The 72,089-nt window shown below is 33.0% G+C and overlaps 1 protein-coding gene across 1 annotated transcript; it reads left to right on the top strand.

The window, feature by feature from the left end:
• The first annotated feature begins 30,306 nt into the window (after window positions 1-30,306).
• LOC127709671 (protein Tob1-like) lies at window positions 30,307-43,506 on the top strand. Its single transcript, XM_052215303.1, has 2 exons — window positions 30,307-30,466; window positions 39,279-43,506. Exon 2 carries the CDS (start codon window positions 39,362-39,364, stop codon window positions 40,571-40,573), a length of 1,212 nt encoding a protein of 403 aa, XP_052071263.1. The 5' UTR covers window positions 30,307-30,466; window positions 39,279-39,361; the 3' UTR covers window positions 40,574-43,506.
• The last annotated feature ends 28,583 nt before the right edge of the window (window positions 43,507-72,089 follow it).

Raw genomic sequence — 72,089 nt, 5'->3', positions numbered from 1 at the left:
TTTGGTACAGGCATTTCCTTATGTAGAAAATGGTGGATTAAAGAAAGGTGACCTTTGAATTTAGGTTAAACATTCATAGGTATTACTATAGTAGGACCAGAATAGGCCGATCTGACAAGACTATTTAATGCTTAATAATGGTGATTTGCATAGCAGGTTCCGCTGTAGATACCTTTATAGAAATGTTGGGTCCTCAGTGCTCTTCAACGTCGTACTTGACTTGGTTTTTTTACGTTTTTGATTCGAGCGTCATTGATGAGTCTTTTGTAGTCTAAACGCGCGTCTGACGCACACAATTATAACCATTGTATTTTAGTAGTTTTTTTACAACCACTAGGTCGATACCACTGCTGGTGGATGTTTCCTCCCCAATGGTGTCACAAGCCCAGTAGTCAGCACTTCTGTGTTGACATGGCATATCATTGATATAGTCATACTTATAAATTAAATATTTCAAAACTTTGAATTATTCGATAAACTAAAGAATGTTTACCTCAGGATATAATTACCTTAGATGTATTTGGCAAAACCATTCGGAAAATTTGGTTCCTCAATGCTCATCAACTTTGGACTTGATTTGGTCTTTAACTTTTTTTTTTATTCAAGCGTCACTGATGAGTTTTTTTTATACAGCCACTCGGTCGATACCACTGCTGGTGGATGTTTCCTCCCCCGAGGGTATCACCAGCTCAGTTGTCAGAATATAATCTTACACAAAAACGGTGTGGTTGTCAAACAACTTCCTATTCAATGGATACCAAACCAATGAAATAACGTTATTTTCGTTTCGATGTTCGAACAAGAAAATTACCCATAATATTTTAGATTGTCGATGAATAACAGAGTACCGTTAGAGTTACCGCTTGAGACCATCACGATCTTAAGATTCTAAATCGGCGAATTGTCAAAAAATAACATTTATTATCGCTAACCAAATGCTTGAGACCGTCGATTAAGAATTGAATACCACTATAGTACGCTTGAGACCGTCGATGAAGAACAGAGTACCCCTAAAGTACGCTTGATACCTTGGATGATGAAGAACAGAATCAGCCTAAAGTACGCTTGAGGCCGTCGATAAAAGAACAGAATACTTCTAATGTACGCATGAAACCGTCGATGAAGAACAGAGTACCCCTTAAACACGTTTGAGACCGTCCCCATTTTTCGATTCTGAATTTAGTCAACAGTAGTTTACCAATGTTAAAATTCTGAATTTAGGCAACAGTAGTTTACCAATGTTAAAATTCTGAATTTAGGCAACAGTATTTTACCGATGTTTAGATACTGAATTTAGGCAACAGTATTTTACCGATGTTTAGATGCTGAATTTAGGCAACAGTATTTTATCAATGTTAAAATGTCATATATAGATTAAAAAGTTACAAATCAAGTCAACTAACAAAAACCGATGGAATAGCATGAATTACAAAAGGAACGAAACCAGCTGTGTCGACAGAGTGACGGCAAATTACCGATGAATAACAGAGTATCGCTAGAGTCAACACCTGAGACCGTCTACCTATAAGGTTTGAATTGCTTAGTCCATTGTCGAAGATCCTTCAACAACAATCAAGTAGAAGCACAGCATTTTTGCAATTGATATATTGGTTTCTATCATATCAATTAGTTTGTACTTTTCTTTCCTTTCAAATCATTACCCTAACAAGATAAGTATAAACTTCAGTTTACATCCAAGTAACTGTATTCAATTTTAACAAAACACATTAACAAAGATTTATAAAATTACCGTTAAACGAATAAAATGATGGAAATAACACATGGAGTTATTGATGTAAATACTGAATCAACATTATTACAAACTCAAGACGGAAACAGTGTAGGAAGAAATGTCGACTTATTGGAAACCAAACCGGAATATTTCACAGTAGCCAATATGGATTTTTGAAATAAAAGACATACTTGTTGGAACTAATCTTCTTTTTATTTATTTCATTGTTGTTTACTAGTTGGGTAAGAATCTAATACATTATGGGTATTTTTTAACGAGTATATTTAGACATTTACTGCTGTCCTTTTGGCGTTTACTGTACATCACCCACATAACATTTTTATAATGAAACAAGAGTAAAAAGATAAATATAATTCCACTGTCTGTTGTAATAAGATAGTGTTCAAGATTCAAAGGAATGATCTAACAGTGTAAATTAAGGGAAGACAAAAACATGTTGGGATCAAAGAAAAACGACAAAGACAAATAAAAATATATCTGTTAATTCCATATCATTCAGAGACATAAGATGCCGGAAAAATGTTCGTCATAATATGGTAATTATTTCGTCTAAGAACAGAACAAATATGATATTCGAATATCAATAAAAGGCGATGAATATATGTCAAGGCAACATCAACATGACGGTTGCAGCATTTGGAGCACGATATGCTAACCCTTTTGGAACACCTGAGATCTTTGACGTGGTTTGTGCTGCTCAGTTGCCAATGTAGTGTTTTGTGGAATTGTTTGTATTTTCGTCGCTTTTCGTTTTTTCCCCATGGCGTTGTCAGTTTCTCTTCGACTCGTGATTTTTTGAATGTACCCTTTGGTATTCTTAGCCTGTTTTTTTAAAGAAGTATTATTCCGTATTTATATTATTTTAGTAGGTCTTTCTATATGAATTGGATTTGAATAAAACAGCATTTTCGCCTGAGGAAAAAGTATACTCACCGCGCAAAACGTCGCGTGCTTTTACGCGTATAGTTGTGGTAACATTGTTTGATATACAATTGGTTTTAGTAAATCATTTAAAAAAATTTTCTCACAGAATACGGAATATCAAACCATTGCTGTCTTTTGTTACGGTAAATGTGTGGTTTAATTGACTTTTGAAAAACTGATTTTCACTTCGACCGTTTGCCTTAGTGATTATCAGTTTTTCAAAAGTCAATAAAATCACTTATTATATGATTATCTTCTTTGATAAAACGTTATATTCACCGCGGGAAAAATCATGAGAGGTTAATATAAGATTTGGAACAACTAACGTGTACCTATAAATACCTAGGCAGGCTTATACCGTAATGTACATTCTCATTTTCTTCTTTTTTTTCGTTGTTTTTTTTTAATCCTATTAACATTTCAACTTTTTATTTTAAAAATTTAGCAGCTGCCAAAGCAGATAATATATTTAGTATGAAAGGGGCAGTTAAATATCTTGAGCAATAACTATACATTTTAGATGGATAAAAACATTAATATAATAAAACAATTGTGGACTTTAGTATCAGTGATACAATGATTTATCTACCCCATAGATAAGACATTCACCCTCGGCCGTTGGCCTCGGAGAATATCACATCTGTGGGGTTGATAAATCATTGTACCAATCTCGTCAAAGGTCAATAATTGTTTAATATTTACCTAACAAAAAGACAGTATATATTGTATAATGTTAAAATAAAAATATAACACTCAAAGTTCAACCTAATGTATCCAAGAACAAATCATGTCTACATGTCTTGATCTTAAAGTCCAACAAACGTCTCAATAGATTCGATACCAACAGACAATTTCTTGAAAGATAATAAATATGAAATACAGACAATAAATACTAAGATATAGACAACAAATATTAAGATATAGACAATAAATATTAAGATATAGACAATTATTAAGGAATGCACAATCTTTTCCATTGATTACTTCGATCAGTGGGATAAAATAAGATGTTCAAATCACCTCCGCTTTTTGGTGGAGCTCTTGTTGCTCAATCTTTATGTGTTATATTTAGCCTTTTGGTCGTTTTTCGGTTTTTGCCATTGTCATTTTGGCATTGCCAGTTCATTTTGGACTTGTGAGTTTGACTATCCCTTTAGAATCTTCCGCTTCTCCTTTAGAATTATCTTAAACAAAATTCCAAAATGTCTTGTAAAAAGTGTTTATTTTTCAAAGAATTCATATAATCTCTGTTATCTTATTTCATATAAGGAAAAACGAATGGCTTTAGGATAAATGTCTACAATTTTTGAATAGGATGAATGTAAATTTGTCTATAGAAACATTTCTCAACGTCAAAGCATGTCATTAATAGAAATCTTTTACAATCAGATACTCCAACTTTATCCAATAAAACAGAGGATTGCCATAAAAGACTATGACCGAGGCTAAATATCGATTATTGGAAACATTTATTTTGAATTGACAAGGTCAATGATCTGGTCTGTCTAAAAGAAAAACATTCGATGTAAACAAAGATACAGAAAATTATTACATTATTATTTTTGTATAATTTAGTGAAATATGAGCTCTATCTTTTTGCGAGTTTATGGTCTTAATTGACGGTTGCCACAAACGGATAACGAGGCAAATTGGTTTTTGTTTTCTGTTAACAACGATTCTGTCTGAAACTATTTACTTTAAACTTAAAGAATGATTGTTGAGGAGAATCTAGTAACCCAAGAAGACAAACTGTAGTGGGTGCGTCGATAATTGGAAAATAGACATTTGAAAGTTTACATAAACTTCTTTATACAGATTTGTAAAACCGTAACAGGCTAGAGAGCACTTTTTGAAATTGCAAGATAGTAATGCCTCAAGAGAAATGTAATTTCCTAAAATAAAAGTGTTGACGTCATTTCGGAAGTCTATTATAAAATTGCAGTAGGACATTAAAAAAATGACCAAAGGAAAACAGAAATTAAGAAACAAAGTTTCATAAAAACCTAACTGATAAATATGTTTTTTAGCAAAACTCATACCGTAAATAGTAAGTTGTAAATGGTCTCGCCATGACACAAATGGAACCAATTCAAAGTTTGTTTATATCTGGACTCATTGTATAATGCATGATAAATGAATACCTGTTTACTGTTTACAGAACACAATATCAAAAACTAACATCCGCCTCTTCCAAAAAAAAAAAAAACAAAAAAAACCCCAGACCCACAAACCAAGTCAAACAAGGTTTAGCTTTAAGTAAACAAGAGTAATCTTTGATCGATACTTTGATTTTCTTGTCTTTTTGCTAGGTTCTTTGGTGCTTCGTGCCCAACTGATGAGTCTTGCTTTTTTCAACTGATTTTTGCAGGTTTTTTTTCTTCAGTTGTGCTGTTTAGTCACTGACCCAGGAAAGGGGGGTCGATTGCTAGTAGTAACATCAATGAATTACTCAACTATGAGATATTATCACTCAATTTCGTTTAAATTGAAGTGTCTATTCAATCCGGTTATGATACCAACTTTTTGCAAGGTGTGAGGAATTTAGCTTTTCATTAAAGGTTTTCCAACGACTGGGCAGATGAATAACAACAATAAAGTCTCTGTTGCTGTAGTATTTTGACATTATCCTAGTTTTTGTGTACATATTCCTTATTTTCCTATCAAATGTCTCATTTATTCAATTTCGTGTGGATCAGGATATGCCTACCCTTCCGGAGCACCTGAGATCACCCCCAGTTTTTGGTGGGGTTCGTGTTGTTCAGTCTTTGGTTTGTTGTTTTATGTACGGTTGTTTGTCTGTTTGTCTTTTTCTTTTTTAGCTATGGTGTTGTCAGTTTATTTTCGACTCATGAGTTTGAATTTCCCTTTGATATCCTTCGGCTCTCTTTTATTCGAGTTTACCTCTGTATCATACATTGAAGATTGAATTAATTTTACGATACTTTGTACGGATAAGAAATTATAAAATTTTCAAATTACATTTGTTGCGTGTTTAGAGCATACATTATGCCTTTCCTTTTATGTACGAAGATTGTATTTTTTAAATTTCAACTTAAGTTTTGTGGTATTTTTCAAGTACTCGTCAATGAGAAATGTTGAGATGATGATGTTGACGTCACTTAAGTGTTTTAATCAACGTTTAACTCTAGTTGTAGGCTTGCTCGTGGGAACACTGTTTAAAGAATCAAATATATATATATATAGCATGTTGTAATTTTCCAGGAAACTCCTTCTCATACTTATCTTTAAACTGCTATAAAAAATGTCATTTAAAAACTTCAATTACCTTCCATTTCATTAATATTTATTATAATTTCGAATAAGTATTTCATTTACTTTTGTTTTAATAAAATTAAATGTTAGCTTAATAACTAGTGCTTCAATTTCATAACTTTTAATTCAACATGCAGACATAACAAACAAATCAGATCTCAAAACTAGCTGTTTTTCGTTGGGAAAGACTAATTAAAGATGTTACGTTTGATAGACTTTCCGTAACTTCCCCCTTTACCGTTTTTTGGCGAGTTCATTTGTTGTAAAATTAAACAGTTTTCTGTATTGTGTTTTGACCTTTTTTTTCCTGTCGGCCATGGTGGTGCCTTCTATTCTTTGACCCATGATTGTTACTGTCCCCTTGGATCTTCTTACCTGTCTAATGAAGTGTACCAGCTGAATTCTAATTTAATGATACAAACATCAAAAAGGCTGTCTATGATAATAGATAGAAAACCTGCACGTGCAGAAGTAGCTGTTTATAGACACCAGACTAGTCATCTGTTCAGTTAATTTAGCAATTGGGTTATATTCCCTATTATATAGATATAAGAAGATGTGGTATGAGTGCCAATGAGACAACTCTCCATCCAAGTCATAATTTGTAAAAGTAAACCATTATAGTCAAAGTACGACCTTCAACACGGAGCCTTGTCTCATACCGAACAGCAAGCTATAAAGGACCCCAAAATGACTAGTGTAAAATCATTCAAACAGGAAAACCAACGGTCTACTTTTTACTAAGTCTGGTTTCGCATTAACAAAGGAAGTTGGATACCAGGAGACGTAACCAATGAAAACGTACCCGGTCTCATTTCGATAACCTCGTGTGTTTTTGGTTGGTTTGTACATGGACAACGTACCCGGTCTCATTTCCAGAACTTCGGGTTTTTTGGGTTGGTTTGTACATTGACAACTTACCCGGTCTCATTTCCAGAAGTTCGTGTTTTTTTGTTGGTTTGTACATTGACAACGTACCCGGTCTCATTTCGATAACTTCGTGTTTTTTTGGTTGGTTTGTACATTGCCAACGTACAAGGTCTCATTTTTTTGGTTTGTTTTTAATTTAAAATGAATTTACAAGTTTTTGTACATTGATATACTACTGCTGCCTCTTATTTAAAAAGAAAGTCCAGCGCACAGCACACAAACAAACGAACAAAAGGAATAAAAGACTACGTTAAGGGATGACCATTTGATTTTACTTTGGTACTTTAACATGACCCTTCTTTCATGTACATATTCCTCAAATGTTTCATTTATTCGAGCTACCTCTGTATCATACATTTCAAATTAAATTGAATTTACAATGCTTCTTTTGGATTAGAAATTGAACACCTTTCACATTACTTTTGTTGTGATTTCAGAGAATACAAATCAATTGTACTTTTCCTTTTAATGTAATAAGACTGTATTTTTTTTCTTTTGATTTCGTTTCTGCTTTTCCAAGTACTCGTCAATGAGAAATGTTGAGATGCTGATGTTGACGTCACTTAAGTGTTTTAATCAACGTTTAATTCTAGTTGTAGGCTGGCTCGTGGGAACACTTTTCAAAGAATTAGATATATAAAGCATCATCATTATTTTCAAACTACTGTGAAAAAATATTCATTTAGATATAAAAAGTTTATCCAAAACAAAACATCCTTTTTATTAATATTTGTCATTCTAATTTCAAATAAACATTTCATTAACCTTCATTTTAATAAAAACTTAAGGTTTGCTTAATAATCAGTGCTTCAATTCAATCACTTTTGATTCAAAATGTAGAATTAAAACAAACAAAGCCGACCCCTGAAACTAACATACGTGTTTCGATGGGAAAGACTAGAAAAAAGATGGAAAAATTTAATCGACTTCGTGCCGTCTTGTAACTACTCCCCCTTCAGTTATTTTAGGTGAGTTTATTTGTTGCAAAATTAAGAGTTTTGTGCGTATTGTTTTGATCTTGTTTTTTTTTTCTTTTTGCCATGGTTTCGTCATTCCTCGACCTATAAATGTTACTGTCTTCCTAAATCTTCTAACCTTTCTTTAATGAAGTTTACCAGCTGAACACAAAATTTATTTACACGAACACCATGGCGACTGCGACAGTTAATAGATAGAAAACCTGGAGATTTTTCATCTGGTCTGTTAGTTTACTTATTATGTCTTTTCCCCTATTATGATGAGCCTCCTCATGGGGTTTTTGATTATGTGATTACTTGGCTGTTTTAATAGTGATTATTTGATTACCAGACCAAATATTTCATGATTATTTGATTATTTGATAATCTAGAACTGTTTTTTTTATTATTTGATTATCTTGTTTAAAAAAATAATTAATGATTATGTGATTATATTGGCAAAAACTTTGTGATTATGTGATTACTTGGACAACCCCATGAGGGGCCTCTATGATACTTTTACTTAGTCTAGATAAGAATGGCAGAGGAAGGACGAAAAGCAGGACACTGTCGACGCATCTCTGTTTTTTATGACCATAAAACAACGTTACCCAGGTTAAGGGAGGGTTGAGCGCTCACAAACATGTTTAAAACCGCCACATTCTTTATGTGCCTGTCTCAAATCAGGAGCCTGTAGTTCAGTGATTGTCATTGGTTAATGTCTGTCATATTGGTTTTTCGTAATTTGTTTTGTTAAAAGTTAGGCCGTTAGTTTTCTCAATTGAATTGTTTCATATTTTTCATGTCGGGGCCTTTTATAGCCGACCATACGGTATTGGTTTTTCTCATTGTTGATGACAGTACGGTTGCCTATAATTGCTTACATCCACTTCATTTGGTGGATAGTTGTCTCATTGGCAATCATACCACATCTCCATATTTTTATATTACTGATGAACAGATAAACAAAACCAAAACACGTTGTTTATGAATATAAAACAACGTTACTGATGTATATATATAAACAAAAAGAGTTCTGCTTAACGAAATAAAAACAATGAGCAAAACCCATACCGCATAGCAAGCTATAAAAGGCAAATGTAAAAGAGTGCAAACAAAAAAATTAACGGCCTGATTTGTGTACAAACAATAAACGAAAAACAAAGATGATATACAGCAAATGACAACCACTAAATCACAGGCTCCTGACTTGGTACAGGCATATACAGAATGTGGCAGGATTAAATATGCTTGAGGGTGCCTAACGATCCACCTGACCTAGGACAGTTGTGTAACAGCACGACACAAGAACAAACTATAAAAATCAGTTGAAATGGGCTTGACTCAACTAACAAACACACTAAAAAACACAAAGTACTGACCTGGGAGTTCTCGCAGATACTGGATTTTAAAACCAATTAAGGAGTAAGAGCAAAGACTGGTTGGCTCAGAGTCAAAATATTGTGTTCGGGTAAGGTGACATGTCTTCCTGCGGACTGTTACCTTGTTAATTAGCACGTTAAAATTCCGGCTTAGCATGTCGGTCTAGTACAAAGCAGGGTTAATATTCATATTACATTAACATGTTCTCGTAGTGAATATGCATATCAATTAGCCGCTGGACATTTAGCAGCCATCTATCATCAAAACCAATAACAGCTTATAACAAATCGTGTATGTATACAATACAAAACATCAATCAATATACATCCAATGGATTTAAATTTTTAGAAAACGCCATAAACAGTCTAGGAAAACATGACCTTGTGCAATGACAAAATATAAGTATCGATAGGATGTAGACCGTTAAGTATTAATATAACTATATACACGATATGTTTTAAATTATTGATAAAACTTCAATGTAAGTACAAATGAAAACAATAGTCAAAGATCTAATTACAGTAACTGTTTCAATTGACAATCTCTTAATAAGTTTAGTCAAATGAGATCGTTTCTAAGTTTACGGGCTCTACATATAAACAACATCACCGTAATAATGAGGATTGCTATCCCATTTGTAATAATTTAAATCCAGTGTTAGCTGTTCTCATTTTGTTAACCTGTAATTCAAGTAACGTCACGTGACTTAGTTTGAATAATGAATAATACAGCTGTAACCAGATTAGCAGTATGCATATTTGAATCTGTGAAAAAGTTTATATCAAATTGATTTTGTTGATTTTGATCATTCTAATTTGGTTTGATATCTATCATGTGATGAAAACGATACAAAAATCTTTACATTTTATGACATATTCTTATATATTCATGCTTAATTGCTGTCTGCCAATTTTAAACGGTCATCATATTTATAGCAAAATAAGAGGTTTCGATTTTTATTTAATAGTGGAGCCTATCTCATTTTATTGTGAAGTTGTGCATTCTATATATTTATCTCGACTTAAATGTATTGTTCATATCTAACCACGCTTAAATGAGGCGTACTCAACTCGAGTGGCAAAACATGTTTGTTGGAATATCATTTCAAAATTTTAGTGCTACTAGAACTGAATTTTGATTATTGACATGTAGTCAAAACTTTAGATATTGAAGATGATAGAATTTTGTGTTGATTTCTAGATATGAAAAATAAATAGATGCATAATCAAACCAATAAACAAAGTTCATTATTTTGATTATTTTGAAATGACAATTCAAGAAGGTCTGGATGGGAGTCCTTCAATTCAGTTTTCTTTTATTTTTTGGGGCCATTTTTCTCTATATCCCTTTTTTTTTTTTGCTCATTGTTCTCTATTTGATATATTTTATCACCATATTATTCTCTATTGTTTATTTTTTTTTACCCATTTTTCTCTATTTTTTAATTTTGTGGCCCTTTATTCTGTATTGTTTGTCCATTATTCTCTATTCTGTAACCCCATCACGACCCACATTCAATAATGTTCCCTCAGAAAATAGCATAAAATACAATGCATTTCTTAGTTTACTTATAATCAATTCATTTCCTTTCAAAGATAATACAATATAGATATTCAGACGATTGATCCGTCATATTTCAGTGCAATCGCTGCTCTTTGACGATTACAGTCTTTATGATATCAAATTCGCCTCTGTCCCAAAATAAAAATAACATCACGTCATTGGTTGAATCTACTTTGTTAAGTCCATTGTTATCCAATCACAACGTTTTCGTGTATGTTTTTCAAAATATTACCCAGAATGCATTAGATTCTGAGCCAGTGAGTTTCTTTTAATGGGTTGATTTGTTCTGTAGATTTTCGTCATAAAAATCTATGTTCTCCCTTCAAATTCTTAGACTAGTCTAAAAACGAGCACACGGGCCTACATTTTCATATTTTTAATACGTTCCAAAAGGTCACTTTTTCGAGTCATTTTGAATTCTATCTGTGAACATCCGTACGTGGTTAGCTTGGTGAATGGAAACTAATTAAAATCTATGTTTTGAAACAAATTTAATTAAATAATAACATCTGCCATTGAAATTGCCTGAACACAGTCTAGTACACGAAAGTCGTTCTATTGTCCAATTAGTCTGTCATTGAAACATCTGTGTTTTTTTGTCAGCTTTAATTAGTGGTCAAGGAACCCTGACTTTGTGAAGCTATCTATTTTTGTCCATATTGATGAACGATCGTCGTCAGAATTGTTCAGTAACGCACTGGGTCAACGGAAATGTAATGTCTGATGAAGGTAATCATATAACTTGTCTTCGGGCGCTTCCGACAACTAACGTGTCTTCTCGAATCAATTCGACACAACTTTTACATTAAACATTCACGTAATCTCCTAGATGAATTTGTAGTTTTACTGATTATGATTTTTTGCGCTTACATTTAACAAATTACGAGAGAGTTTGTATAAATTTTGCTTAAAATCATGATTTATTAAACCTAAATTGAATGCAAAGTAAATAATGTGTCGGCAGTGAAATGACCCGGAAAATTATCATTGAAATCATAATATTTTTTTTTTTACTTTCGAATATTAAATAAGAAGATGTGGCAATTGTCAATAATTTTTTTACTTTCGAATATTAAATAAGAAGATGTGGTAATTGCAAATCCACTAGAGATAAAATGACGTGGATGAAAGCAACTATAGATCATCCTTTTTGATTTGGAGTTGCCATATAGTAAATCCAGAGAAGTTCTCACGATTGCTTATGGAAGGTTGTTAAAAAAGATTATGGTTTGAAATATTTAACAAACAAACACATAACTTCCCTTTATAGTAATTAATATCAATAATTTAATATATTTTCAATGGATTTGCTTGAAGATGATCCATATATAATCAAATCGTAAATCGTATTAAAATATCACGTTTATTTTGGAACAACTCTATAGTGCATCAAGTCCTAAATGCTTGTAAAACTGAAAATGCCTTACGGAAGAACGATTCTATTGTTAGTTCATATATATATACACATTCGTAATTTTAACGTACAGCACTGAATGCTGGAAGATGAATTTTATTGTTTGTTGATAAATATTAATTAGCTCTTTATCTGTTGTTCAAGTATATCATTATTAAGACATAGGAACGTTTTGTTTACATATCTTACATGAACTGAACTGGGACCTAGTTTCATCATGCAAATGACACAATTTATTGATAAAAATTAGAACATGTGATTATATCGTTTCGTTTTAATAAGGGAAAACTGCTGATGTTACCATTGTTTAAACTGGTGCTAGCCGCCCATATTTGAATCTCCCCCAACCCGTAAGTTCCATATTGGTAAAATGATGTATGGGACCCAAACAAATAAAATGACGTTCACAGATAGGAGATGGTTCTAAGAAGTGTAGCAAGATAGACTGTTACTATCAGATATCATTACACTTCACCAGTTAGTAACATGCTTGAACATCATAAAGGAATAAAAGAAACATAGTCCACTAATAATTATGTATACGCTTAAGAACAACATCGTGAACATTGATACATCTTGTAAGATTACTATGCGGTATGGGTTTTGCTCATTGTTAAAGGCCGTAGCTGTTAACTTCTATGTCATTTGGTCTCTGGTGGAGAGTTGTCTCATTTGCAATATCATACCAAATCTTCTAATTTTTACATTATACCAATTCAGGCTCCTCCATAATTATTACGAGAAATCATTCAGATACCCATCCGGCAAAACAAATGAACGGAAAGAATCGTTCTTTCCTAGAACGATCAGACAGTGGAACATTTTTCCTAATTAAACTGTCTCTACCCAAAGTCCTGAATATTTCAAGGCTCGCCTCCGTCATTAATGGCAATAAAGATTTGAATAATTTAACTTATGACACGTTTTTACTTGGACCTGAATGTATGTAAATTGTACCCAGTATTTGTTTAAATTGTCACATTCAAACACTTTCCATGCGCATACTCCTGAAAGGTGACAGCATAGTAAACCAGTTGACGGTGGTATATTACGGAAAGAAGAAGATGTCACAAGCAAAATTATTACTAATGACAAGATCAATGGAATGTGTCACAATAATCATTATTTTGGTAAAGTTAAAATTCATAATTCATTTCAGAATGATCGCAAAGCAACAATGTGTTCCCCGAGCGGATCGAAGTATGAACATATTTTGTATTGTGATTGTTATTTTATGAGATCTCGTGTTTACTGGTTTTGGTTTATTTAAGGGGGCGATTAACATAAAGTGACTAACAATTGAACAATTCCAATTTATATAATGGAGAATACAATGAAAGCGACATGGCTAAAAATTCTAATGTTTCACTGTTATTTTTCATCCTTTGTGATGACGATTAAAGATACACAAGTCGTCTCTTAATTATCCTCAATCACCTCAGAAAAAAACCGGCACAAAAAAGTCTGTTACATTTGGCAATTAAACGTCAACTTTGCATGCCACTCTAGATAACTTGATCAGTTGTAATTTGCTTTGTTCGTGTTTGTTCAATCTTTTGTTTCTCTGTGATGCTTTATGACTTCTTCGTTTTACTTGTAGCCCTGATGTACTTTGTTTTTTCTTCCAACTTATGGTCTAAAGTCGCTCTCTCGATATCCTTTTCTCTTCATTTAATGTCAGGACTTTACATTCCAAACAATATTAATCATATTATGCGAAATTATGATTAAAGAATAGGCATATAAAAGACTTAATCTGTCTAGCAATCATGCTGTGTAAACCATAACAATGATACCAGGCGTATAATTTAGTACAACAGACGTGCGTTTAATGCACATAATACTATTTAGTGGCGCTCTAACCAATCCAGTTGAAAACCAACTCAACTACCGAAAAAAAATATGTTCTTTTCTTTCCGTAAATCAAAGTGAATAACATGTCCCAAGTCAGGAGTCAGTAATTCAGTTGTCTGTCAAATATTGGTTTTCGTAAATTGTTTTGTTATAAATTAGTCCGTCAGTTTTTTTTTTATTTGTTACACATTGTTCGTGTCGGGGCCTTTTATAATAGCTTACTAAACGCCATTACGGTATGGGTTTTTCCTCATTGTTGAAGGCCGTACGGTGACCTATACTTGCTTATTTCCATGACATTCAAACTCTGGTGGATAGTTGTTTAATTGGCAATCATACCATATCTCCTTATTTTGAGATGAAAAGAAGTGTTGATGTGTATCAGCTATGCTCATGTACATAAATTGAAAATAAGGTGACGTTTACAATCTCCTTTTACATGTATAGATCATTCGCATATATTTATTATGATTTGTACAATATTGTTACAATCTTTTTCTCAACGAAAATTAAACTCTATGAACCACGCCTTACAGGTTTGGTCTCATTTGCTACAGCGATTCGTGAACAGTATTAACGAAAGACAACGAACCAAAAGGTCCCCATTTCCGGCAAAATATAACAACGCTTTCGGCCAATTGTTCAAAAAAAAAAGACAGTGGCACAATCCGAACAGGCGCCGAAGTTAACCAGAACAACACTCATCATTTCAAAAATACAAAGCGGAAGTGATCAGATGCGTCCAGCACCCATTGTGTTGATCTTTTGACAAGTTTTTATTATAAAATCATGTATGAAGTCCAATCCCGTTTGAGAACAGGACAAGTTAAGGAAATGTGTCTCCGGTCTAAAGAATTAACATAAATCCATCATCATCATCATTACAAGTAAATTAATAGGGTCATCTACAATAGTTACGTTGTACTTAATTTGAAAACGAGGAAACTTTTTTTATTATACTAAATGTAGTAAATTTTTAGACACTTCATATTATATCTACTAATTTTAAACAAAAATATTATGACTTCTCGACATGCTTACAAACTATATGGCTTAAGTTAAGGATGTTCACCACGTGTATTCAAAAGAACTGCTACTAATACCACTACTACTTTATCTAGTAGAATAAGATGGCTGTGACAAATTACACCTCATACTTGAACAAGATATTTGGTTTTAATCTGGCTCAATTTCAACAGGTTTCACTGTTACAGCAATTGAAACAGGTTTCACTGTTACAATTCCAACATGTTTCACTGTTAAAACTGTCCCAGCAGATTTCACTGTTACCATAATTCCACCAGGTTTCACTGGTGCAACAATTCCAGCAGGTTTCACTGTTACAATAAATCCACCAGGTTTCACTGGTGCAACAATTCCAGCAGGTTTCACTGTTACAAAAAGAAGAGGTTATGTACTGATTGTCCATTGGACATCATGATCCGTGTTTAATATATAAGGAACGGCTTTTTATCAGTTAACCTTGTCGTTCGTATTACATGTCTAAGTACATTGTCGTTTGGCCTTTCATTTGTGTGACCGTTCTGTATGGAAATCTACAGAAGCCGGTTAGTGTCAGGGTGTAGTTTTGTTTTTAAGTCGTTAAAACTAATTTAGATAAGTCGTTATAACGAGTTTGCTAAGGCATTATAACAAGTTAGCTAAGTCGTTATAACGAGTCCTAAATCGTTATAAAGAGTTCCTAAATCGTTATAACGAGTTAGCTAAGTGGTTATAATGACTTTAAAACTTTAAAATAAAACTACACCATGACACTAACCGGCTTCCGTAGAAATCTCGTACTGTTTTTTTTTAATTCAATGCCTTAGTATATGAGGAAAGCCTCTGCACTCTTACGAAGCCTCGTTAGCCGAGTTGTCTTAAACGATCATCTAAAGTGATCACTAGCTGAGGTTGTGAGTTCGGCCCTGGTCCTAATTGACTAGAATAGCCAGTAACCTATAGAAGTCGGTGCTTATCAATCTTTATTCCTGACTTCAGGAATGTCACAAAAGTGTGACTAGTTGTATCTGATATGCTGTCATATTTGTGTTTCGTTTATTGTTCTGAAGTTCTCGTTTGAATTATTTCACATTTTGTCTTGTTGGGGCCTTTCATAATTTATTATACTTTATGTGTTTTGCTCATCGTTGCTGACATCCACGTCATTTGGACTTCGGTGGTTAGTTGTCCTATTTGCAATCATGCAATGTCTCTTTGTTTTTTTTTGTATTACAAGGTATTTTATATTGGTTATATTGGACCATGTGACATGTATGTAGAGCCTAACATGTTGTATTATTGTACTGAACATTGATGAATATTTTATGCTGACCACTTTTGGTGATTTGTGTTGTTTGATTACTGTCTCACTTTACCACACACCTCCTGCTTTTGCACCTTTGTATTCGGATTCTTAACGGATTTATACATTTCCCGAACCGTTGGTAACATCTATAAATCAACATGTGGTTCATTTGTCAAGATTCAATTGTATAACTTCAAAATTTTGTTTTTTTTTTCCATTGATTACGAATTGTGACTTCAACCATACGAGAACAATTCCTGATTACGTAACATAGAAACGATTTTGCATACCAATGAGAAAGAAAAATGAAGGTTTGTGCATATATCGTTCAAAAAGGCTCAGGAATAGATTTCAATAAAGTACTGCACTCTCGGCAGTTAAATTTTTATTCATTTAAAACACTCAGCAAGCCTCGCGTTTTTTTGTTGTTGTTGTTGAAAATTTAACTGTTGCGAGAGGACAAATAACGTATCACACTTAAAGCAGTGGTAGAATCTATATTTACCTATCTTTCACATTTCCTAATCAGGTTAGTTTGTACAAGATAACCTTTCTAGTACATGTAAATAAAAATATTTACTTTAAAATATTTGAGGAAACTTATTTGTAAACATCTCATTACTGTTGTTGATGTTGACACTTCAAAGGAGGCTAACGTAGTAAAAAATATCGAAGGAGTTTGTAATCTGGGTAATTATATAAGAAGTACGGTCATATGATATATTTATTTATGCAGATCTGCTTCAGGCATGGATCCATGATTTTATGTTTAGGAAGGGGGCGCGCGCTCGTGAGAATAAGGAATAAGAGGACCTTATTTTGACACAAAACTTGCTGTAATCTTACTTTATAACATTTTTTTTATCTTTGTAGGGATAGGATGCACCGGTTGAGCCCCGCCTATATCAACATATGTGCTTCTAATTCCAGACAAACCTTATGGGTAAAAGAACGTGGGGTATATATAAACGCGACAGCAACCCAAAGACAAACATAACCAAAAGACATTTAGACGGCAACATGCAGACTTCATTGTTGAAGGCCGTACGGTTGCCTATAATTGCTAACATCCACTTTGTTTGAACTTTGGTGGATAGTTGTCTCTTTGGCAATCATACCTCATCTCCTTATTTTTATATTCAGCAATAGACAGGTGTCTATTCGATATGTCAAGCTCTAAATCGACACCGGTTCTTTAAAAGTTGTGAATAGATTAATAGAAAAAATCATGGTTCTGTCCTTAACATTCTCCAAAAATTAAAAAAAAAAAAAAACATTAAGTTATGACATTAATTACAGTAGAAAAATCAATTTAAAAAAAATCCAATCTACTAATAAACTCAAAATCGTTAACTTTTTTTCTAACTTTCTTTATTTTCCCGTATCTGCGCAGAAATCTATTCCGGTATCGTTTATCTCGGGATTTTAGTAAACTATGAAGACGTGCCTTATAACAGTAAGCAAATCAATAAAACTAAAAATCAATATAAAAATCAACATACTAATGAAATCATAGCGTTTCTTTGTTTACATTGAAAATGACGTCACAACTAAAATCCCTAACAACAGGACCAACATCGGAAAAGTTTCCGTATTTTTGTTTCCTTTTTAACAGATTCTTGAGTTAAATATGCTTTATAGCTTGCTGTTCGGTGTGAGCAAAGGCTCCGTGTTGAAGACCGTACTTTGACCTATATTGGTTTACTTTTATAAATTTCGACTTGGATGGAGAGTTGTCTCATTGGCACTCATACCACATCTTCTTATACTATTTAATTAAAAAATAATTTATACGGACTTCGTCCCCTTTCACAGGTAACACCCTGCCTCATAGTATGGTACTGACCCTAATTTGGGACATGCACAAATGCGTCAAATAAAAGATGAATATGATCTATATATCCTAGACCGGTACCTGACCGTTATTTGACCAGTTTGATATTTGTATATTCCAAAGGCATACTGAACTTTTACGAAGGGAAACCAACCAAGTTCTACCCAGACTTTACATGATAATCGATATTGTGACGTCACCAAAAAAAGGGACTATTTCCGCTGACGTAACATAGAAAGAACACGATTATTTGAACATCATTGAAAAAGAAACGAAAGATGGCCCATATATCTTCTAAAAATCATTTGATTAGTTAAACAGATTCTACCTCCTTATCACGTGATACAATATCAATTTTTCAACTCTCAACGTTTTCTTTTTTTTTTGTTTTGTTTAACTGATTTCCACTTACTTTTAAGTACTGGACAGTACTTGGAAAACATATTGAAAAGCCTATGTATTTATTTTAACACAGATGTCGTAATAAGTTTTTACTTGTAAATATATAAATCAATTTTGTAAATGTCAATATGATAAATAGATCAACCGAGACCTTTGAAAATCTCTTTTACGGTGTAAAAATGTACATATCAAATGTTACCAACCTAGAATAGTTTTATCTTAATACACTTGTGTCTTAATATAAACTTTATAATATCAGTTTTAAAAAACAAAATAAATTATTCAGCAACGTAAGTATGTATCTTATATTTGAGAATATATACATCCATTTTGGTATACATATTGTGATAATATAACCCTCTAGTCACGATTTTAAAAGAATTTTCTTCTGATACAAACTCAAAATAAAATCAATTGAATCCATGCATCATTTTACAACGTATAATGTATAAAGCATCATAGTTAGGGTAAGTGAATATGAATTCAGTTTGGCTGCTGGTTTTTTTCTAGCTATAAATATTGTGAAAAGCAAGAATATTTGGTTAAGTAAACGTATCTCAATATTTTTCAATTGGCATGTTTGAATGTGAAAATATTGTTTAACTGTATGTAAACATATCGAAAGGATGAGAATATTTAAAATAACAAACTATAGTGTAATCTTTTTCCTATATGTTGATGTTGTTAAAAGAAACTATTGAGAACTACAGAGGTGGTCTCAGTAGTTCATCTAGTGATCACTAGCTTATCAAATCTTAAGTTGTGATTTCGAACCCCACTCATGGCGAGGTGTGTTCGACTTCGATCTTTATTTCCAAGAAATGCAAGTTTAGAAGGTCGATAACTCAATTCTATTACTCCGGCTTCCTCCATCAACAAAAAATGGCCACCTCGATATAAGTGACTGAAAGTGACGTTAAACACAAACTAACAAAAACAAATCTAAGAATAAAAGTCATCAATGATAAAAACAAATACATCAGCAAACCAACGTGGAAAAAAAATACCGAAAGGACTTCAACAAAAACTGGAGTTTATACAATATGTCATGTTCTAAATCGTCTCAACTCTTTAAAAGTCGTGCATACATTTAACGAAACAAATATCCAAACAACACCTCTGAGACAACCAGCGATGTTAGTGGCGTTCGTGTTGCGCAGTCTTTAGTTTTCTTTGTTGTATTTTGTGGTCTATTGCTCGTCTGTGTTGAATTTTATCAGCTTGTCCATTGACAAATATTACAGGAAAATTAATATGATAAAAAAAATTTAAATTCGTATAAAATAAAGGTCTCGGTTGATCTATTTATCATTTTGACATTTAAAAAATTGGTTTATACATGTATATAAGTAAAAAGCTATTACGACATCTGTGTTAAAATAAAAACATAGACTTTTCAATAAGTTTTTCAAGTACTTTCCAGTGCTAAAAAGTAAATCAACGTACACATTTCTATGACAAACCCAGCTATATCTATGGTCATGTGGCAAATGTCATAGATGGTATTATAACATGCGCCAATTAGATAATAACGACAGACAGAAAGTCATTTCACCAGTTCTTTGTGAGTTAGTTTTAGACTTTAAATTGCTGGATTCAGATTGGTGTATAGGTTTTTTCTGTTTTGTATTACATCAAGTAAAAGTTAAGAAAAAAATGTGTCAGGAATCTCTCCTTTTACACTACCCGAAACTCTTAAAAAGTTTTAGAACCGCATCTGCCTAATTGTTCTTCACAATTATGCCGTTTGTTTTTCTTCAAATGGATGGAATCATTTTTACAAATGTACCTTCCGGAATCGATAAAGTATAAAAATGAGGTTAAAATTTAAAAAAAAACAAAAACAAAACAAAACAAAAATTCCGAATATTTACAATAATTGGCGAAACAATTATCACCTAGAAAATGTCACATACATGATGTAGATACAATGCTAGGACCATCAGTCGAAACTATTTCATCAAGGACGGCGGCCATGAAAATAACATTTCTTTAGCTTTTAGTGATAGTTGTGATAATGTCCTCCACTGCGCATTTATGATGGTTCACCGACTAATAATTGAACGTAATAAAGGAATGACGTCTAAAAAAATCTTTTGCGTATGAAAGTACGTTTGATTGACTTTGATATTATATAAATCTTACTTTACTTTATTCCAAAAAAATATGTCATCAGAGCACATTAATGGATAAGTAAATGAGCCGTTTGACGTAAAGTTGCGACATCTTGAGAGCGTGAAATAAACACCTTTTGTCAGCACTATGTTGTATATACTATACATTTCTTAATAGGAAACAAACAACTTTATAAAGAGGTCACTGGCCGGTTATGTTGGTTTCGTATGCATAAATGTCACAATTCAAAATAGAACAAGTTAACAAATAACGATAGCATTTTTATCGCTTCTCTTTATTGTGACAAATTACACTTTAATAGAAAAATGGACCATCAATGTATACTTTTTTTAGTAAGTTTGTATGATTAGGACGAATGAAATGTTAACGTGATCTGTCAAGTTTCTCTGTTGATCTTTAATAAAGAAATTGAAGGGAATTATTAGAAAAGCATCAAACGTGGGGCCCCTCAAGGGTTTTGATTACGTGATTCATAGATCTTTTAATTCAATTTCCTGATTGCGAAATGATTATAATGCATTAATTTAGGAACTTTTATTCAAAGATTTAAAAGAAACGTGAATAAATTAGATCTAGAAGATATCTCGATGGGCATGATGAGACAGCATGCCAAGAACACAACAATTGGAAAATTTAGTGAATCAGATACTAAAAAATCTAATCAAGACGGAATCCACTTATTTACTCAACGAAAACATTTTAACAATCTGTAATCAAGTTTGATCGGTATAAATTATACATTTCGGTGTGAACTATGATCAAGAAAAGATTTGCTCGCGAACCATACTATTCCAATCCCAAATATATTCTCTGTTTGAATAAAAAGAGGGGAGTTCAACTGGCTGGACAGGATGTATAAATACGAAGTCACGTCCTGTAGGATAAGGGACGTGGAATTCGATGACTCGTGAAGGAAGATTCATATTTAGAGCTATTGCATAATGTTTTTTATGACTTTCTGCCCTTATCCATAATACCATCTATTTGCAGTGACAATCTAAATTTTTCCACGTCCGACTTTGCAGAAACAACCGTTTAATTGTTGATCTGTTACCGACCGTTATAAGCCACTGGACGTTAAGCAACCAAACATTAAATCAAACCAAACAACTAACAGTTAATTAGTGTATGATCGCCTGGAAATCTTCCTACCGGCAACTACACCAAATTATAAATTACCAATTATAACAAGGTACTAACAGAGACGTAGAGCAATTCAATCATTCATAAAACAATAAAACAACATACATGTAAATAAAACAAACTTTTAAGGATAACAAGATTTACATTATAATTCTATTTAAAGTTTAAAGTACATAAAGGAAAGAAGGAAGACACCAAAGAGATATTCAAATTCATAGTTCAAAACGAACCCCTACAAAAACTAGGGTGATCTAAGGGGTTCCGGAAGGGTACGCTGATCCTGCTCCACAATCGTATATCCGCTTAGACAAAAAAATAAATTATGAAAATGACCAAATTTGACACCGAATTACAGGCAGCAACAAAAATCCTGTGGGGATGTGTTCGTGCATCTGGGCAGCTTAGTTGTATAAATAATTAGCTACGTACGGTCGTACTGGTAACGTTAAATCCGAATCTCCGTGATGGACGAATGCAAACCTCTCGTTTTAAAGACTCGAGACGAATTGCAGCTTAGCATATTCTAAAGACAGCAAGTTATTGTTTACAGAGACTATACGTTTTCTTCTAAATGTCTTATGGTGTTTTGTGTTGTTGAGTTTCTATCTCATTGTTGACACGTTTATCCTCTCGCGTTACGCAGATATCTGAATCCGGCAAAAAACAAAACGCGAAAAATTGACCCTATAAATATCAACAATTCCTATTCAAACACTCAGCAGTACTATAATCTATGATTTAATTATAAATAATAACGGAACTTTCACGCAACTACAACAGTAGGGAAATTACTGTGTCGTTTTCGTGAACTAATGAAATTTCAGATTGACATTAATATGTAGTACGTATACACATACACGGATATATTAGATTGCTCATAATTCATTACTTCATCAACACTAGCAAAAACAAATATCAAGAAGTACCTGGTTCTTCACATTCCTGGGTTTCCCCTGTATGTGTTATAAGACATCCGTAATTTACATTTTATATATAGAATGGTAATGTCGATACGACAAAACACTACAAAAACTCTCCAGGTAAGCAAACACGTGATCTCATTCAGTACAATGATATAAGGTTGTCGTTACATCATTTGTAAAACTTTATGAATAATACATATAGGAGTTTTTTTCTTAACATGTCATTTTGTATATCTAGTGTCATTGAATAAAGGACCCATCACAGATGAAAATTATAAACAGTGTGTATAGTACAATTGGCAGTAAGTTTACTTGGACAATCCTTCTATAGACCATATTTCACACGAATTTTAAAATTGGTTGGCATATTAATTTTCATGTAATATTTGTCAATGGACATTAAAAGTTCACGTCAAAGCCCAATGTAAAGTACAGGTGACAGAACGTTTGCTTCGACAATCCTTCTTCTTGACTTTATGTTATACGAGTTTTAAAACTTGTTGGCATATCGATTTTCCTGTAATACTTGTCAATGGCCATTAAACAGTCACGCCAAAGCCCAATGTAAAGTGCAATTATCAGTAAATTTGCTTCGACCATCCTTCCTCTAGATTTTAATTCTATACAAACTTTAAAATTTGTTAGCATATCGATTTTTCTGTAATACATGTAAATGGACATTAAACAGTCACGTCAAAGCCCAATGTAAAGTGCAATTGGCAGTAAGTTTGCTTCGACCATCCTTCATCTAGACATATGTTATACGAATGTAAAAATTGATTAGCATTTTGATTTTCCTGTAATACTTGTCAATGGACATTGCACATTATTTTCAAAGCCCAGTGTGAAGTCGAAGTGGCATTATTTATGCTTTCTGGTGACAAAATTTTATACGAACTTTAAAATAGTTTGCATATTAATTGTCATGTAAAATTTGTCAAAAAACATTGAACAGTCATTTTTTTTTAGTTATTACATGTAAACAAACATTATAAGTGTCATTGAATGTACACGTAGGACCCATTGAAGGTGAACATTAAACATGAACCATAGGACCCATTGAAGGTGAACATTAAACATTTACCATAGGACCCATTGAAGGTGAAAATTAAACATGTACCATAGGACCCATTGAAGGTGAACATTAAACATGTACCATAGGACCCATTGAAGGTGAAAATTAAACATGTACCATAGGACCCATTGAAGGTGAACATTAAACATGTACCATAGGACCCATTGAAGGTGAACATTAAACATGTACCATAGGACCCATTGAAGGTGAACATTAAACATTTACCATAGGACCCATTGAAGGTGAAAATTAAACATGTACCATAGGACCCATTGAAGGTGAACATTAAACATGTACCATAGGACCCACTGAAGGTGAACATTAAACATGTACCATAGGACCCATTGAAGGTGAACGTTAAACATGTACCGTAGGACCCATTGAAGGTGAACATTAAACATGTACCATAGGACCCATTGAAGGTGAACATTAAACATGTACCATAGGACCCATTGAAGGTGAACATTAAACATGTACCATAGGACCCATTGAAGGTGAACATTAAACATTTACCATAGGACCCATTGAAGGTGAACATTAAACATTTACCATAGGACCCATTGAAGGTGAACATTAAACATGTACCATAGGACCCATTGAAGGTGAACATTAAACATGTACCATAGGACCCATTGAAGGTGAAAATTAAACATTTACCATAGGACCCATTGCAGGTGGAAATTAAACATGTACACATAGGACCAATTGCAGGTGAAAATTAAACATGTACCTTAAGAACCATTGCAGGTGAAAATTAAACATGTACACATAGGACCCAGTGCTGGTGAAAATTGATTATGTATACGTAGGGCCCATTGCAAGTGAAAATATTACATGTAGACGTAGGACCCATTGCAGGTGAAAATTAACCATGTATATGTAGAACTTATTGCAAGTGAAAATTATACATGTACACGTAAGATAAGTTGCAGGTGAAAATTAAACATGTACACGCAGTACCCATTGAAGGTTTGAATTTAACCTTTACACGTAGAGCTCATTGCCGGTGAAAATTAAACATTTACACGAAAGATCCATTGCAGATGAAAATTAAACATGTACACGTAGGACCCATTGTATGTAAAAATTAAACATGGTAGGGCCCATTGAAGGTGAAAAATAAAACATGTACACGTAGGACTAATTGCAGGTAAAAATCAAACATGGTAGGACCCATTGAGGTTAAAAAAATAAAACATGTACACATAGGACCCATTGCAGGTGAAAATCAAACATGGTAGACCCATTGAAGTTGAAAATTAATCATGTACACGTAAGACCCATTGTCTGTGAAAACTATACATGTACACGTACATGTAAGACCCATTGTGGTTTAAAACTATACATGAACACGTAAGACCCATTTCAGGTGAACATTAAACATGTAGGACCCATTGCAGGTGAAAAATAAACTTGTACACGTAGGACCTGTTGCAAGTGAAAAATTAAACATGTACACGTAGGACCCATTGCAGTGAAAATTACACATGGTAGGACCCATTGAAGGCGAAAAATAAAACATGTACACGTAGGACCCATTGCAGGTGAAAATTAAACATGTACACGTAAAACCCATTGCGAGTTAAAACTATACATGTACACGTAAGACCCATTGCAGGTGAAAATTAAACATGTAGGACTCATTGCAGGTGAAAATTTAACATGTACACGTAGGACATATTGCAAGTGAAAAATTAAACATGTACACGTAGGACCTATTGCATATGAAAAATTAAACATGTACACGTAGGACCCATTGCAGGTGAAAATTAAACATGTACACGTAAGACCTATTGCAAGTGAAAATCAAACATGTACACGTAGGACCCATTGCAGGTGAAAATTAAACATGTACACGTAAGACCCATTGCGGGTGAAAATTAAACATGTAGGACCCATTGCAGGTGAAAATTAAACATGTACACGTAGGACCTATTGCATGTGAAAAATTAAACATGTACACGTAGGACCTATTGCAGGTAAAAAATTAAACATGTACACGTAGGACCCATTGCAGGTGAAAATTAAACATGTACACGTACGACCTATTGCAAGTGAAAAATTAAACATGTACACGTAGTACCCATTGCAGGTGAAAATTAAACATGTACACGTAGGACCTATTCCAAGTGAAAAATTAAACAGTCATCTAAAAAAAGTCCTGTATCAAGTGTGAGTAGCAAAGATTCATTTAATACTGATTGGTTATAAAAAAGAGTTTTCTAAATTTTGTAAAAGGGAAGGGGTGAAAGTCAACCCTGTGCTTAAAAGGATGAAGATACAAAGGGAGCATTTAAAACCACAAGCCAAAGAATGAGAGAAAACACCATTGAAGAAGGAAATACAAAATCGGAAGGACAAACAACAGTCCACAAAATAGTACACTAGATGTTGTTTTTTTCTCTCGGAAGGTTGCTATCTCTTTGACGTACACCCACATATCCGCTTATTCATACGGAACTTGAACACAGACTAAGCAACACGAACCCGGCCAAAAACTGCGATGTTCTAGAATTTTAAACAGTTCCTTTTAAGTTTAAATTGAAATTACCATTTCGTTTCGAATCGTATATACCTAGTAAAATTCGTGCATTGTCCAATAATATTGGCAATCTGCCTTTTTATTAAAAATACTAGGTTAGGGGTGTATTGATCGCTCACAAACATGTTCAAACCCTCAACATTCTATATGTATTAGAACCTGCCCCAATTCATTATTCAAGGCCGTATGGTGACATATAGTTGCTTAAATCCGCTTCCACATGACTCGGTTGGATAGCTGTCTCATTTGCAATCATACCAAATCTCATTATTTTATATAGTATGGTGACAAAGAGGGTCCATGTTCCTTCGACTACTGGAAAATCATTTATGAACGTAGCAAGGCGAAACAAATGCCAATTTTCGCTTGTTAAAAACAGATTCCAGTATGACGTTCTTCTTTCGATTTGCTTACAAAATCATCTGGTTTTTTTTCTATTCCAATAAAACATACGGTGCACGTGCGGGACGTCACAATTAAAATTGCAACATCAGTTGGTGACGCTCGCTAAGAAATTATACAATCATCCAGTTAATAAGTTTATATGTATATTTGTACACTTGGTACACTTGCATAATAATTCTTCTGTAATATTCGCGAATGGGCACTAAACAGTCGCGGCTACATGCTTTATCCCGGTATTGTTAGCTTGAATATTTTCAGATATGCAGTACGCGCAGTTATGTTCATGAATCGGATTCCCAGTAAATGATCGCTGTTTTTGGAATGTTCCCGAAAAGTCTAATTTCTCTTGACAACGGTTAGTTTTCAGAACGTTTGTCTTTTATCGTCACTTCGAAATGGCTGCCCTTCTAGTGTGTCTTATATGTCCGCTTCGAAGTAAAAGAAGTTTTGAAAGTTCCTATTAGAATAGAAATTATTCTTTAAAATGATATTCTATAATAGAAAAACAAAGGATATGGGGTATCTATATGCTCACTTTAACATGGATATGTATTATATTTGTGAATTTTTATACCTCGTTACACTTGGTGTAAAGTTAGTGACAAATACGAGGCCTTATTAATTAATCATAGGGCATACAATTAAATAACTATTTCTTAAGTATTTATGTGTCCCTCCTACACCTAAATCTTCCTTGACTGTAGAACTAAACAAGAATCACATAAAAACCTTATTGATAAAACAATACTTTATTCATGTCTATATATATTTATAGAATCAATACCATGAATGGTATTTATTAATTTATCTTCGTAGAGCATTTATAGATATCACTAAAAAGGAGGAAAGCACTTGTATAAATAAATACAAAAAATAAAAATACCAATACCACTTTATTGATGCCAAATCCCTCAAATCGAAACAAAGTGAAAAAAAAAAAAAACATGTTCCGTTATAAAACCATTTTGAGCTGAGGGAAACCGCTTAACTATTTTTGCTATTAATATCTGTTTTCAAACCACTTTATTTTTGTTGTGGTTTAAGACATGTAATTGTAACAAGTACCATTATGTTTGTTTCGTATGTTAAGACGTGTTAGCTTTTTATGTTTAAGACACATTATCGTAGCCAGATGCACGTGTTGACAACAACAACACTTGACCAAAATTATCATTAACCCTTGCCAAAACTAAATACTTTACATAATTACAGAGAAAGCATGCATACATATACACATAATTATGAAACATTTAAGAAATATGTAAATAAAAAAGTATATAAATGAAGTATAAGGTGCAACTAAGGTTTGCTACTGTTAATGTCAGTGATAAAATTAATCTTAAAGCTATTACATATCTAATTCTTAAAACAGCTGGAAATGCATATCAACAATAGTCTGGGATCCTGACACAATATTCTCAATACCGTAAGCGGACTTCCAGTCCGAATATAGCGTCGTTATATTTGAATTGAAGCTTGCAAAATCGAAAATATTTCATCAGGATTCCAGGTAAATATCAACAAATAAAAAGTTTCAATATCAAATGCGAATCCTGAGAGGATATCCGGGGTCTCATCTTCGCTAGCCAAGGGTTACATGTACGATCCAGTCCCCTCCTCTTCACGCGGAGAGGGGGTGACTGGATCGTATTCTTTAGCTAGCAAAAATGCCGACTCAACGCACTTTTTTTTTCGAAACTTTACTTTTCAGATCATTTTTATATTGACGAAATGTGCAACCGCTAGAATCCGACCGTATAAATAAATTTGGATCTGCGCCTGAATAAAACCTGTACGTCAGTTTGATGAGATAATTTAAGCCCTTTTCATCTGATAAAAACACATCGTTTTTGCGTTGTGCTGTTACACAATACACTGTCTCAGGTTAGGGGTGAGGTTGAGCGGTCACAAACATTTTTTTCCCCGACACATTCTTTGTGTGTCTGTCGCAAGCCAGGATGATGATGATTACGGATAGCTGCTTAACGTCCAGCGGCAAATTAAATGCATATTCAGGACCTGAACATGTTAATGTAATATGAAATTTAACGTTGCTTTGTACTAGACCGACACGCTAAGCCGGATTTTTAACGTGCTAATTCACAAGGTAACAGGAAGACATGTAACCTTACCCGGGCACATTTTTCGGACTCCGAGCCTACCAGTATTTGCTCTTACTCCTTAATGCAGTGTGCTTAGCGGTAAAGCAGCAAAGAGCAATTGTAAAGTCTTTGGTTTAACCCGGCCGGTGTTCGAACCCACGACCTCCTGCACTCGAGGCGAACATGCAACCCCGAGACCACCGAGGCAGTCGCAAGCCAGGAGCATGTACTCTAATAGTTGTCGTTGGTTGCTGTCTGCCATGCATTATTGTTTTAGCATACACCAGGTTGCTGATTTTCTCTTTTAAATTGATTCACAATTTATCATGCCGGGTAGGTTATACCTTACTTTACGATATGTGTGTTTTCTACTGTTGAAGGACGTATGTTGACCTATCGTTGTTTACATCCATGTCCTTTGGTCCCTGGTGGATAGTTATCTCATTGGCAATCATACCACATCTCCTTACTTTATAAATTGGAATCAAAGAGATGTTTATTCAGTCTAATACTCTATGAAGCAATTGAATTTGACCATCATTCGCATTAGTTATTACTAATTGCATGCAAATGATGATTACTTTGTATCAATATTTGGGGAAAACATGATGTATATTTTATTCGTTGATTAGTATTTTTACATGACATTGTGTATTGGATATTTCAACCAAAAAAAAAGGGTGAGCACTAATTAATATATCTATAATTAAGATATTTAAATTGTTTTAAAACTTTTTTAACAAACCCTATTTTTGCCATGATCCGCTATGTGAATGGCATTAGAAATATGTATAATACATTAATATGGAACTTCTTTGTATATTACAAGTAAAAATTATTTAAAAATTCTAAAATTCGTGTCCAGCAGAATTTATATAATTTGATAAATATTAATCGACATACTGAGAACATTCAGTCTACTTTTATTTATAATCTACTCTTCAAATAATTATCTATTTTCTCGTTAGTTCAAGGAAAATGCTTAGATAAGGGAAAATCATTTGAACAGATGTTTCTGTGTTAAAAAGTATTTTAACTGAAATATTCAATAGATTGATAAAACCAACATCAATATCAAGCACGTCATAAATAATTCGCTAGTTTATCAATACTAGCGAACAGCTGACGCAAATAGTTATGCGCAAAATCGAAAAGGTTAGAGGTCGTCCGTAAATACTGAATGAAAATCAATGTGTAATTCCCACACTATTCCGTAAGCATTTTTTCGGGATTTCTCTTGATTTGTCAAATATTCCAGAACATAGCAGACGAGAGTTTTTGGAAAAGCCCTCGAGCGATTGGTCGTCTGTAAAGGCAAAGTCTTCAATCGAAAATCGTGATATGAATATTGTATGAGCTTAAAATGAATATGCATGAAGAGAGTATTTATAGTATAACAACGTACAGAACTTCTATTAGATAGCACGAACACATATTACTGAATGTACACAAGGACTATATTACATTATTTTTATATTTTCCATGATGAATAGTTGACAGTAAAAACACAGTTTGATATTGGATACATTTTACAATTTTTATAAAGGTAAGTTGGTAACATTGATTTTTCAACGTCAAATCTTCCTAGTTAAACCATAAACATATCAACAGATTTACCATATGTTTTATCGTCTGGCAAACTCACAAACTTCAAAATATCGTTTAGAAACATTTAAAGTGTAAATTAAATGATGAATATACATAATGGATATAAAATTAGTCATTAAAGTCGTATTGAATTTTTTTATCAACTAAAATATTTTAAACATGTAAACATTTATTCTCGAGAGAATGGGGGTTTGTAAGTTCGAATTCTCGGTTACGTAGTTGCAGACGTCATGAGGCTATTTTTATCTTCAGTATCTCCTTATGTTGCATACTCTTGCTGCAGTAACAGTGAATTCTTATCTGATGTATGTATAACTTTCTGCGTTTTTTTATCTGGAATGTTATTTGTTGTTTTTATACATCGATTATCATCCTGCCAATTAATAGAACACTGATTAAGAATTGTCTAATGTCCAATTTCATGTCAGTTTCACTACTTCGAAACACAATTGATGCCTTACTGATACTGATACATAAAAAATACTTGTACAATGAATACATGTACAATCATGGATACATGTATATAAGGAGCAATACACGATACTGTTCGCGGCTTAACGGTTGCTAATGTTCCCTTTTTAGATGGTAAATATTCATTTTTCACTTAAAACAATTATCAGAGCCAAATAATGCATTATAAAATCCATTTTATTAGAAATCATTTTGGAAAGTGCACTTAACCGGTTAAGTATCTTAATAATAAATCGACATCCAGATGTGACATTTACATTTACTTTATAAATTCGATAATCGCTTCTTTTTTTTTCTTTATTGACGACAAATCTTTTTTTAATACATTTATGCTCCTGTTTCAAGAAAACTACATATTTTAGACTCTGGACGATTGAGGCTTGAAATATTGTATCCATAAACATCATCTGTCTATTGTTGAAGACTGTATGATGCCTTCTAGAATTATTTTGTGTATTTATGTCGTTGTATTGCTATCTCCTCCTTTAATTCATATGTACAATTAGATATACAACGAGTAGTTAAATCACAGTTGATTTTTAATGGTAAAATGGAAGACATAATTGACAATCTACACATGTGTATTGCTTCTCATTTGCTGCATGTTATGTCCATAGTTTTCTATTCTGTAAAGAATTACGAATCTATTCACTTATTTTTTACAATAGATGCTTACGTTATAGCAAGTGTGTACATATAATTTGACACATATTATGTTTGAAGTTTTTGTGACAAGTCTGGTGTAATTAAGCATAACATTTACTAGTTTTTACATTTTCAATGTTTCAACCTTTACCCTAAGGCGTTTATGTGTATTGGTATTCCGACTTTAATACACAGAAGATTTAACGCATAAGTCTGTTTTGCATAATGATCTCAAAAAGCTACAAGACTTTGCATGTAAGAATTAAGACTATAACATCCCTGGTACACGATAACACTCTCAGAAACATAGTTTTTGTTGATGAAAATCGAGTTTTACGGATCTCGCAGTCAATCACGAGCGAAATGAGAAAGTGACTATCCATTTCGTCTTATCTAAAAGTTTAATTAAAACTTTTGTATGGATTTAATCACAAACCAACAGTATAATTTCCTTGTCTGACAATTCGGATATATTGCCTGAAGCCATTTTAATTTACATGCAAATGTTCTCCCGGAAGTACTGAAATAGGCCCCCTTTGACGTTTGATGTATACGCTCTCAACCTTTCCGAATACGGTGAGGAAGTTACAATAGTCCCTGCAGAAATAGATGAACAATTCATGTAAAGAAATGACGTCATTTTCTAGTTAGTTCTTACGAATTTCAGGATGGAAATAGACATTCGAAAATACTGAAAACGAAAGCAACCAAACTGATATTTGGAATTTGTTTCAATATAGGACTAACTTCCTTTCTTATCTCTATCTTTTCTTATTTACATTACATATTGGCGAAAGTTCAATATAGCTTTCGATGATTTATTGATTGATGTTTGCTGAATATCCAGTAGCAAATATTTCATACATAATAATGACAATTAATAGTTTACATGCTAATATTTGTTGGTCTTCAAAAGTGAGCATATTGGACTAGTGTAGAAGTTGCTGTAGACAACTCCGAAATATCCCAAAATCTAAAGAACAAAACAAATCCGACTATCACTAGACATTTTAACGACAAACAACACAAAAAACTTACTGTTAATATATATGTGATAATGAAAATATATGCCATTAATTGTTTATACAAAAGTATGTATACCTAGTAGTAAAGTCCCAAGATTGTATGAAGAAGAAAGAAATAAAGGACGTAAAAAATAAAATAACAAAAGTACCAAACTCCAAGAAAACTCAAAACGGAAAGTCCCTTATCAAATGGCGAAATCAAAAGCTCAAACACATCAAACGTATGATAAAACAGCTGTCATATTTGTGACTTAAATTCATCTTTGAAATTGAAAGGCCAGTCTTTAAACAGGTTCTTCACTTTGTTTCAACTAAGCTTCTATTTTAAAGTTAATATAATTGTAAATTATTTTTCTCAAAACTCCTTTAAAAACCCTAAATTAATATCTCTATTCTAAATATCTCAGGTGTAAACGCTCAAGGTCATTATGAATTATTAACCTATAAAAGTGGAAAACGTGTTTCTATATATATGTTTATTTTCATATTTTCGTGTTTATCATTTCATAATTGTAATTACTTATATATATTAACCTATTCTGACAGGTGTGTCTTACATGTCAGATACAATCTTCAGGTGTATCGCTATATTTATCTCGTTCACATTGATAGAAAGCAGGTTATTTTGGTTCAACCTTCCCTTTTCATTTGAATTCAAGGATCACGAACCGAACAAATAAGATAATTGGAAAATCACAAAAATGCATGTTTTCTCATTAAGTTGTTTTTTCCGTGTACATTTATGTATGCTTTTTTTTATAATAGTCGTGAGCTTACGATATGCCTAATAGAAAATTGATTGAAATAACATCTAAGGAAAAGGAAAAATAAAGAAATGGAATAAAGGAAAGGGTAAGAAATAAAGACAAACAAAATATAATAGGTTGCTTTCAAAAAAGCTCGTGTCAGGAAAGTCAAACATGGAATAATACCCGGAAAGCTTATTTTTTTATCGACAAGTATCTTTAAAGAATTATAGCCCAAGACTTATTAAGGTCAATTTTGCATTAGAGAGTTCTAATCATTGGGTAAAATTTATAAGTTCATCAACCATGGATTTATCACAATCTCGAACCAATATATAATGTGTTAGTCCCAGGCAAAATGTATGTTTTAAAACATATCTGTACCGAATCATTGACTACTGCGCTGTAAGACCAAAAAACATATCTGTACCGAATCATTGACTATTGCGCGGTAAGGCCAAACACATATCTGTACCGAATCATTGACTACTGCGCGAAAAGGCAAAAAAAACATATCTGTACCGAATCATTGACTACTGCGCGGTAAGGCCAAAAAACATTTCTGTACCGAATCATTGACCACTGCGCGGTAAGGCCAAAAAACAAATATATAAAAAACAAAGTAGGTAGGTATGAATTTTGTTTTCATTTGACTCAATTGTTTTATCGTTTGTATATGAGGGCAATTGAATGAGTTAACCTGCAATTCCCTTCCGAAAGTGCCATTAAAAAATTACCGGTAGGCATGACGAGGCATAAACAATAAGGTTTGTAGTAGGTCCTAAACACAAGTATTTGTTTTATTTTAGTCCTATATGTTTTAGGGGACCAATAGACATCTAGCAGCATGGGTATCGACCAAGTGGTGTAAACAAAAAACAATCACACGAATGTGTGGTTCTTAAATGCACACATGACGTTATCGATAACCTGAAAATAATTCCGCTCAACTATGTGTAACGGATAGTCTAATAAAACTAACAGTGCGGTGTAAGCTTTTGTACGGAGTTAGTGTTTCGCTGAGACTTTAAGTTAAGAACTGTAAATAAACGCTCCTCTCTGGTTGGAGTATGCAAACGGATTTAGTTAAGAGTCATGAATTAATACAATGCAGCTTTTCCTTTTTCCATTATGCAAATTAAAGTTGATACGATTAAAACATCTGACTGGAAGCATTGTTTGAAAATCCTTCTTTACAATGTTCTTTGGTAAAACGTTTTTGACGAAAGTCCTGGGTTTTTTTTATCCATTATATTGTCAATAATTGTCTTTTGAAATAAATACACGAAGGAAATTATTTATCGACTGTGGCATTGTCAGGCAACAGAAATTTCGCAGCAGTTGCGATCATTTCCGGACATTTCGCGTGCAGACAGTAAATATTATTTGCGTTTCATTACAGACTCTTTCCCGTTATGGTCGAAAATCTAGATTTAAAAAAAAATGTACTTCTTCATCAAGATACATGGAAAATGTAACGTTTTAAACCATATTTCCGAACACACCATGACTAGAAATTCACCTTCAAATTCATGTACATTTAAAGTACATTACAACTTAATTTCACGGCGGACGAAATTAACACTAATTTTCGCCTTATCAGTTTGAAAACTTGCCAGATTTTTCATACACAGTGCCGTGATACAAGTACATGTAATTAAATCGGTACAAGTACATTAAGAATAAATTGATCAATACATTTATTAATGTTGTTACTTTCAATGCTAATGTAGGTAACTAGTTTAAATAAGATTTGTTTTTATATTAATATGCTATTTTAGTCCTCATCAATATGTGACACGTGTTCCTAAAGAAGAAATGAAAGTGTTTTTTTAATAATTTATTACTTTATTACAAAAAAAGCCTAAGACGCAGTAATTCAAAAGACGTTGTGGTTTATGATTAAACGCAATTTTAAGAACTTCAAGGCGAAAATTACTTATATTGTAGGTAACCACGTTTTCCTGGTCACATTTGTGCGATCGAATAAATGACTTAAGTCAGGACTAGACAGATATTTTAATGATATCGATATCACTGTAAATCATACATTTTTTCAAGTTGTAAAAAAAACACTTGTCATGAATTGTTTCCCCATGTTTAATGTGTCCTTACATACTACAATAAAACTGGCAGAAACTATATGGTCAACATGTTGAACTTATGATATTTACAACAACAACACAATTCTACAAATTAAGAAACAATCAATTACATTGAATAAATGCCAGAGTTGTGTAAAAAGGAATGTTTCTGGCAATTAAAATTAACACTAAATTACGCCAAGCATAATGCTGCATGTTCCAAGGTCTCGAAACAAACGAGATTGCGTAAAAATATATTATTGTTTTCATTCGAAAAAAAACTGATTTGTTTTCTTCTCTGGTAATTGAGCCGTGATGAATCGTGGGTGTATAGTTATAGGGTTATCAGTGTATTAAACAAGTAAATCCCTGTCGCATTGATTTTCTGTAAATTGTCTTTATTACTAGTCGCTCTGAAAGAGAATATAACTATTTATGTGAAATTTTGTAGGCGATGTCATTAGAAAAGGTTAATATCTTGATTCTAATTAATAGTGTTCTGTAAAGCGTATGATTATTAATGGAATTTTGTGGCAAAGTGTAATTTTGTGCTTGTTAAAGGGCATTTAATTATTGCAGAAGTGTCTAACACTATTCGCAATGGTTTGTTTGTTATACTGTAGAAATTGCCAGGAAAGGAATGTTTTTTTTTATTTTGAATTATTGAATATATTTTTTTTTTCTTACGATGGAAAGTTTAATTGAAAGAATAGATACGTCTATGTACAGATATCCTTCATTCTAGCCTTTATATGACCCGGAAATTTAGAATATCAAAATTAAAGATAGTTTAGCTTCTGTATATAGACAAATTCTCCAACTGCATGACAAAATTCTACGGTTCCGTCAAGTCCTGAGAACAAAATCAATACCAATGCCTGGTTTTGACAGGAACTTCGTTCAGAGAATAACTATTTATCAGAGAGCGGAATACTAATATGACAGACTATGTACAAGCAAACGATCAGTAATCCTTCTCATTAATAAACAAAGAACCATGCATTTCTGGTTGACAAACATATAATCTGAAACATATAATATTTCACGAAACATCACAGTAATGCTTTAGAAAGCTGTATCTGACCTAAACTTTAATTAGCTTCAACTTAACTTATCTATTTTTAAATTTCAACATGCTTTGAGGAATTTTAAATATAATCTTGATCTTTATACATATCAAGCAACTAAATAAGATATTTTCTTACTGATATATGTCATCTTCCTTTTCAAACTTGTTTGTTATAATTAACAGTTGCTATTATTTACATCACATTAACGGTTTAAAAAACTGTTAACCAAAACCGTAAATAATTTTAAATTAGATGATCTATTTTTAGATTTCTACATGTTTTAAGGAATTTGAAGTATAATCTTGAACATTTTACAATTCAGTTATCTTTATAAGATTTTTACTGATTTTTACAATAAAAATAAAATATCTGTGTGCCAAAGTACATGTAAGTCATATAAGCGGCACACAAAAATACACATAAAAACACAGCTACCAATTTAAGAGGTAAAAAACGGCAAACTATGCGTCATGAATGCATTTTTTTTCGTGTTAATGGGTTACTGCTTATTGACCTTTGTCTCACATTTCCATTTATTTCTATCAATCTGCACAATATCCGTACAAGCTGCATGGTTATAAAATCGGAGAACTATAGGCATTATAACACTTTCAATCTCAAATGTGTTAAAATAAAATGAATAAAATATACGACATTTTTATTACAAAACACGCAAGGGAACAGAAATGCAAAAAGGGACAGATCTTTTTAATCCATGTATCTTGGATTCATCCCATAATGACTCTCTCGACATCCATAAATGTATATTGAAAAAGCAATTTTTCATTAGAGACATGCACTTTTACCTATGAACAATTTTGTGTAATAGACTAGAGACCAAGTTCAGTCATAATTAAGGTGTTTTAGGTTATAAAATATTCTCACTTTTGATGTGTTAAAAAAAATATAAGTATCTTTCTACATATCTTTTAAATCTTGCTTTATGATCGTTTTTGTTAGAAACGTTAGCTCCATTTTACCAGACATGTTCTTTTAGGTAAAAAAATATTTATAGTCGACGAGACATTAATTTTAAAAAATTATATGTAACAATGGAAGGTGTTTGAACTATTGTCTCATGCATACGGAATTTAACATATAGAATGTTTCAGACGGTTCGTTGTAATTCATCATATTTTATAAATTATTTTTTATACATCGTCGGTACGCACCAGTATCAAGCTCCTCTAATCATGTGATCTATAATTTTTCTTTCTTTTGGAAATAATTCTTTGCCTGTAGGATTAATATTATGTTTGTAATATCATACCTCATAAATCAACAGGCATGCGAAAGGTTAATGAAAATGGATTGTGTATTGGCACATCCCATTTTAGCGATACTTTATAGTTACAGTCTAGCATGAAATATGGATTTCTGCGTTTCCGTCGGACTTTAATTTGCTTTTATTGAATGTGTAATCCAAGTAAAAATTTAACAAGAACAAGATCGACTTTTCTTAAACATAAATCAATCTGTTGATATAGTTTGGCTGATAACATGTAGTATCAAAATCAATAGAGTCCTTTTGAACATCTGTGAAGCCATTTTCTTGCGATAGATTTTAGCTGTCATTCTTTCAAAGAAGGTAACGGAAATGAATAGAAATCACGTGAACAGCGCGAGATTGATTGGACTTCTGCTGATATCATTGAATTGACTGATTGAAAGCTTCTTTACAATTAAGGAAATATTTTTATCCGAAAACATGTTGCACATAAAATAGAGTGGAAAAAGATACCCTGTGCTTTAATGATAGTAAATCGATCAAGGTGACGGCACGATTCGCAACTAATTGATGCCGCATATATGTCCACAAATAAAAATAAAAACTATGGGGACTGATATCTTTGAATAACATATGTAACCTGAATTTTCGTTCTTTATCACTTATAAACAATTGAAGATTATGTCACTAAAAGATATTAAAAAAACGTCATCGTATTGAAATTGAAATGGTTGATTGATTGATTGTGATTTCTTTAAATCGCATAAAAAAACAGAAAAGAAATGTGTTCATATCATTAATTCTTCTTGTCCTTATACAAATGCAGCATATTGCTGAAAATCGATGCTTCAATAGGTTTTGTACTATGTATAAGACTATCTGATCATTCGTTCTAATGAAAATTTAAGACGAATTAACGCGCCGTCGATCATCTAGCCACCAGGGCAAAAAGTAATAAATATCTAACGTCACCAATAAGACTAAAAAAATAAGATTAAGAAGTTTATAATTCTGTCTGATCTAAGGAATAATGAAATAACTTTAAAGAAAAAAAAAGTATTGACTTTAATTCATAGTTATAAAAGTTTTAACGAAAGTCTCTTGTTATTCATATAATTAAATGTTTGATACAATGATATTTTGTTGGTTCTCAAACCCAAGTTAATAGTCTTCAGTAACAATTAGCCTTTTTTGAGGGCTCGAATGGGGTCTACCGAATAGAGAATAACGGGAAAATGATAAAGACCATGCAGAGAAAAATGGGGGGTCTAAAATATAAAGGATAGAGAATATCCGGCAAAAAGGTTAGAGAAAAATGACCTGACCCCAATAAATGAAAAATACATAAATGAAGACCAGCCCTCAAGATACTCATATATATATTTTCTTTCTCATCTTGATTGATTTCAATAAAACCTAGTTTACATTAACAGTCATCGATGTGTTTTGTTTGCTAATTAGATTTTATTGAATGTTTTCAGGTATAAAGAACTCAACAACACCCATCTCATTAGAAATTTATTAGAGATTTGATACATAGAATCTAAAACATTGATAAATCGACATGCACTTAGAGGTATCGGTAGCGCTGAACTTTGTGATATCATACTTGTATAACAAATTACCAAGAAGACGAGTAAACTTATTCGGCGAAGCTCTTGAAATTGGATTAAAAAAGAAGTTTGAAGGTCATTGGTACCCAGATAAACCTACTAAAGGATCCGGATTTCGTTGCGTCCGTGTCAATGGCGAAAATGTAGACCCCGTTATGATAAATGCTACATATGATTGTGGACTTAATTTGGATGAAGTGAAATCTTATTTGCCAGCTGAACTCACAATCTGGATAGACCCAGGAGAAGTATCTTATAGAATAAGCGAAAAGGGACCGGTAAAAATTCTCCATAGTGATCGAAGAGATGAAGAAATTACAGAAAAAGCCGATCGAGAAATACAGATGTCAGACAGAGGCTTTAATCCCGAGGCACAATGCTTTAAGCCGATTGATTCGCTATCATCATCGTTAAGTAATCTCAGTCTGTCCCCGGGAGGACTTTCACCATCATCACCTTCGTCATCATCAGGGTGGCCGGGTAGTAACTCCACGTCACCGTCTAGTGCTTTATTCAACTCCGACTTGTCATCACATCAAAATCCACCATTTCAACAAGAATATGCTCCTGCTGCAAAATCTTCCGGACATCAATATTTTACAGCTGCTACGTTTGCCGCCACTAAATTTGGATCTACAAAATTGAAGACAAATGCCAAGCGTCCAACTCGTCTTTCACCTACCGAGTTTGGAAATTTCCTTCGTCAAAAGTCAGCCATGATAGCCAAAGGTAATGCAGGGTTATGTTCGCCTCAAAGGCCAAGGTCGTTGTCACCACGTGATCCGCGAACTGAATTTCTATTGGATCAACACCAGAGGATTGCCATGTCTCAGTTACAGCATCAGCATTTACAACAGTTACAGCATCAACAGCAACAGCGATTACATTCACCCCAACATATTGGTCCTTTAGGTTCACCACCTCATATTGGATCACCTACCGCTTATATCAATGATACGTTCGGAATGTCTTCACCCTCATCCCCCTATCACCAACAGCCATACGGAAACATGGTCGATTTCCTGCCAGGCCCTACAAATCTTCCGTCGCCAGTTGGGTCAAATGCTGTTTCACCAGAGCAGCAAAAATCTTTTTTGGAAGGTTTAAACATGAGTGCAGGGTCTTACCAAAGTCAATACCCACACATGCTTCTGGCAAACTAATGGACTGTTGACCTTGCAGTGAATTTGGAGAACAGGTGCGCTAACAATAACGTTAAATGTCAAATACATTGGTTATATTTTTATTGTCATGTTCAATCGGAACTATTTGGAAAACTATTTTTGATCTATATGTTACTAGATTTTGTCGGTTTTATAAACAATAGGATATAATAGACTATGTCGAACATTTTTTGGGGTTCTATCTATGGTTCATGGTTATGACTTTATTTAGGTTAGATTTGATTGTAAATATCAAACCATTACAGTCATATTTATCATTTTTTTTAATCAGGACCCAATAATAAGGATTACAGTTTTGTCTTTCATCTTATTTTTTTAAAAGCAAAGAGAATTTTATCATATTTTTGTATTAGATAATAACTGAGATTATTTTTCTATGCTTAGGTTGTGGTTTGTTATTTTCACCAGAAATTCATGAATTTTATTTGATCAGTTGATAAACTGGTTAATATAACCTTAAATACCAATTACAAAACCATGTGTTGGTTGGCCACATTTATCATGCCAAAATATTGTTTTTATCTTGTTATTCAATATTACAAGGGTTCAGTGTAGTTGTTATAGAGTTACCTTCTGTTATTACTCCGCCACAAAAGATGCATACGTCCATGTTTTTTTTCTTGAAATACCAAGGTAATAGAAGTACGATTTCCCAATGTAGATCTTGTTGAAAATCCGCGTGGTACCCGAGTTATAGATTACGTTATGGAAAACCGGTTACCAGGAGAATTTTAGTACTACATTTGGAAACTAGACTACGGTAACATTTTTGACAAAAAAAACTTCATTTGTGCATTCTAAATGCGTGGGTAGTATATAGTGGTTTAATGTCTTTCTTTAACATCTACAGTGAACCCTTACGACGGACCCCTGAGTACATTACTCGACAATTTGGTCATTTTCTTTTGTCTCGAAATAGTCTTAAGAATTCAAACCCATAACTAATCCAATGTTCTGTTTAAAAATCTTGTACAAAAATTTTACAAAAAACTATGATACATTTCTGTCCTATTTATTAACTTTTAAGTTGACACACCTTGTAAAACAATACTGTGTTGACCTTTGACACTTCCCCCTTAAATAAACTTACTGATGTATAACGAGAGTCCCTATATGAAGTCTACAAGATCCTTTAAAGGTGACGAGTTTATAGAGGTCACTACAACGTTTGAGACCTGTCTTAGTGTCTAAGAGTTTGTCTCAATACATGAATTTAATAGTAATTTTATTTTTTATTTTTGAATGTTATGTTTCATATATAGCTGTATATAGAAAAAAAAATATATATATATATATATATATATATATTCGTAAACTTTCTACGTTCATATATTATCGATGGTTATTATGGCGTGGTATAAACTTTTATACGTTATTAAATGTTATCTTTTGTATTTCATATTTTAAGATATTTAATAAAATATTTGTTGAATAATAATGAGAGAGAATTAAATTCTCGTAAATATTTATTTATTTTTTTTAATTTTTTTTTTTTTGTAATGGAAATGCGATATTTCTGGCATACAAATTAGCAAGAACATTCGTTAGTTTCGAACTTAAGAAAACTCCGAAACTGTCGAATACAATCATAAACTCGATATATTCATTGCACGATAGTCGTTTACGACGGGGATGTGGGTTTTCTGCTAATTTACTACTTAGCTTTAACTTAGAAACAAGATAATGACCTTGTCATTTTCACAAACTAAACAAAAACAATTTAGCTCCTCATCAACTTATACATTTTCTGTCTCGACACTGCATCGCCTGTTTTATAAATTGCTACAATTACCGGTTTTCAAACAAACCTCTGGTGATGCACATTTCCGCATAAATATCACATGCTTAAGAAATACGATACAAATTATACAAAGTGACTAAGTTTTCTCAATCAATACACAACAAACATAATACAGGTTCAGCTCATTGTCGGTAATTTTTTTATCTCCCTCTGACGTATTTTCAATGATTATTGGGTCTTTACACTTAATTGAAGAAAATCCAAAAATATTTGTTTAGGACAATTGCAGCCTATTTTTATTTCCGCTCGGTACAATCGTTACGTGATCATCTTCACTTATGCGTTTGAAAACTGTCATTATCACTAGAAAGCTTTGACGTCAAAGTTTTTTTTTATGGGAAATTGGAAACCAGACTGTCTATTTTAGTGATTGTTTCGACTAATTTGTTTGCCAACAAATATGCGTATATCCTTAAGAGAATGTCAGGCCATGGATTTTATGATTTTTAATTTCAATGAAAGTGCTGGACACGATGAAAGAACTTTTATCTACCCTCGTTAAATTTACAGTTTAATTTACGATCGATTAATTATCTTAAACAAGTTGATCATCAATGTATTCGTTGTTTCGAATAATTCTGAATATTATTAACTACAGCTTTTACAAAAGTTTTAAAAATTAGATTCATTTTTTTTAATTTTAACTTTCCTCCATCCTCCGTTAACAGTTATTTCCCTGCTATGAAGGGAATTGCTCTTGCGCTGCTACGCTTTACATGTCCGTTGCGATATTGCAATAATTTTAATAAGACGCAGACTCAATTAAAAATTTTGTAGAAGGGAAGTAACTGCGACTAGAGGCAATTGTTTCTTTTATTTTAGACAGTTAGATCGTATATTTCCATGGCCTTAATTGTCACCACAATCAATATAGTAAATGTAGATTGTGCAATACAGAGAGGGCGGACAGGAGAGCTAGGGATAGAGGGTGGAGGACCTGTAGTGATGTGGAATTATAGGATTGAGTACGGCCTTCTGTCCGCCCCCTCAACACGAGTACGTTCCATTAGTAACGGATATATTCACAGGGCCTTTCACTGTTAAATCTTGCATCATTTATATTGCTACATATTTTTAAGTTTGTAATAAAAATTGGTATTTTCTTATAAAATATTGTTTGTTTTGTTATTGCCATTGTAGAGTGAGGAGGCGTGGTTTGATTGCCAATAAGACAATTATCCACCAGAGTTCGAATGACGTGGATAAAATCAAGTATGCTAGTTCACCGCACGGCTTTCAACAAAGGGAAAAATCCATAACATATAATCATTTAGTCATAAATGGCACCGATATGAAAAATGTTTTCAGATCCTTGTAAGCAAACTTTTTTTAAAGCTTGGACACAGGATCTGAATTTGATCAGATTGCCTAATCTATAACAATACAATTTACGAAAAACGAATATGACAGACATGAACCAACGACAGCCACCGAATTACAGATTCCTGACTTGGGACAGGCACATTAACAGGTGGGGTTAAACATGTTTGTGAGCGCTCAACACTCCCCTAACCAGATGGGACAATGGTGTTACAGCACAACATAAGAACAAGTGTACAATTCAGTTTCAGAAGTCTTAATTCAATAGATCCGTACGAAAAAAAGGCATAAAAACCACAGATACAGGGCACCGATGTATGAGTATTCACAGTTACTGAAAGCTAGTGCAAACCCAATTATCAATAATGAATTAATCATGTTATCACAGACTAAAGTATCAATCAGTACACATCCAACGGATTTGATGCTCCTTTAACAAATTGATAACTTGAAGTATCCGGATATATTTGACTACCAGTTTTGTCTGATGTAAAATGGGAATTCATCATGCAATAGTTAAACACCAAACCTCACCGTAAATATCGCGACAAACGACCAAGACAATGACAATCAAAGTTAACAGATTAGTTTATTACTGAAAATAGTATTAACAATAAAAAACTTATGAATATTTTACAATCATCACTTTGAAACCTTCAGTTTCAGAACAAAGCAAAAAGGGAAAACCATTTAAAATGGCACAAAACAGTTGCGTATAGTTAGAAAATGATTGCCATTAAATATTTGTCTTTGATTTCAGATGTTTCATTAATTTTCATTTTCAAAAAGCACATTTAATAATCGATTAATTGATTGTTTGAATGTTGGTGGTGTACGCCAATTTCAACACTCCTGGCTATGACATTGTCATGGAAGCCAGTTTTTTTTATAGGTGGAGGAAGCCGGAGAACTTTGAGAAAACCACCGACCTTTGACGGGAAGTCTGACAATCAATTGAAAAATTATCCGTATTACCACTACACTGAAAGCAAACAAGATGGCATATTAATATTTGAATTAAGTCTGATTGTTATAAGATTATTTAAAATAGTTGATCTAAAGGTTTTAATGCAATTCATGACATTACACATGCGTAACCTTGGTAACCCTCGAAGTTGAATGGCGGATTAATGAGCGAGTTTATTTTCTTCAAAGTAAAAAAAAAAGAAAAGATCCAAGCGGGCAATCAAATCAAAAGTCCAATAACAGATGACACCTTAGCCAAAAAAGTCCAATAACAGATGACACCTTAGCCAAAAAAGAATAAAGAAAAAAAAATATTAAAAAAATATAACACAGAAAACTAAGAATTGAGCAACACGAATCTCATCAAACGGGAGACGAACTCACGTGCTCCGGAAGGGTAAGCAGTTATTGCTTTACAAGTGGCACCCATCACGTGACTCGTGCAAGTCAAAATCAGATAAAAAGTAGCATTCAGTAATGTCTCAATCGAAAAACAAACAGTGCGGAATTGTAGTTAAGTGAAGATAGTTTAGGAATATTAAGGTAGCAATGCACACTTACAAAGTAAATTTAGATTGATCCTGATAATTTTGAAACATCATCTTTCCCCTGCTTTTTTAACAGATTAAGGTTATTGTTTGTGTCTTATATGCCCATGCATGTAATCAGTCTCTTTCAAAACTTTAAAAGTTAAAATGGTGAAATATTGTTTTTATTTGGTGTATTCATGAAAACAATTTGCATTTATTTGCCATAAAATATTGAATAATTTGCATCAAAATGTCACATTTGTTCTCAAAATTTTGCCCAAAGTTAAAAGTTAAAAATCAATTCTTATGAGTGATATATTTTCTGAAACGATATACATGTATCAATCAAGTGATCAAATAGAAATCATCAGCTTTTCGTCTCATTTTTTCGTAAAATTGCGTTGACTTGAAAAGTCCGTGTTGAAAAAAAAGGTGTCAACAAACAATACAATAATATCTCTGGACCTGATGGCTTGTTTACATGTGAAAATACGGACTGTCAAACATAAATATCCTATGAAACATACAAAAACAATCTGGTGTTCACATAAACCTACTTTGAAAGCTATTTTATTCTACAGCCATTTGAAAATAGATTTTATTGCAAAATAACAATCATATTTAAAAATATCATCGGGGCAAAAATGCAAAACCACTCGCCTAGCTGTGGAGTGCTACCCGAACCAAATAAGAAAACTTTCGGTCACTAAAACTAGCTATCATTGAAGAACAATTATCATTCTTCACTATTACTAGAAATCATATTGTCAGAGAAGACTTCCGGATACAAAATGATCAAACAAATTCCAGAATTAACATACATGTATATACAAATGAGTGATTATCAGTTGTATTATTAGAATACAATATTGTATATTGTTTTAAAAAAGAGAGGCGAAAGATACCAAAGGGGCATTCAAACTCATAAGTCGAAAATAAACTGACAAAGCCATGGCTAAAAAAAAAGAACCAACAGACAAACAATAGTACACAAAACACAACATAGAAAACTAAAGACTGAGCAACACGAACCCCACCAAAAACTAGGGGTGATCTCAGGTGCTCCGGAAGCGTAAGGAAGCGTAAACAGATTCTGCTCCACATGTGGTACCCGTCGTGTTGCTCATGTTAGTACAAACCCGGTAAAAAGTATAATTCGGTGGGTCACATTCGGGAAAAGGGGACGGGATTGTAGTTACGACATTAGGAACATATCCACTATCATCTGTGAAAAGGATATTCCGTAACGGTCAACCAACTCGTGATGGCGTCCGTAAAATTTACGGAGGGATGATTTCAACTTCACCACTTGGAACTCTTGGTTTAATAGCTTCCTTGTGAGCAGCAACCCTCTATCAAGGAAATCATGATAGGAAATACAAGCCCTGGAGGATCATATCAACTGGGAGATATATACTCCGTATGCAGGCGCTGAAGTGATTTTTTAAAATCCATCTAAATTTAACTGTCTTTCTTTTCACAAAAAAACTATTACGACCATTATCGACAAATAGCAAAAAAAAATATAAAATATCAAACAAAGCATTTTAACAGAAAAAAAGGAAACATTAACAATAAACAAGTGTTTCCAGTAACTCCAAAGTCGTGAACTTGTTTTTGGTGCAAAACCATTACTTGTCCGTTCAAACTGGCAAACGATTAAATGTTTTATCACTTTTTTCCCCTTTTCATTCTTTTAAAGGTAAGCCGTAGCTGCAGGTAGATTTCGCAGGGCCGGTGTTGTATGCATAACAGGAGACGCGCACTCTCTCAAGGCGACCGGTCTCGCCACTCCTTTGAATTTCATGCGATTCCCTCGTCTTTTTCTCTCTTTTGGTTTGCATATTCACAATAAATGACAAACAGTTTCTTGTCATCACCCTTGTCGGCAATAATTTATGTCATATCTTAATGTATTTTGTTATTTGGAGAATTTAGTGTTGTGGCAGATCTTTCACACTGAATGTGTCTTTTTAATTTATTCACACCTGGGACGGTTACGATCTTGACATATTGTATTGTTAAAGACAGCAATTTGCCCTTTAGATATCTTTTCTTATTTTTGTGTTGGATTGTTGTCTCATTAAGTTTAATCCACATCTCCTTGTATTCACAGTGCAACCATACGTGCTAATGTGTCATATGATAATGAATTTCAACGGTATCTTTAAACGCGTAGCATAAATAGTTTTTAAATGTATACATCTTTGAGCATACATAGACCTGAAGCATATTTGTCTGCTTAAATCCTGATCATGGGGTAACGAAAAGCCTTGAGGTGTTATGTAAGTTAATTAAAGTTTTGTCATTTTAGGAAAATTCGGTTTTTCAGTACTACAACTCTTTACTTACTTTGTTTTCATTTCCTGTGAGACATGATACAACTGTAGCTATTTAGTTGAAGAAAAATATTCAAGTACTTAACCCGATGAAAAAAAGCGATGCTGTATTCCCACAATAAAACGATTTGCAGACATAGTTCTGTCTCCTTCCGTTGAAAATAAGACAAATTAACCTCGGTATCAACTCGTAAGGATGGATATATCAAGTAAGATATTCAATCACTGTTTTTCCTTGACATTTATTTGGACTTAAAATTCCTTGCAAGTGGTGACCTGTCTCTCGGGTATAACCTCTGAGTTGATGTGTATTTTTCAGGGGGAAGGGGGATGATAGTGTCAATTTATTTTCCTTTCAAGAGAGGAATCATGTCATTTCAATCATCTCGCCGTTTTGAGATCACACAGTTGTTTTTGTTATTTCCTTTGTCGAAAAATTACCAATGCTGCTTTCATAAATTCGCTAAAAATAACCCAGATAGTTCCAAACGTTGCAGCGTATTTATGCATCCCTGGCTTTCAAATTTGTTTAAGAACATCAAATGGTTGTGCACTTTGGTTTGAGCGTTCATGAAGGTAAATTCAGAAAAGCGCTCCGGACACACGGAATTTATAAAGTATTTATTTCAATTTATAATAAATTTTGTATTCGGTGAAAGTATGAAGCTCAAGATTGCACATCTTGTTTGTATTTTGAGTTCTCTGTATATGTATATTGGTAGTTTATTTAGACGTAAAAGTAGATTCATATGATTTCAGTTGGATGTTTGATGTTTTGAAATTATTTTTCATTTAATATGTTGACTGTCAAATTTGAAATAATGGATGTCTTTATATTTGTTAGATCTTAATAAAATGTTTTAAGTTTAGAATGTGTTGTTGGATGCAGGCAGTTGTATATTTTGTTAGTTCATTCATAACTTAAACAGACTCTAAGACGATTTCTTTAGAATTTGTTGTTGGGTTGCCTTCTCATGGACGTATACATCCCACATCTCCTTTTGTGTAGTTAACCTTTAGACTGCAGTAGCATTATTTTTCGATAGTAGACAATGTGTTGGTCTTTGTTTTTTAGAAAGTTTAGAGCCTCCTGGTCTTGAACGATGTTGAGATCCTCTGTTATAACAAGGCCATAGAGGTCATATTTAAATTTGATGTTTCAGTCGCATGTTGACTGAAAACTTGATTATTTTCTATACTTACTGCTGATGTAATTGGTGTAAGTAAAGATTAAACTTCTACTGGATGTCTATACCTTGACGAAAAAATAGGTTGATTTATCATGTCAAAGTCATAATATGTTTTTATTTTTGACTTCTAGACTACGGATCCATAGAGGGTTAGTAAAATCCATAGGGGGTGAGGCCGAAGGCCGAATCTTCTATGGATTTTATTCACCCTCTATGGTCCGTAGGGGGTCAGTAGTGAACCGTATAACGAATTTATCGCATGCGGGACTTTTTCTGCTGCGTTTTGTAGAAAAATAAACAATAAAACACAACAACATTAATAGATGACGTCACCATTAACAGTAGACGTGACGTCATGAATCCCCTATGAAATTTACTAACACCCTACAGATCCATAGGGGGTCACCACGTGACGGCGTTAAACCAATCTCAACGTGATAATTTACCCGCGGTACGATAAAGCAAGATTGAGTCCGGGAAAGTCTCGAAGATGGAAATTGTGTGCGTCCGAAGCGCTTTTTCTAGATTTACTTGCATCAGTAACGTTCAAAGCCAAAAATATGAAACCAAGGATGCATAAGTACCAAAACACGCTGAGAGCTATAAGGAAAAGGGCCCTAAAAGTAATAGCCAAATCTATGTAAGGAAAACTTTGACTGAGGGAGTTACAGTAATTAGTTAAAGATTATTTACCAGTTACATCGGTTACCTTTTGTTAAGAAAAACAATATTCTCATAGAGGATCAAATTTGATTTGTCTTTTGTTGTAAAGCAAATCAAAGTTCAACTTAGTGTACAACGAATGTTAACTTTTCATCGTTTCTCCTCTACGCGAGTTCAATTTATGTACATGCACTTTATAGTTTCGGAACAAATTACATTATGTCAAGCTGTGTGTATAAAGTGTGTCAATTGTCGCGTATTTTTAAATATAATTTTCTACTTTTATATTCGTCATCTAATGAAATTCAATGACTATAATGGATGAGTTTCTAATTACTCTTAAATCAGTTAAAAACATGTTCACCGAAAGTTGTATACAAATAGAAAAGCAACACGTGGCTTGATCTTACTTCCAAACGTGTTAAATTGCACGATGTCAGCCTTGATGTGTTCATTTTATACTACTGTATAACTACTCTAACTTTCCATGTTTATGTCGAAGGTGGGCATATTTACAGCTCAAAGTTAAAAAGTTACAAACTTCGAATAAAACAGAAGAAACAAATGACAGGATACATGTATTATGTATTCGGTAAACTCTTTTGAATTCGGCAACTTTTCATGTCTTACCATGATTTACATGTACTGTAACTATTAAAGGATATGTACATATTCTGTACCTAAGGTTGTGAATTGTTTGTTGTTGAGGATATCTTATGCTTTGTAGTCAATGCTTAGATATTACATGTGTTGCCGCTTACAAGAAAGCTACTGAATAAACTCATCATAGATACCTGGATTAAACTTACGCCAGACGCGCGTTTCGTCTACAACAGTGACGCTCGAACAAACGGTTCTTTATTGTAAAGTTGAAATTATCTCTCCTTACCGACATAATTTATAAAGTTTGTTAAATTCTCAGTCGATAAATTTAGAAATTATTAACTCCCTCAGTCAAAGTTTTCCTTACATAGATTTGGCTATTACTTTTAGGGCCGTTTTCCTTATAGCTCTCAGCGTGTTTTGGTACTTATACATCCTTGGTTTCATATTTTTGGCTTTGAACGTTACTGATGCAAGTAAATCTAGAAAAAGCGCTTCGGACGCACACAATTTCCATCTTCGAGACTTTCCCGGACTCAATCTTGCTTTATCGTACCGCGGGTAAATTATCACGTTGAGATTGGTTTAACGCCGTCACGTGGTGACCCCCTATGGATCTGTAGGGTGTTAGTAAATTTCATAGGGGGTTCATGACGTCACGTCTACTGTTAATGGTGACGTCATCTATTAATGTTGTTGTGTTTCATTGTTTATTTTTCTACAAAACGCAGCAGAAAAAGTCCCGCATGCGATAAATTCGTTATACGGTTCACTACTGACCCCCTACGGACCATAGAGGGTGAATAAAATCCATAGGAGATTCGGCCTTCGGCCTCACCCCCTATGGATTTTACTAACCCTCTATGGACCCGTAGTCTAGAAGTCAAAATAAAAACATATTATGACTTTGAAATGATAAATCAACCCGTTGTACAATTCGTAAAATAATTTTATGAAAGATACGTTAACATAATTATTTTACAGCTTTTCTTAGAAAAAAATCGGAAACGTAATTTAAAACGATGACAAACTATGTGTTTATTGAAAACTTATCCGATGGCTCATGGAAACTAATAAAAAAGATGAAAAATGACCAATGAGCCCACTCATAGAGTTGTCCACTTTTCTTCAAGTGTTTCCGATTGCCCGGAAGTATTTCTCGAAAGGTAGATCCATATTGTAACATGGAATCATTTCAATATGATATCAGTATACAGACAAGAAGTTTTAAAGGGATGGTTTTCAAAACAAGTAATTCTTATGACGTCTTGATAAGGCTGTTTGAATCCTTTGAAGACTATGAAATATACTACTACACAGGATCTACACATCGTGATTTCCGAGTAATTTACTAATTGCGCCTCATCAAAAGACATCCAGTATTTGTTTGCTTAAATCAGCTGTTTTCCCTAGATATTATTACGGATGTTCCTTATTTTTACCTTATTTGAGTACTGAATTAAAGAAATTAATTGCTTTGTTCGATCAAATCACGCAATTAATGTAAGTGATCTCTTATTAAATTTTTTGGTGGTGATTCTTAATGAAATTGTTTCATTGCGAAGTTAACTAAGCGTTTCTCTGGATTGACATTGCATATAGTCAACAGTTTTGAAATCTTGAGTGAACTCCGAAACAATGGGGGCGTCTGTTTCGGAGATTAAAGAAAAAGACTAATGATAACATTGATGAATGCTATGACCAAAAGAGGCGGAAATTAGTTGCCAAAATAGTATCAGGTCTTCTAGCATGTGGGATAGGACTTTTTCTTAATGGAAACACAATACACCGACTGAGAAGTTTTCAAAATATTTACGTATGAATATTCACAAGAAGTGTCAAATCGATATAAAAAGATGTGGTATGAGTGCCAATGAGAAAACTCTCCATTTCAGCTCATTTTAGTTCACAATGCTAAAACCTTGAATAGTACCGATGTAAAGAAAACAACATCCATAAATCTGCAAACCTATATAAGTAAGAAATAAACAACACAGATAAAAATGTAAATAATTTAAAAAATTGTAAAACGAGTACTTTGATAAAGGTATATATATGTTATGATTTTTGTCAGTTCCGAAGCACTGACTACTGAGCTTAGGATCCCCCGAGGACTAGAAGACCACTAACACCCGTTTCGGTCCAGTCCTAGAAAATGAAAATAACCCTTAATATAGGAGTAGGGACAATGTCCTCTGTTTCAATCACAGGGTCAAAACCGGAAGTTGACGTTTTAAAACGTACTGGAATCTTAATATCAAGGAGTATGTCATATACTTTAAAACTGATGCAACATTTTATATGTTTCCATATTATCAAAATTATTGATAGTGCTACATTCTTCTGTTAAAGAATATATTTCAATTTTTTTTATGTCTTTGTAACAATTTGCATCGTAGGACATCCTTAACCGAAATTAATTTGTATCTGAAAGACAACACATATAATTACTTTCTATCGAATGTTGCTTAACAATGTTCTATTCAACTTTTGAATAATTTACAGGTTGATCACACGCTCGAAAATACATATATTTCAAAATGTTGTTAAAACCCTAAAACATGAGCAATCTATAATACAGCTTTATTTGATAAAGATTGAAAGACATTTAGAAAATGGCCCATGTGTGAATAAATTCAGGGGAAATTTGCCATACCTCTGTGATGCGCCCGAATCACTTTTCTGGAAAAAAAGATTTACCTTCATCATGAAAGCTATAAGTAATCAAATCGGGAAATCTGTAGAAGAAAATCCGGCGTCAAAACGTCTAACTAGAAAAACACTAAAAATCTTTTATAAATAATTATTAGCCTAAGTCCCTAAGCATAACAGACCTGAGAAATATGTCTACTTAGGTTATGATATCAACATAGCGTGAATGTAGTCCAGCTGGATAGATTCTTAAATTATCATTTTACTCTTTAAAAGGGAAGTCACTGTATCTATAAGGTTGGGGAGGCCAGAATTTTTAATACATCAAAACTAGGTCGAAAACAATTTAAAGGTCATGTGTTGTATTTGTCTGAAGGCTCATCTTTTCTGTTAGTTTATCAAAATCAAATAGTAAAACTAAAAATGGTTTAGATACAAAGCAGAACTTCACTATTTTAACACTAGAATGCTCATATCTCATGATATCATACTAATGAAAATCTAGCAACCGTCGAGGCGATGTACTTAGTAATTTGAAAAATAGGTTTAATATAACGTTTTGTAATTTATGAACAAATGTTTCATGTAATGCAAAGAAGAAATTAAAAAAAAACTAATTTCGTATTCAATTGGGTATTCAAAAAGGCTTGTAATTCTTTATTTTCTTTTAATATTAAATGAAAATATGCAAAATGATGGTTGTTATGGACAAATCAATAGGACGATAACCTTAAACATTTACTGTAAATTCTGAAATTATTGCTAGCATTTATTATTGCGATTTTTATGAACTATTAAAGTCTTCTATGAAAAGAAAAGTGAGTGATATGCGGCAAAATATTTTACCCTGTATCGCAGGAAAAAAAACCCATGGAGTCCGAACATCTGACAGAAATTCCTAAACATGACATGACTACATCCTTCACCGAAATTAATTTGTATCTGAAAGACGATTCCGTACATAGAATTACTTCATACCAAATTTTGGTTTTGGATATCAATGACCTTCCTATTCATTTTTTTTAATGAATACCCACACTTTGTCAAATTTTATCAAAATTGCTGAGTTTAGAGCTCTTTAGGCATTTATAATTTGATCACAAAAAAGGTCTTGTTCGAAAATATATGTATGTCAATGTCTTGTTAAAACCCTAAAACCGTTAGCAATCAGTTATACAGCTTAATTTGATAAAGATTGAAGGACATTTAGAAAATGACCCACATGTGAATAAATTCAGGGGAAATTTGTCCTTCCTCTTTGATGCGTTCGAATCACTTTTCTGAAAAATAAAAGATTTACCTTCATCAGGAAAGCTATAAGTAATCAAATCCAGAAATTTGCAGGAGACAAATCCGGCGTCAAAACGTTACTCACTAGAAATCTTTTATAGATAATTATCAGTCCAAGTCCCTAAGCATAACAGACCTGAGAAATATGTCTACTTAGGTTATGATATCAGCTTAGCGTGAAATGGTGTCCCAGCTGGATAGATTCTGAAACTATCATTTTACTCTTTACAAGGGAAGTCACTGTATATATAAGGTTGGGGGAAGCCAGAATTTTTGATACACCAAAACTAGATCGAAAACAATTCAAGGGTTATGTGTTGTATTTGTCTGAAGGCTCATCTGTTCTGCAAGTTTATCAAAATCAAATAGTAAAACTAAAAATGGTTTAGATACAAAGCAGAACTTCACTTTTCCAACACTAGAATTCTCATATCTCAATGATATCATACTAATGAAAATCTAGCAATCGTCGAGGCGATGTATTTAGTAATTTGAAAAAATAGGTTTAATATAACGCTTTATGATTTATGAACAAATGTTTCATGTAATTCAAACAAAAAATAAAAAAAAATCTTATTTCGTATTCCATTGGGTTTTTAAAAAGGCTTGTAATTCTTTATTCTTTTTTAATATTTAATGACAAAACGCAAAATGATGGTTGTTATGGATAAATTAATAGGACGATAACCTTTAAATTCTGAAATTATTGTGTGCATTTATTATTGCGATTTTTAAAGAATGAGCAAAAATGCGTATTTAATAATGCGATTTTAGGAAAAGCTACATACAAATATATATATTATTTTATATCAGAATGCGAATTCTTATTATTGCGATACACAAGTAGGCGCATTTTTCGCTTTAATAAAAATCTCGCAATAATTTCTGAATTTACAGTAACTATAAATGCGTTACATCGAGCACACATTAGGCGTTTCCGCCTAAAGTTTGGTTAAACATACAACTAAAATTGTAAAATTTTAGAATAAATAAGTCCCTTGGCAAAAGTCCTACCATTGACCTTTAAGATCTCTAATGTTTGTTTGTCATAAGAAATTGTGTTTTTTTCATGTATGAACGCTACATATCAAACAATTTATTAGGTTTAACTCAGATATACATCACAAACTGATTGGAGATCGTACGCCAAATCCAAATTTAAAAACATTTAATGAACAGCAACCCAGAGCAAGGATGAAACCTAGACGAAAGTTAGAAGATTGGGAATATAATTACACCTTATATAAGAAAGCCAGATTTTGGTTGATAGCCAGTGTATTTTTCGCATATTCTAATATTTTTTCCTCATTTCAAACGAATTTGCCTGTTTTTCACCACTGCCGGTGAATTTGCCTTAAATACCATGGTATTTGCCATTTTGGATATTCCTTTTTTACCCTCTCGAGCATTTTCCCGCCAAAATTTTTCGGATATGAAGTTACATAAAAAGCGAGCTTACGCGTACTAGTACATGCATAATTCCCGCGGTTCTATGATAATATCCTCTTATCCTCAAAATTATGCATAAACATGTTAATGAATTAGTTTCAATCCAAATCTATTCGATGTAATTAAACAGATATATCATGTTATGGAGGGGTATTTGCGAAAAATACCAGTCTTGGGACCGAATTTCCCTCGCCTAGCGGCTCGGGAAATTTTACAGTCCCTTGACTGGTATTTTTTGCAAATACCTCTCCATAACATGATATATCTGTTCAAAATTTTACAGTACAGAGTGTGCAATACCTTACCAGGTATTCGCACGTTAAAAACCAAAGACCACCACCACCACAAATATGTCTGGACATGAAAATGTGTATATTCTATTCACACAACGTGTTTAGATTGTTTAACGTGTTACATGTACGCACACACTACATGTATAGATATTTGACCTGAGAACATTGACAGGATTATATTATGTAGATGTAATTTAGCGTCAGCACCAGCTGGTGTATATTGTTTGTGGTAAATCTAAATACGATAGGTAAACATAAAAGGGTAAATCCGTGAAAGTATATTATATCGCCAGGTTCCATTTTGGATATAAATAAAAATATTATATGTTTCAAGAATAATGAAAATTAATGTTCATGCTTTATCCCCGGTCAAAATAAAGTGTCTGGGTTAGGGAGAATCATTTGATTGCTATAGACTACTATAATGTTTCTTTAATATCTGCTAATTTTTATTTTTTTGTTAAGCTGTTATTGTACTCTGGCAATCTCTCGTATTTAAATAAACTTATAATTATTCTTTTGATAGAATTGGTCTCGAATCGAATTATATTTTTGTGAGGTCCAAAATGGGCTTCCGTAGTAAACTATGTCATATAAAATTCTAAAGCCACGAAATTAAATGATATCGCTAAGCTGTTACATTCTGTCATGAAGATAAAACCGTGTGAATGCGTGATATGAGGATAAAAAAAATGTTGTCCATACTAAGCTCCCGGTCAGAAAAAAGTCTTAGAGGAATATCTTTTAATGTCTGTTGTATTACAGGTTACTAGTCATATTTAGTTAAAAAATAGTTGAAATTTCTTGTGCCGTCTCTCTTATCTAAATAAACTTAAACCATTGTGGTGACGTCAGCCTATTCATTTACCGTGGATTCTTTTTCTAGAATCAACGCTTCCTAAATCTGCCGCTGAAATTGACTCACCAAATTATATTCAATTGTTTCCTTTGTGTGCCTAATTTCATTAAGTTTGAATTGGCTAAATTACTGATTTCTGTTCACTAATGGAATTAATTTAAAAACTTACCTTTAATTTTTGTAATTTTTATATGCCTTCACTGGGAATCGAACCCTTCCTCGAAATCTGTTATGTGTGACTGACATCAACACATCGACGAAACCTCTCGGCTACCAATGGGTTACACTATAGATGTCTATTTTATATATTTAAATGAACATCTGATATACATCGGTTCATCGGACACACAGGGCTTGTACCTTTATATAGACACAATAGGCAGTCGTATAATATGAGATGGTAGCCGCGAGGTTAGCATGGTTAAAATCAATGAGTTAAAGATATGGATTTGTCGGTTTAGGTTCGAATCCCTGTATTCTCTCTGATGTTCCAATTTTTAAGTTATCCTGGTTTTTTTTCTAATTTTGCATGTTAAAGTGGATATTTTTGTAATAATAGCGAGTTTTACCGGTTTTTTTTTATTATTATTGGCTATTTCACATGTTTGAAACAAAAATGATTACATTCTATTTGTCAATTTTTGTTTTATAAATATAGTATGATTTCATCTGTTTTACTACATAATTTTACACAGGTTTGTTCGCAAATTCCTATGCGAGAAAATCGTGATGTGCCTAGAGTGCTAGAAAAATTTCGATAACATACTTATTATATATACTTTATATATGCTTTTTGGTCGGGTTGTTGTCTCTTTGACACGTTTCCCATTTCCATTTTCAATTTTATTAGAAATAATTTCGAATATGTCTTATTTTGTATAAACAGATAATATTCATATGCCTGGTAATATAAAGATCTTTAAAGGTAGAAGTGTTATATTTGTATTTTGTTAACCAATTAATTGTGATCTGAGATTTATCAATGCATCGTTTGGACACGATAACATGGTTATTTAAACTCACTTACAATACCTTCTAATTAAGAAAAGGCTTTAATTTTGAAAAGAAATTAACACAATAGTTTAAGTTATAGATACAATGGATAAGCGTAGATTCATGAAAAACAAACCATTCGCCCTCCGGGCTCATGGTTTCTTTTTCAAGAATCCACGCTTATCCATTGTATCTATATAACTGAAAATTACGATTTAATTCAAAAATTTTTTCAATAGAGAGTCAGTGATACAAACGTCACGAAGGCCGTACTTTGACCTATAATGGTTTACTTTTACAAATTGTGACTTGGATGGAGAGTTGTCTCATTGGCACTCATACCAAATCTTCTTATATCTATGAATAATAGTGGAAAATGTGATATTCAATTACTTGTTTTTTATTGATCTATACGTATCAAATGGATCTATGCTATTATGCTAGTACTTTCAAGATCTAAAAATAGTAGCAAATAGTAAGATAGATATCGAAAAGAATAATGAAAAAAAAAAGAAAAAAAAAAAGAAAAAACCAAACAAACAAACAAGGAAACACTGAAAATTGACAAGTTGCGGCTAAAAGGTTACACGGTAGTCACTAGACAACGTTAATTGTCAGGTTGAAGTCGTGTAATTGTAAAGTTCGAGTCATGTCTTCCGACAATTAAATTGACGCATTTGTCATAGCATTTACATTGTCCCCTTTTCTCTTTGTGAAACAATGCCCAAATCTTGTGCTGATTAACAAGATTCCCAACTAAAACTCACATGTCAATTCAAGGCTAAACCTGACAAATAAAAATCTTAATTGTTAGTTATGACAATCATTATGGTAAGTGTGGTTACACCTGTTCAAGACTTTTGACGTTTTTTCAAAAGTATATTATATCATACAATGACTGATGTTATCTAGCTAGATGAACTGTCTCGTTTCCTGATGTACTTTTATATTTTACAGTTTATCAATAACTTGTAATTCTACCTGACTTGACGAATTGATGAATCCAGTTTTAAGCATGTTCAATTCTATCTGACTGATGAATCGATAAATCCAAGGAGCATCTCTTATTCTATCTGACTGATGAATCGATAAATCCAAGGAGCATCTCTTATTCTACCTAACTGATAAATCCAAGGAGCATCTCTTATTCTACCTAACTGATGAATCCAAGGAGCATCTCTTATTCTACCTAACTGATAAACCCAAGGAGCATCTCTTATTCTACACGACTGATGAATCGATAAATCCAAGGAACTTCTCTTATTCTACCTGACTGATGAATCCAAGGAGCATCTCTTATTCTACCTAACTGATAAACCCAAGGAGCATCTCTTATTCTACACGACTGATGAATCGATTAATCCAAGAAGCACCTCTTATTCTATCTGACTAATGAATAGATAAATCCATTGAGCATCTCTTATTCTACCTGACTGATGAATCCAATGAGCATCTCTTATTCTACCCGACTGATGAATCCAATGAACATCTCTTATTCTACCTGACTGATGAATCGATAAATCCAAGAAGCATATCTTATTCTTCCCGACTGATGAATCAAAGGAGCATCTCTTATTCTACCTGATTGGTGAATTCAAGGAGCATCTCTTATTCTACCTAACTGATAAACCCAAGAAGCATCTCTTATTCTACACGACTGATGAATCGATAAATCCAAGGAACTTCTCTTATTCTACCTGACTGGTGAATCCAAGGAGCATCTCTTATTCTACCTGACTGATGAATCCAAGGAGCATCTCTAATTTTACCTGATTGATGAATTCAAGGAGCATCTCTTATTCTACCTGACTGATGAATTCAAGGAGCATCTCTTATTCTACCTGACTGATGAATAGATAAATCCAATGAGCATCTCTTATTCTACCTAACTGATGAATCCAAGGAGCATCTCTTATTCTACCTGACTGATGAATAGATAAATCCAATGAGCATCTCTTATTCTACCTGACTGATGAATCCAAGGAGCATCTCTTATTCTACCTGATTGATGAAAAGATAAATCTAATGAGCATCTCTTATTCTACCTGACTGATGAATCCAATGAGCATCTCTTATTCTACTGGACTGATGAATCCAAGGAGCATCTCTTTTATACCTGATTGATGAATCCAAGGAACATCTCTTATTCTACCTGACTGATGAATAGATAAATCCAAGGAGCATCTCTTATTCTACCTGACTGATGAATAGATTAATCCAAGGAGCACCTCTTATTCTATCTGACTAATGAATAGATAAATCCAATGAGCATCTCTTATTCTACCTGACTGATGAATCCAATGAGCATCTCTTATTCTACCCGACTGATGAATCCAATGAGCATCTCTTATTCTACCTGACTGATGAATCGATAAATCCCAGAAGCATAACTTATTCTACCCGACTGATGAATCCAATGAGCATCTCTTATTCTACCTGACTGATGAATTCAAGGAACATCTCTTATTCTACCTGACTGATGAATCGATAAATCCAAGGAACATCTCTTATTCTGCTCGACTGATAAATCCAAGGAGCATCTCTTATTCTACCTAACTGACGAATCCAATAAGCATCTCTTATTCTACCTGAGTGCATGATCAATCGATGAATCAAATGCACTTGTGAAACATGGGACAGTTTGAGAGTAGTGCAATTTTAATTGAAAGTAATAGTTATGCTATATTAATCCATGACACAAAATCTATAAATATGCACGCATTATACGAAACCCAAAGCAAAGAATCAACGCATGTACTGCTGTATTTGACCTGAAATTAACAATGAGGGAATACCACCTTAAATCTCACTTAAAGCTGAAGACCACCTCTGATAAAAATAGTGAAATGTGGTATGGTTGCAAATAAAACATCTACCTGCAGTCAAAATGACGTTTATGTAAGTAACAAAAGGTCGCCTTACGGTCGTCAACAATGAGCAAAACACATACTGTTTAGTAAACTAAAAGTGGCCCCGACATCACAAATTTTTAACAATCCAAAACTAATGAACTAAAGGAATGATTTATAACAAAACAATAAACGAAAAAAATAAATCAAATATGATAGACAGCAACAAAGACAACCACTGAATTGCAGGCGTCTAGCTTGGGACAGGCACATAAAGACTGAGGGAGGGGGACGGTAATGCAACTTCACAACATAAAAACAGATTGAAACAAGAATGTGTCCTTAGTACACGGATGCCCCACTCGCACTATCATTTTCTATGTTCAGTGGACCGTGAAATTAGGGTCAAAACTCTAATTTGGAAATAAAATTAGAAAGATCATATCATAGGGAACATGTGTTCTAAGTTTCAAGTTGATTGGACTTCAACTTCATCAAAAACTACCTTGACCAAAAGCTTTAACCTAAAGCGGGATAGACGGACGAACGAACGAACGAACGGACACACTGACCGAAAAACATAATGCCCCTCTACTATCGAAGGTGGGGCATAAAAATTAATCGAAAATGGCTTGACTCATCATATAGGCACGTAGCACAACACAAACCTATATAAAGACAAAAGACCCAACGTAAAGACCAGAGAGTACTCGAAGTTATTTGATAAAAGCAAGTTAAAGGTCAACTACTATGTTGTGATGTTACACTATTGTTTCAGGAAGGGTGAAGGTTGGCGCCTAGTAAAACGTTTAAACCTGCTGCATTTGTTTGCACCTGTCCTAAGTCAGGAACCTGATGTTCAGTGGTTGTCGTTTGTTGATGTGGTTCATAAGTGTTTCGCGTTTCTCGTTTTTTATATAAATTAGACCGTTGGTTTTCCTGTTTGAATGGTTTTACACTAGTCATTTTTGGGGCCCTATATAGCTTGCTGTTCGGTGTGAGCCAATGCTCCGTGTTGAAGGCCGTACTTTGACCTAAAATGGTTTACTTTTACAAATTGTGACTTGGATGGAGAAATGTCTCATTGGCACTCATACCACACCTTCTTATATCTACAACTAATAAATAAATTCTTTGCTCCTAGACTTAAGTATCAAGCAGTACACATTCAACGGATTTAGTGTAAAGACGTTATAAACAGTCCCAAAAAAAATAGTTTAGGCAAGTTTTTTGTTAGATGCCACAAACGCCTTTTTCTTTTGAACCAGTCCAAAGAATGATATATGCATTTCGGTTTTATTAATATCAATTATATTAATATAAAAATGATTTAAACGACTTATCTTAGGTACAAAAAACAAAAAGTCATGATATCATGATATTATTATTGAGTTTAATATAAAATTACAATAGCTGTAAGAATAGTATTACATATTATGTAATTCCTAGCTATTGTTAAACGTTCGAGTGTTATTCACAAGGTCAAGGATAAATTTCTTTAAATTAAAACACCTTATTATAAAAAAATATTCTTGTTCAAAACATCGTTAGAAAAAGCTGTTTCTTAACCTTTTGCTTGTTACTAATGCGGCTGTACTTTATACAGAGACATTCCCGCCACATACTTTATCTGACCATTAAACATGCTTTGAAAAATCGTTCTCGCGAGAATTAACGACTCTTAAATTTTCAATTTGTTTAATCCATAAATTTCAATTAACTTTTTTAAAATAATTTGAAATATTACATTTTCTATTCAGTATAACATTAGATCTAAACATTATTGTAATTGTAAATCTTTTTTAAAATCGATTAAATACATTTAAAATTATTGGACTAATAAAATTTGTATAAACATAAGGAAATGTGTTAAAGTGCATGATTATCAATCAGACAACTATCCACCAGAGACAAAACGAAGAGGATGTTAACAACTGTAGGACACAGAAACCTTCAACAGTTAGAAAAACCAATACCGTATAGTTATCATGTTCGTTTTTTTTCTTTTCAACCTAAGGTGTTCGATTTCAATTGGCCTTTGTTAATTTATGTTGATCATTTCCATTTTGCTTAGTTTCTTCTGTTACCTATTCTAACATCGGACTAGGACTTCTTTTAAACTGAGTTTTACTGTGCGTATATTGCTATGAGTTTGTTTACATTACATTAACTAGTGGTATAGGGGGAGGGTTGAGATCTCACAAAACATGTTTAATAAGAGAGATGGAGAGTTGTCTCATTGGCAATCATACCACATCTTCTTATTTTTATACTAACCCAGACGCATTTTTGCGCCTGTTCCAAGTCAGGAACCTCTGGCCTTTGTTAGTCGTGTATGTTTTTTTTTTTTTATTTTGGTTCATTTATATGTTTCGGAGTTTAGTGTGACGTCCATTTTTGCTGAAATAGTACACATTTTTGTTTAGGGGCCAGCTGAAGCCCGCCTCCGGGTTGTGGATTTTCTCGCTGCGTTGAAGACCCATTGGTGGCCTATGGCTGTTTTCTGGTCTTTGTTCGGGCTGTTGTCTCTTTGATACATTCCCCGTTTTCATTCTCAAATTTATTTTCAACTTCGTATTTGATTTTGCATTCCAATTGTTTTGATTAGGGCGCCCCTGGTGAGTCTTTTGTAGACTAAACGCGTACCTGGTGTACCAAATTATAAGCCTTTGATGAGCTTTGACACTTAATACTGGATGTTATTTAGTAATCGGTCGCACTCTGTTTTGAGTAAATGCGATATTCTGTTTTTTTCTCCTCTTTTTCCCCGTCTGTATAATTGGACATCACAGTGTATACATATACTACCCTTTTATTTATATATTGCGATGGAAAGACTTATAGATTTTAATAAAAGACAGAAACCTATACAATAAGTCAAGCTCTCAATCAGACCGAGTCAAGAAAAGATGTGATTGTACAGAGACTACCAAAAATCTACAATTAAAAGTCTATCTGAGTATCCAATATTTGATCATAAGTGATCGAGTTGTTTCTTGAAATTACGAATCCGGCTTTTTAGGCAATACATATTTCATATTGATAATGTTAAGAGACACACACGAACATCATTAACCATGGTCCCAACACCGTCTTTTTGTTCTCAACCATTGCCTACCATCTAATACACACGGTACAAGATGTCTTCAAATATGGAGCAGAACGTGTTTTGACTTTCTGGAGATCCTGATTTCATCTCAGGTTATATTCGGGACCGTGCTTCTGAGTATGTGCTCTCTTTGTTATATTGTATTGATCATATCTTGTTATCGTTATGCATGTCACCTAGTTTTCGGTTTAATGATACTTCTTTTCGGTTTTTGTCCGTTTTAATTACTGGACTTCAAGATCACGGACTTAGTTTTAAATATGTTACGCAAATGTTTAAGTTATTATGGGGGTATGAACAAAAATAATAAAATGTTTACGTTCTTTGAAAAATGTAGTTTAGATCGTGCTATTTCGAAAAGAAAAATGTAATTTAAAACTAAAGGTCACCGACCTTGTTTTCAAGCAACAGGTTGTTAAAAATCAACCTATTTTCTAAGGTTTATACAGAGAAAAGGCATTATAATGTGAATAGAAAATGTAGTTTATATGGTGCTATTTAAAATAGAAATATAGTTAAAAGAATAGGTCATCAAGCTTGCGTTCATGCTACAGGTTGCTTAAAATCAACACATTTTGTAAGGATTATACAGGGAAAAAGCATAATTATGTGAATAGAAAATGTAGTTTTTACCGTGCTATTAAAAACAAAAAGCTAAATGACAGAATTTGGAAACAAAATATGGGAAAATTTTTAGTAAGCTAAAAGAAAAAATTGTGTTACTGTTTTGTTTTTCTTACTATAATAATAAAACAAAATTAAAAACAAGTATTGTAAATTCCTTTACCAAATTAATTTATTTGATTTATCTCCCTTTATAAGCAAGTTTATCTCCTTTCTTACAACCCCAAAATATTCTCAATTTGTAAAATCAATCTGCACGATACGGTGAAATCACTTTAGTTTCTTCATTTCAAATAAAAAATTGCATTCCTGTTGTTTTCTTCTATTTTGCGAAGATGGTGAAGGCCCCAATACTACCTTAAACACAAAGTGCACAAGTAATTTTGGACATCAATAGATCAGGATCATTATAATTTTGGGTAAAGTGTCGCAGCATAGAAACTTTAAGAAAGATAAGGTCGTATATGTCGGTTTTATATTGTAACAGAAATTTACGGAATTTTTCTTAGTGGTGTCAGCGGTAATTTATAATGTTGTAAGGTATAAATGTAACAGATCAGTGTAAGTGAAATGAAAGGAGAGAGCAATTCCGATAAATCTGTAAATATCAAACAACACACGTGTTAGGGATTTAAAACATGTTGCCTGTTATTTTGTTGTAAAATGTAAATTGAAACGATTATTAAAAAAAAAAAAACACAAAAAAACACTTTTTTAAATTTATCCATAATGATTTTCTATGACAATATGAGATTGTCTTCATCAAGAGACATCCAATACCTTCGTCTATACAAAATTTAAAACTTTAAATATGAGTCTAAAAACGTTGCGAATAAATTAACAGAGACTATCAAATTTAGATTGATGAACGATTAGCTTATTGATCAATGGTGGTGATAATGATGAGTTAGTGTTTGACGTCCAGTTGCATATATATAATTACATATGCATGAAATAACGAGAACATGTTAATGTGGTATAAATATGGCTGCTGCATTTTATTACATCGACAAGCTGCGCCGGGTATCTATAGTTCAATACGTACATGTAGAACGACATATCACTCTCCTAGCCGAGCAGTCTTTTCTTTTTCTTAAATGCCACGTGCTTGGTGGAGAAGCGAAAAATAGCAATCTTAAAGTCTCTGGAGTGAATGAAACAACAACACGATACACAAGTAAACTTGATCTCGAGGGCGGCATACACTCCTCAATAAGACAGGTATCAATGCAATATATCAAACTCTAAATCATCCCGAGTCTAAATAACAGTTGTGATAAAGGATGTTCGCTACTCTTGTTTTTGACTTTTTGTCAGATATTCGGAATCCTCTAGTTTTATCCATGTTAGTGCCAATAAAAATTTTGCCAGCTAACCCCTATTTTTCTTTTCATAATTTTATAACATATACTAGTAGTTTAAATAGCCATATTTGAAAATGCTATAAAATCCTTGTTATTTTTTCATAAATTTTTAAAGAAAAAGGGTGCCATTGTTAGATGTATGAAAAGTCTAGAGAGAATTATTTCCCGCCGTCTTTTAAAAAGCTTGTTATTTTGAAACAGAGTAGCAGACATCCTTAATATCTGCCATGCATTAACGAGGGTCTGAATAGGGGTCCTTCATTTCTATGTTCTTTAAATTTTTATGTCATTTTTCTCTATCCTTCATATGGTTTGCCCATTATTCGCTATTCTTTATATTTTAGAACCCAATTCTTCTCTAATCTTTATTTTTGTGGCCTAATTTTCTCTTTTCTTTATGCTCTTTTATCAATTTTTCTACAGTGTAAGCTTATTATTCTGTATTCTGTAAACCCCATCCAGACCCTTATTAAAACCCCAATTAAACAGCAAAAGAGATTAACAAGAGGATGGAAGCTAACCAAAATGTACATTTAAACCTTTAAAAAGTCTACAGGCCCAATTATTAGATAAACTACTGCATTTGCTTTCATCATTGTGCTTTTAAATAAAGCATTGCAATTATAGTCCCATGTTGGCATAGGGGTTACAACTGAACGTACGTATCAAGATATCACAAACATCCACAAGAAAAACGTTCTTTCTTTTAATTTTAAATCGTCCAAGGAGTCAAATGTGACTGGATTTTCCAATTTGCTTCGATTATGAAGATGGGGGTTGAATTTCAAATTTACAAATTTATCGAAGGAATTTATCAAAATACTTCTTAAACATTCGGGTCAATGATGTAGCACTGATACGGTAACAGATAACTCCTCTCAATCCTTTTCAGTTGGCTTGCATTGATCCTTTCCTAGCCATAATAGTTTATGTATTACTTTGACGTATATACTCTGGTGACAGTTGTTGAACATCAATACATGTATTGTATACACATACGTGATTTATAATGTACACATGTTATATTGATCATTCCTGACGTACTGATAAAATAACAACATTTTAATAAGATTGAAATATGTCAACATAGAAATGCTGACATGCTTTTTATACATATGTTTTGTTTATATACAACGCTGATAGTGCAGAGTGCATATATAGTTACAAAATGTTGTATATATACAACATTTTGTAACTACCTTCACGTGCATAAAAATCGAATCGATTGATCCGCTCTTGTTTGTTCGTAGTTAGTCCAATATTATATTGTGCTTTTGAAAATGTAAACAATCGTCAATTTGTTGGTTTCCTGATAAATTCTTTGGAAAATTTTGATAACTACATCTCAACAAGTAAATTTCTGTTACTAAAGTAATATTGAATTAAACAAATGCTTAGTCTAATGTTTGTGTTAAATCCTATATGCTTCGAAGGGTATGCGCGATGACCCCTGATTAGCATTGACCTTTAGTCAAGTCCTATAATCATTAAAACAGTCTGCTATAGAAAATATCATAACAAACCCTTTTGTAGTTTTGGATTGTGAATTTGTATCTTGTAAAAGAACATGATTAGCTAAGTGTTGACCTTTTAGCGGTAATACAACTTAAAGCTTACACTGGTTTTGGTCACACGTTCCACAAATTGATTTAATCGCATGCTGTACGCCCCTTCTGTATGAGCATGTGGAGGGACATTTTATAATTTTTGGGAAATCTTATCTTCTTTTAAAAGTACAAATACTTTATCAAAAACATGCATTTAGAAATAAACATATCTGCATTACTCTTTAAGTCACGTAACATGCTCTATATCCATTTAAAAAAAAATAGAAACAGCTGATGATGGTCTTGACAGTAAGAATACTATTCACTGCTTTCAAATCGGATGCTGTAAAATTCATTCGGCAGCAATTTAAACTAAAAAACTATCTTCACATCAGACAGTCTCAGACAGTAACTAGTCGTGTTATATATTTAATACATTATTGAATTCCTACGAACATGTTTGGCAGCTTTTAATATATGTATGTTAATGCAAATGTCATCATTCGTGTTCGACAATAAGAAGGTTTATGTTAACTGTAATGACCTTCATCAATTGTGTGTTGACTTAAAAATAAATTAGTCGACATAATTTTACGATGCAAACGTTAAACGTGAAAGTAAAAATCGAAAACCGACCTGATTTAAGTTACTTTGACCTTTAGAATTAAATAGATAATTTAAAGGAAACGTATTTCTTGTTGGACCAATTGAGCCACTATATATATATATAGCGGATCAGGACCTGATTACCCTTTCGGAGTACCTCGGATCTTTCCCAGTTTTTGGTTTGGTTCGTGTTGCTCAGTCTTTAGTTTTCTGTGTAGTGATTGGTAGCATGGTATTTGTCTGTTCGTCGTTTTTTTTTCTGGTCATAGTTTTGTTTGTTTTTGTTTACTTATTGTACTTAATTGACCCCTTGGTATCGTCAGCATCTTAAATTTTTGTAGGACACCTATGTCTAAATGATATTTCATACTGGAGATGTGATGTAACTTCATAAATACTGGCATGTGCCCAATTATTTTTATGATTTTATTTTAACTTCTTGAATGATGTATAAAGTCTTATAAATAAAACGTTTCTTGCAGAATACTTCATGAGTGCACTAAATATTCCTTTAAACTATCCAGCTACATGTTTTTTTTCTTAAACAGTTGTGAGCAGTCCATATAGCAAGAAGCGAGTTCTATCAGTATAGTTGATATATGCGAGGATTATCGGAGGAATACTTACGTATAAATTAAAGTTATATATCTTTATTCAATGTAAAATGTTCCATATGAATTTTTAACACTGGGGCCATAGATTGCGATGTTTGTACAATAAACAAAACAAAACATGAACGGGTTTTGATAACCCAATAGGACCCCAATACTAAAGCTACATATTATGTAACAGCAGATTGATTTCTAGTTTTAGTCATGATGCAATACAGAGTACGGATATAGGTAAATGATGTTTCATCCAATTAATGCAATTAAAATATGTAAAAAAAATATATAAAATCTATATTTAGAGAGAAAAAATAAATAAAAACTATGGAAAAACAAAGAAGACATTAAAAGGTCACTCTATAAAATATACTAACAAACATCGAGATTAAGGGAAAGGAATATTTCCAATGTGTATTTCCTTCTCAACGAGTGGCACATATCGTGTTGTTAATGTCAAATATGAGATAAGGGCATACATAATTATTGCTTTTCAATAGATCACTAACTGACAATTTATAAACAGAAAGCTTCTGTAATTTTCAAATTAGTCATCATATCTATCGTAAAACCGTTCAAAAATTATGTCTCCGGCTTATTCATAGGATAACCTTTTACCCCGTTCACACTAGGACATTTAGATCGATTTAAACTAGATCGGTTTACTTTAGATCGATTTGAGGGCCAATGTGAACGCTTTGAATCGATCTTTAATCGGTCTAAACTGAAACACCAAAAGAGGTAGTTTAGTTTGAATCGATCTAAAGTGAACCGATCTAACTTTAAATGTGAACGCAAAGATCGGTTTAAACTAGTACGATTGAATCGAAAATAATTTAAGCGCATGTATAGCGACAAAACTACACGTTTATAACATAACATCCCAGTATATATCGGTGGTTTGTTGTTTTACCCATATTTCTCTGTTAACAGACCTTTGTCTACATGCAAGTGAAAACACAACGGAAAAATTTGTCTTCATCGTAGCATAAATTTGCGAAATCTGTGTATTCTTTTCTTCTGTTGATTTTTTCTTTTCAGGAACCGCAGCATTTTGCATTTCTTCATGTTGTAACTTCCTTGCTACAGTTTTTTGTTTCAAAATAAATGAAAACTGCAAGAATACCAGTATGAAAATTTGAAATTGTGATTCAAGAGAAACAATAACTTCATCCATTTTTTTTGAAGTGTGTGTTTCAGTGTATCAACACATAAATTTGATTAATTATTTCTATTTATACACGATGTTTTACAGTTTTACGGGTAATTAGGTGAGATCGATTGCATTTTTACTTGTAGTGTGAACGCAGGGGTTCATATTAGACCGATAGAGATCATTATGATTAAAAGATAATGTGAACGCTAACTGGTTTTATTTAGATCGATTCAAATATAGAGCGATTAAAAAAAAAGCTAGTGTGAACGGGGTCTTAGTTTGTTACTTTCCATGTAAGCAGCAACCCGTTATAAATTCAAATTAGAGAGATACACTATATCTTGAATATCATAAACTAGTCAATTGATTTTTAACTGAAACGGCCATTTTAATTTGAGCAAGTCTTTAAAGACTGGACAATACATAGATACTGGTAAGTAATATTTAATCTTTCTATTTATTTTCAGACTTATCAAGTACGGTAAATTCAGTACTATTTATACCATTTGCTTGCAGTCAATTAAGATCTTTCCGTTCTTTTTTAGACTGTTAAGTATTTTTTCAGACTTGTTCAGTTTATTTTCAGACTGTTCCCAAGTTGTAATTCATCTGTGCAAACATCAAAATAATATTTGTCTTAAAGCTACCGAACAGTAGTCGATTCGCTGAAGCGAAAAGTCTGAATAGTTCTGAATTTCCATAAATGAAATATCTGAAAAAATAGATTAAACGCTTCAACATCGAACTTCATTTGGCCTTTTAACGTTTTTGATTCGAGCGCCACTGATGAGTCTTTTATTAAGGGACTTTCCATTTTGAATTTTCCTTGGAGTTCAGTATTTTTGTTGTTTTACTTTTTTTTGTAGACATAACACGCGACTGGCGTACACATTTTCTCATGAGTTTTGTTTCTTAACAAAACATAAGTTTTTAGGTTCAGACTTTTCAGATGATATTTCGATCAAAAAGGCCATTTAAGACTAAAATTCATCTACAAGTGGTATAACAAGGGTAACAGGTGCTATTACAAATGGAAGGTTCAGATTTGATAATAATCTTTCTTGTTGTTAACTTAATCGTATTGTTGAAAAATTTAGATCCAAAGAACCTCTTTGTCAATTTATAGGTAAAGGTCAAGGTCGGAAGCAGACAGCTGTTTCAGAAGTATGATCATTCATTTTCAATGGAATGTGATAAATAGAAACAACAAAGTTACCAAAATTATGATGTATTCAATAATATGAGGACAATCTATACAGCTGTAAATCGAAATGTAAATTCAATCTTTTCCCTTTTTTAGCTTATCTATTCAAACAGTAAAAATGAATAAAAGGAGAAAGAGAATAAAAAAAATCATAATTCAAAGAAAATACAGCGACTTAAACACAAACAGATAAATAACAATAAACAAAATACTTCACAGATCACATGTAATTAAACATCGCAAAACTCGTCTAAATATCAGAACATGTACATGTATATGTAGTCGAACATGTATATGTAGTCGAACATGTATATGTAGTCGAACATGTATATGTAGAGGAGTAAATATAAAAATAAGAAGATGTGGTTAAATTGCCAATGAAAAAACTCTCCACCAGAGACCAAATGACATAGAAATTAACAACTATAGGTCATCGTACGGTCTTCAACAATGAGCAAAACCTATACCACATAGTCAGCAATAAAAGGCCCCGAAATGACAAATGTAAAACAATTCAAACGAGAAAACTAACGGTCTGATTTATGTTGAAAATAATGAACGAAAAACAAATATGATATACAGCAACAAACGACATCCACTGCATTATAGGCTCCTGACTTGGGAAAGGCACATATAGAATGTGGTGGGGTTAAACAAGATAGATGGCGCCAAACCCTCCCTCTAACCTGGGACAGTGGTGCAACAGTATAACACATGAACAGGCTATACAAAACAATAAACGAAAAACAAATATGATAAACAGCAACAAACAACAAGCTCCACATATGACACCGGTCGTGTTGCTATTGTCAGTAAACACTGTCTGGTAAACGAAAATAACATTAAATAAATTGTATTAGTCCGAAGCATTTTTCAGGATTTACCTTCATCAGAAACGATCAAAGCCAAAAATTGAAAGTCAATGATTTATAAGACGCGAAACTTTAGTGAAGTCTAAAACGGCTGTTTTAATCTTTAATACTTTAAATGTCTGTAACGTGCATAAATTGCGCGACATTTTTCAAAACGACAATGCAGACAACAACCAATGTAATGTCTGAACATATAAAGGTATTTTCCCTAAAAATCCATAAAAAAAAAATTCATCATTTTTCAGATAAAACAGTATGTATATTGTTTTACATACTACAATGTTGGTTACAAAAATGACTGAACATTCTAAAAAATAGTCTCTACAGATCTTAATTGGCCGCGGGTGAAATGTCAGAACAGTGAGTTATTGATCATGACAGCATCGTTTTGAAATTTACTTGTCTATTTTTATCTGTCTTGTAGATCGGTTCAGATGAAAAAAAGTCCCTTATTAACTTGTAGTAATTGAAGTCTGGGAATTTTAAGACTTTTCTTACCAGTCTCTTATTTAAATGAATAAAAAAAGTATTAAAAAAGGGAGAAGTAAAAAAACTGATAAAATGAAACGTAAGACTATATCAACTAAATAATAAATAATTAACACCTGTCT

This window comes from Mytilus californianus, unplaced genomic scaffold (assembly GCF_021869535.1).
Source record: "Mytilus californianus isolate M0D057914Y unplaced genomic scaffold, xbMytCali1.0.p SCAF_7, whole genome shotgun sequence".
NCBI classification, from domain to species: domain Eukaryota; kingdom Metazoa; phylum Mollusca; class Bivalvia; order Mytilida; family Mytilidae; genus Mytilus; species Mytilus californianus.
The sequence above is the reverse complement of the archived record's forward strand: the minus strand, read 5'-3'. Positions and strand labels throughout refer to the sequence as shown.

Coding starts and splice junctions, on each gene's coding strand:
- LOC127709671 (XM_052215303.1), top strand. CDS start 39,362: ATGCACTTAGAGGTATCGGTAGCGCTGAACTTTGTGATATCATACTTG.